General features: G+C 40.6%; 1 long non-coding RNA gene across 1 annotated transcript; it reads left to right on the forward strand.

The window, feature by feature from the left end:
* Positions 1-8,524: 8,524 nt before the first annotated feature.
* LOC142028703 (uncharacterized) lies at positions 8,525-52,714 on the forward strand. Its single transcript, XR_012649663.1, has 3 exons — positions 8,525-8,736; positions 42,022-42,174; positions 50,741-52,714. It is a non-coding gene; the product is annotated as an uncharacterized LOC142028703 (long non-coding RNA).
* The last annotated feature ends 19,375 nt before the right edge of the window (positions 52,715-72,089 follow it).

A 72,089-nucleotide genomic window follows, 5' to 3' on the forward strand; every position in this document is an offset into this window, starting at 1 on the left:
CTTTGAAGAAAATATTGCTTTGATGAATTTAGTAGAAATATGATCTGCTGGGCTTGTTTTGCCTTTCATACTGCAAAAGTCTAGTGAGAAATTAGGTGACAAGTTTCTGCATTTGCTATAGAGGATGAGTTTTCTTGATGACACAGACCTGTAAGGTGGCAGATCTGTCCAGTGATGAGGAAAAATTTTTTGCTTCCACATAACACAGGAGTAGAAACTATGCAAAAAAATACTTAAGGACTCTGAAAAGTTTCTCTCAGGATAATAGCTCTTGTCCTGGGATTCCTGTAGGTCTTGTAGTACTATCTAACTTCCCCTCCATGACCATAGTTCCTATAAATTGCACAGGGGAACAATGCAAAAGTCTGTTTTTCTTCACAGGAGAAAAGCTGTGGGGGAGAACACTGAGGTCAGTTCCAGTCCCCTACACTTTTAGCTATTGTACGTGACATGGTTAAATCAGAAAATTTCCAGATTATCTATAAGCGTGTGATGTAGACAACAGAAGGTGCCAAATACTTCCTCACATCCTTGAAAAAAAGGTGATGTAAAAAAGAAAAAAACAGGCTACAACTGTGAGTCTAGAGTTACATTTGTGCACTGTTGAGTAAGAAAGTGTGATATAAGATCATCTAGTTCTTTTTTTAAGTCTGCTCTGACTTCATTTTGTGTTGAGTGCAGGTTTTCCTCTCCTGTCTGACAAACACCATTATGTGTGTTCCACACTAACAAATACCGGTTCTGCCACACGTTTCATGGGAAAGAGCTCATTAAGTTACTACTCCTTGTAACTTCCCTTAAAAGCAAGTGCAAACTATGTTATCAGTCACCATAAATAAATAGGGGAAGCTCCAAGACTGGAACCATCTGTGTTCTTTAGAGGGGAAAGATGTTCTCCCAATGTATCCTACATCTGCCTATGCTGCTTTACTTTCACAATCTGTTTTTATTTATGATTATGGCTGCCCAGAAGAATAGTCTGGTGCCATGCTTTGTATCAGTTTACTCAGTCTTTTGGCTGGGAGAGTTGAGTTATAAAACTTCCTTGTAGCACTTTACTGACCCTTACAATATTAATCTATGATTACATTTGGATGATCAAAGACCCAGCACTACCAGGGTAAGAATGAGGAAAGAAATAGGGGAGATGGTTAGTATGCACCTTATATATCTGGTGTACAGATTATTGTTATAAAATGGGAATATACCCATTGAAAGCACAGGTGCACCAGTCTGAGGTTCCAATATGGTATACTGAACTATAGCAACTCAGTATGAGGATTGCAGAGGCTCCCTGAGCAATTACATTTTTCAAAATGTCACCACAGTATTGGCTGTGAGTAGAGTTTGAACAGAGCAGAGACAAGTAGTAACTAAAAGTCTGCTTAATGGAGAAAGGTTGCCAGTAGCTTACTGCGTATGCTACAAGTCATGTCCTCACAGCTAAGCCTAGGACTTCTGGATCTCACAGGATTTCAGAGCTGTTTCTTTCATGGGGTCTACTTGGGTTGCACTCATCTGGTCCTCATTTCAGATTCTTGTACCTGCTCATAGTTCTTCTGCTTCGTTCTTGCTTGAGGATCCCAGGAAGAAGCTTGTGCTTGGCCCTTGGATCTGGAATTGCCATCCAGCATGTGGTTGTCTTCACCTCATCCGATGCATATGTATACATCTGCAGTGTGATAAGTACTTGCCCCTGATCTGAGATCACAGCTGTGGCCATCACCTATTGCATGGGTATCTACTATGTTGGAACTTAAAAAAGATAGATATGGGAAGATAGAGGTAGATATGGAAATTGCTCCTTAATAGTAGAGAAACGCTGCTGTGGCATCTTGCATTGCTGTTTTCCAGTCTGTTAGACTTGCGTGAGGAAGCAGAAAGCTTGTCATTCTGTGGAGCTGGTGGTTTGGTACGCATCACCAACCACTTAGCCTCTTAAAATATGAAATGCTGCAAATGCTCCATCTGTAGAAGACATAATGTGATTGATTGGCATGGCTGTTCTGAAGACACTGAATGGAGCCAGATGAAGGTAACCTGAGATCCTTACTGTAAGCCTTTTGATTCAGAACCACATTTGATCGATGTTTACACTTGATGTGTGGTGGAAATAGGTTTGAGGGGAATGCTATAACTCTCTTCAGACTGTGCTGTTCAGCTATTGGCATTAGGTTGTGTGGTTGAGACTTACAGTCTTCTTGCATCAGCTATGCTGCCTCTAAATTAGCTGAAGGAGAAATCCAAGGAGAATCTCTCTGACATTGTTCTGTTTTAAATAATGCACTCAAAATTATAAATATTCTTGACTATTCGTTTTGTTTGACATGAAAATTAGACAAGGTGCAAATGTGACACCTTGCAGTCTATTTTGATGGTGGGAGAAGAATCCCACCTCTGCTTGGCATTTTGTTGGATGTGGGAGCAATTGTGTACATGTAGTCTGAGTAGCTTTATTATTTATTTTATTTTAGGAACAAAAGTAAAATGTCTACAAAATAACTTCACTGTTGCAGAAACAAACAACAAAAAACATTTACAGCAACTCAGAAACTGAAACAGCAGTTGTTTCTTAGTAGTGGAAGATACTTGGGCAATACCTAGAAAACAAGTCATTAGAGATTCTTACCTTTGTGAACTACAGTCTTCTGCCTCAGAAATGCCTGTATTCCCAACTGCTTTTCTGTCTGTTAAAACAAATAATGTGGGCACATGATTTGAGCCCTGAGACTTAAAGGATGTAAGCATGTACCTGAAATTAGGCATGTGTGTGTGATTTGCTGAGTAAGGGTGTCCTAGTCAGATATTTAAATTTTAAATGCATTGGGGCCTTCACTCATAAAGTAAGCAAATTTCAACCTCGACAGCAGTGAGAGGAATAAACATTAAGCTCAAAACAAACTTATCAAAGTAGCTCTTGAGACTACGTAGAATTGCACTTTAAGATGGGCAGAGCATCTTTAAAACCCTTTTGCAGTAGCTAAGAGCTTATACATTAGCTTTCATGAGAGGCATTACAGATGTCTGTGAATATTATATAAACACTAGCCTGTTTGCAACAGTTTATAAACCTAAATATTTTATAAGAAAATACTGAACATTTAACTTGCCTTGTATTTTTTATACAGCAATAAACCCACCATTTTTATCAAAAGATGCTGGAAAACCTGACTAATAATGTGACACTTTGTTATAAACTAGGAGGAAAGTTCACTGGTCTAGAATTAATAAGGTGTATGATCTGTACAGGGATTTCTACACTACAGGGGGAAACAGCTAACTGGCTTTGCTTGCTTTTGCGTAAAGATGCATGTAATTTGTGAGAATGTTCTCTGGTGTATCTTTATGTCTCTGTGGCTAAAGAGGTTTCAGTGGTTTCCAACTGGACATTGCTTGGAAAATGAAAATACTATGTCCACACCTGATGTGATAAATGCATGGCATTGCACCTCTTTGCCAAGTAACCTTCTTGCAGGAGGCAGGAAACAGCAAGTTTTAGACCTGAGCATTTTCTGCCCAAATATATGTATCAATTTCAAGGAAACACAAAGCATGCTTTGAGGAAGCTACAACGATGGATTACAGGAGGACTAATTCCCCCAATGAGTAAAGTAGGCCTTTGTCTCTATTCCCAAAGACATTTCATTCCCATTTTCACACACAATATGGGCAGGTAGGGCTAGCACCTCAAAAGATGTATGTGCCCTACTGTAGCAGACCTCAAAGGATCACCATCTCCTTAGCAGAATTAACTGTTCTGAGAAATCACCCAACCTGAACACTTGGGCAGACCAGAGGTAACGCTGGACAGGAAGGAGAGTCAACTCCAGCAAAGGGAGAATTATTTACCTTCTACAGTGGAAACCTCCCAGCTCCAGCGTAGGAAATTTAAGGGCCACCTTTGTTCCCCTACAGCTTGTCAGGACACTCTGTGGTGGGGCTTTTGGGGGAGAAAGTTCATGTGTTTAAATGGGAGCTACATTCCCAAGGTGGGGAAGTGTAAATCCATGATCGAATGAGGTTCAGGACATAACCCTTGTTTATCACAGTTTGTCTTAACATTTCCAGCAGGAATGCAACAGTTTTACCCCCTCCAAGCAGAGCAATTGTCTACAATAAGTGAAAGACCATGTAGGCTTCTGGGGGAATTTTAACATAGGTGTACTAGGTAGCCACAATTTTTCAGAGCTATCAGGCTTAAGTAGCAGCTGAATAGAAGTTTGAAAATCACAACTTGAAGGACTAGTTAGGGGGAGGAAGAGTTTCAACTTCTAAGTTTTTTCAAAGCTGTACTTTGTTGTAAGGTCATAGTTTTAATTTTTTATGTCTCTGTTGCTGATTAATTTCATTGTTCTGATTTTACTGATTGATTTAATTATTTTAATTGTTTTTATTGCCTAAATATCTTTATCAGGCTTGACCTTTAATGCAAACTTCACTTAGCTTTCAATAGAAATTCAACTTCTAATTTTGTAGGTATTTAAAAAGATGCTTCCTTTCTATACTAGAACAGTTGCCCATAAGTGTTGTTCCATTAAAGACAGCAATGCCTCAAGAAAAAGCTTTTATCAGCAAGTGCTGTGAGCCAAGTTAGGATGAGAAAGTGGTAGAATTGCTTGGCCCTCTCTAATTGTCACCACTGATGAAGTGAATGTGTGTAACAGTAGGAGAAATATTGCAGTCCTCCATGATTAGTAAACCTGAAAGGTCTGTACATGAGGTCTTATACTCTTATCCTTTGTTTACTCCAGAACAAAGCAACCCATCTATGGTGTAAGTCCATTTGCAAGGCTGAGTGCATATTTTTCCACTCCAAAATTTGTGTAACCCTTGGTCACTTAGAGCAGAAGAATGAACATCTGAGATTTCCATTTTGAATTATTTAGGAATCTACCTTTACGCACTGAGTTTATAGGGCTATCCCTAAATGACCCACCTGCACTAGGTGTGAAAGAATTATCTTCTTGAACTCTAAAAGGAGACCACAACATTAATTGCAGGGATCCAGAGTTACAGGATATTTGTACCTCGTAACTCTTCCAGGAATCATGGAACTGGCTTTGCTTAATGGAAGATCATGTGTATTGAAGGGGAAGTTCCTTTCAGATCTGCACAGACATCAGGTCAAAGTTTTGTACTGGCCAAAAATGTTATTGCAGTTGACTAGGGTAGGCTGAAAAACACTGGCCAAGAAAATGCATGCTCCAGAATAAGTTATATGGTTGATGTGGCCAAATCTCACACACGTGTATGTCAGGATTAATTCCTTGGTGGCCTACAGTTATTTCCACTTTACCTGGCATAAACAGTGTAGAAAATAAGGTTAGCATTTGTGCCATCTACAGACCAAATACCAGTGCCAGCCTGAGTTGTGCAATTTTTGTGTGTCTGTATTTTTCCTATACCTTTAACAGGAACATGGCTTCCTTAAAGCACAGAAATGTCAGAAAATCTATCACCAGGCTTGTCCCTATAGCTTTAAGTGTTTTGCAATCAGTTCTCTCCTATAATTGTATTTCTATTTTGAATAATTCAGGAAGTCATCCAGTCTCCTTTGTTCAGTGAGTATATCAGGCCACCTTTAAGTCGTAAGGCTGCAAAGGGTGAGCGAGAGTTCTTCACCTCCCCCCCCCCCCCCAAGATTTTTCTTTTTTTTTTTTTTTAACGAGGTTTATTACCTCCATTTGACAAGTTGGAAGTTGAGACACTAAATGACTTGGCCAAGGTCATACAGGAAATTTGGGATGGAGCACCAAACATATGATTGCTACTGGTTTCCAAGCCAGCTCTCAGACCACTGGACATCCTTCTTAATTTCCAGTCTTTTCTGGCACTGCTGCCAACTTTCTGATTCAATTTCTCAACCACATTGTACCTCTTTTTCCCTTCTTTTGTATTTAAAACCAACCTTGCAAGGTAATGTAGCAAAGCAATCAATAGGTACATAGTAATTTCCTCGGCCAGCTTCACTTCTCTTTCAGTTCACAACTTGTCCACCAACAAATTTATTCCTTGCTTGGAGCACTTCACTGAATCATTTCTATTCAAAAGTATCTGTTAGCGCTTTGCTAAGCCTTAGACTGAACATCTTTGATCCACCCATTTCAAGATTAGACGGATGATAGAACCCAAATTCTAGATCCAAAAACATCCATGTTTTGGAGGTATATTCAAAGCCCAAGCCTGGATTAAGGCTCTCAACATGGTTACCTTGATCTGGCTTCAGATCTGAATACTGTGTCCTGTGACATCTCTGTTTCTAGCACAAAATCTTGTGTTCCTGTCTCTGTGAGAGCTCTTAGCCTTGATGAGTGCCTCAGTGCACCTTGTGTGGGAAATGACACCTACTGATCCTCTCAAACTTTATTCAGATGGTGTTCATGTGCAATGTTTTTTTTTTTAATTGTTAGTTATTTATTACTTACCTGGAGGCCTAGAGAATTTGGCATTTTGACAGAAGTAAGTGTGCAAGAAATCCCAACGTTGCCTGTTGCTCTCATTGTGCTCTCCCTCTTGCCTGTTTTCCATGTGGGGTGTGCAACTGCTTCCCACTTCCTAGAAATCAAATCACCACCGCTCCTCCCCATTTCTATCCTGTCTCCACATGATGAGAACATTGTCTGTTTTTTCGCCAGGGATGGGAAAGCCAGGACAAGCTTGGTACTGTGGTCTTTTGCACTAACAGCACTTCGGTGGCAATTCACTCTTTCCAGGGAATTATTCTAGATTTATTCACCACAAAGCATCCAACCATAACAACTCAGTAATTTTAAGGCCTAAGGAAAAAAATGTAACAAGATGTTCAAAAATTTTGGTTTGGGATAATTGGGAGTTGTTTATATCCTTGTGCTGCTGATTATGTTGTCATATACCACCATTACTGGTGTCCTCAGGAACAGGATTATCTTTGCTTGGAAACAAAGCCTCTGTTTTAACCACTTAAATGCTGGTTAATGTGGCTGATAAATGGAAGGAAAAATACTCCCCTGCTGTTACTGAATCTATCAGATGCTCAAAAATCATAGGGATGAGGGTTGAATAAAGAGATACATGGATAAATGAAACATAGTCACTGTAAGTTTTACAATAAAACTATCAGGTCACTGCATTTTTTCTTTAGAGCATTTAGGGCAGAGTCTCCCCACTGCACAGCAGAATACAGTTCTTGCTCTTCTTTGGTTTGAAAATAACTTTCTGTGCATTCAGATCATACCAACCTTTCCAAGCTGTATCTTCTTTGGGTTTTATACCCTCCAATTATTTCTGTATGACTCTGGAATTCACATCTCTGGCTCATGTTTTTTCCCCTGGCTCACTGAAATGCCAGGGCTACACACGAAGTCCGATGGATTCTTCTTGTAATGGAAATGTGTTGTATAAGATATGGGGCTTAACAATACTGCTTCTCCTCAGGTTTGCTGTGACAGCTGGGATGGGTATCTGCTACTATCCCACTAGAAAGGATTGTACTGAATGGGCTGGGGCTAAATGCTCTTCACAGTACTTTAACAGTTAAAAAGAAGTTTAAGTATAAATTACATTTGCACTCATGGGACTTTTTTAGATATCCAGAGTGGCATATGAAAGCTTTCTTGTGAGTTTTGGGGGTTTTGTTTTCTTGGTGGGTGTTGTTGTTGTTGTTTGGTGTTTTTGTTTTTTTGGTTTTTTTTAAAGGACCTGTCAATAATATGAATAGTAAGTTCTAATGTTTTGTACCAGCTTCCAGCCTCTTTGAGGTTTTCAGCAGTAATTTCCCTCTGATTTCATGGGAACTGGGACCTGGAAGGCACCAAGCTAGATGCACTTTACCAAGGGAAAGCATTGTCTGCCTCCAGAATTTTCATAACATCTAATGTAAAATGCATCTTGAATTTTTGGGGGAAAAAAAATCTCAACAACTGTAGAGAGGAAAACAAGCCATTTCCTTAGCTTGAACCTGCATGAATTAGTGGTAAAGTGTTGATCTCTAAACTTGCAGTTTCTGAACCATAAAATCTGTTTATTTTACCCTATAAAAGAACATTTTAACTTATATGGCTATTTAAGTTTAAAAGCTATTAGGGAAGTGGGTGGGGAGACGAGAAGCAGCAGCTTGAATCAGTAATTCAAGCTTGCAATACAATCTTCATCTGCTGCATAGCTTGCATAGAAATCCCCTTCAATGTGGATTTTCTGTGCTTGTAGCAGTCCCACAATACAGGAAATATACAGTATATATTTCCAACATTATCCATTATTGTAGTAAAGCTTATGAAGCAACCCATTCCTTGTGTATTCGTGGTGATCTGCAATAACTGGATATTCTTAAGTATGCATTTAAAGAAGTAAAAACATAACATAAGCAGGCAGAAACTAGCATCTGCAGTGACTTTCCAAAGGGATTTGGGGAGAACGTCTTTATTAATATGCTCTTACTGCAGGAACAGACACAGCTTTGATAGAAAACCTACCTGTGTTTTCTTTTATATCTGAATTTCAGGGGGATTTTGTGTTTCCCTACAGATTGAAAGTGCTAGGACTAAAATTGAGTCAATGAAGTACCTCCTCTGGTGGGCAGAACAAAGCCACAGCACCCTCAAGAGCGAGATGGCGCGCGACAAGGAAGGACTGCTTCGTGCTGTAGACAGGGCAGGGATGGAGGAAGCCTGGCTCCTGCTGCAGCACCCTCCCTGCTACGCTGTGGCTTGTTTCATCCTGAAGAAAGCAGAGAGGGGCTTGTGCTGCTTCAAATATAAGGTGGGTGTTTGTCCTTCATCCCAGGGTGGAGCATAGGGAGGGGAGGTTTCTTGCACAGGCTCTGATGTTCCTTCACACACACTCACACACACACACAGAGCTATTTGCAAGCAGCAGCCTTGCTACAGCAGTCACCTTCAGTGAAAGGGAAGAGAGAGTTTGATTCTCTCTCTGCAAAATTGATAGAAAATTGTCAACGCGTTGAGTGGCTCTGCTTCACTTGAGCTGTGCAGGCCCTTTCTATACTAACTATCCCTGAACTTGCAGTACCTTGCTAAAAATAGTTCAAAGCCTAACCATGAGTTCTCCGAACTGTGATCCTACCAGTTCTGTATTATTCGACTCACCATTCCTTTGAAAGTATTCATCCTTCCCCTCGTAAAACTTAAATCAGCTCATTCCTTGGTCCAAGAGTTGACATCATTATGATGTTACATCCTATGTAATGGTGTGAGACCTGGAAATGCATTCACAGCAAAACCACGCTGTGAATTGAATTTGCAGTGCCTCAGCCCTTGCTTGCAGTCTGATCTCCCTCCCGCCTTCCGCATTTATTTGTACTTTTAAAACCTGTGTGGTTCCTTGGAAATACCCCATGGTAACATAGCAGCATGCTGCTGGGGATCTATCAAGGGTCTTTTTAATGTTCCCATTTTTCTTTCCATGACCCCACTTGTTTTACAATGTTTGTGGGACCAAAAGTGATTGTTTTACCAAATTAAGCTAGTTTTCTTGCCAGGAACAGTGGCTAGGATCTTGTTGACAGATTTGGAAAAGATTATTCTTTCAATACGTTTTGAATGAATTTTTTTAAGGTTGTCTGCCATGTACAGTTTCCAAACTCAGACCACATTTAACTGTTTAATATTATACGGCGACAGGGACAAATTAGCACCTTTCATTTTCCTATCAAAATTAACACATCCCAAGAAGACATTTCAAGAGCTACAGATCTCTCATTTAGAAATAAATGTAGGAAACTAGTTAAACATGTTGAACTCAAAATCTTGGCCCAAATAAAGTTTGAGAGTTTTGTTATTGATTTCAGAGGCCTCAGAATTTTACACATTTTTCTTATGTGTCTTTGGAGTTACCTTTTCTCTCATGTGTCTTTTATATGATGATTTTTTCTTTTTGATGGAAAGCTCTCTTCACAGCCTGCTCTGAAAGCCACATCTCATCCCTTTGCTCAAGGGCTTCCTCACGGGCATGAGGGGGGTTTCTTAGGGGGTTCCCACCCGCCCCCCTTTCATGCATGACTTGGCTGCTGGGTTTGTTTGTTCTTCCATCTTCTTCTGAAGCATCTGGAATTGGCCACAGCTAGAAATGGGCTAATGGGCAGGGTGCATAGGTGCTTCTGGTGGTAGTGAGAAGCTCCTCAAGCTCCTGGCTGGTGTGTATTGCCCCAGGTAACATCGGCAGGAATCACTGCAATTTGCTTTATTGTTGTGCCTCTTTCTAGTGAAGGACACAGCTTTCTCCCAAGGCACTGGTGGTATCCAAGGCTTTTGTCTTTTGTGCTAAAAGTCTGAAGTTTGTTATAAGGTATTGGAGATTCCTGGATGGCTTGTGTTTACCTGGATGTTGGAGTTGAAGTTCTGAGTTTAGCATGATGATTGTTGTGATGGCAGGGGTGAGATGACCCAGGCAGTTCTTCTAGCTGTATGTTGCCATGGTGTTGGGGGATATGATGCTGTATAGGGCCGTTTTCGCTGTCACATGAAATGACTCTTTTGATCATTTGTGCTCTCTGAAGTTGCTATGCAATGTAGGTTAATGAAGATTCATATTCTTCCTCCCAGTTTTGGTCCATGCAGATACCTTGGGTTAACAGAAGAGAGAATACGAATCCAAGTCAATATGTCTGTGTATTTCACTTTTCTGTCTGAGAATATTAAGGCCAGATTCTCATTTATACTAAGCCCACTTGCAATATTCTGGCAACATAAAGATGCCTTAGCAGGAATGTAAATTAAAGCTTCTTTATACCTTTAATAGTGTTTGTAGTTTCACTTGGCTGCAGTACAGGAATGATACATGTCTATACAAATGGCATTTGCCATCCTGTTGGTGGCTGCTGATATTCTTCGTGCCTCTACCCCCTAACTAACTAAACCACAAGTCTGCTGCAGTTCTAGCTTTCCAATCTCCTTAAAATGCGCTGTTTTCTTGAAACATCTAAACCTGGATTTAAGGTTAAAATAATTTTTCTGTCCTTCGTTCACCACGCAATGACCCTGTATGTGTCTGTGTGAATCTCTACTAAATGCCCAGTTCTGCAATGCCCAGACAGATTATTCTTACCATGTACATTGCTTAAATTGGGGAGGAAGGTTCTTCATCTCAGTATGCCTTGTACAATGCAGAGCACCATTTTCTTTTTTGGATTAAAAAAAGAAAATCTCTTGGGAGAAAAACCTGTGTTGTCGGCTCTCAGAGCAAGCACTTCACACATTTTACATTAAATCACCTCAGCTTTTACATGTTCAGGTCCATTTTCACTTTTAACCATTAAGATCTTGTGTACTGGTGCCTCATCTTTCAAATGGGATGCTGCAAAAATGAAGAATGTTCAGAAGCCCAACAGTTTAAAGAGCAAAGAATTGAGGGACCTGAAGTACAAGGCTTGTAGAAAAGCCACGTGTCAACTATATAGACTCTAGGAAAAAATGTCAATATCAGCATCTACCTAATATATTTCAGAGAAAATACTGGTTTTGTAATGTCTGAAAGCATGTTATAAGCATTTTATTAGGTCCATGGTTGTATTCTGGCTGTAGGGTCTTGTGTTAAATTACCACATGTTCAACAGTGCAGGGCTCAGAAAAGCCTCCAAGAAGAATCCAAAATGAGTTTTTGTTTGTTTGGACTTTTTGTTTTGTTTTTTAAATAAATTTTAGTTAAGTGGTGACTGCGAAGTGCATAGCCTTGAAACTGCCATAGAAAAAAAATGTAATGCTGTTCCTCCTCATGGAAATCTGGAGCTCTCCAGTGGTTTAAGTCCCCCATTCCTTCCTTTTCAAGGTCATGAGAACTTAGTTCCTGTTTGTGGTCTAGGACTGACTGTTAGGTTGTCAGACTCTCAGTCCCTACTGATTTTAAATAGAGAAAATTACACACAGAGAGAATAGAAGGAAAAGAAATGTCTCTAGCAAACTAAAAGGGCAGTATTTGAAGCTTTTGAGGAGACTGAGATCTTAACATATGTAGGGGAGAAAGTTTAAGGGTCTCAGTGCAGGGGAAATGGCATAAGACTTACGAAATACAAATATTTATAAGATTCTGTAATTTAGTAAATGGATTCTTAAAAACTAAGAGATTAATAGGTTCCCCACGTAAAGAATGTGACAGCACTCTGCAAACATTCAGAGAGCATAATATATAGTGCAATAGCATTTCTGCAGAAAGCTCTTATCTCTTTTGTACTCTTAAGTCCTCCCTATATTCTTCCCGTAGATGGAGCGAGTCTTCACTGCAACGCTTTCTGTCCAGACCAGCTGTTCACTACATTTCTCCTTCCAAATCTCATCTGAAAGTATAGTTTTCTGCATTTCTAGATTGAATATTCTTCCTGTGTTGATAGGTGACTCTGGAGGAATTTTCCGAGTGACTGATAAGATAAAGCTACCCTTTTTGGGAACAGCTTGCACGAGGAGCATTGTACAGTTGAACGGGGCTGTCAGAATTTAATCTGTCTGGTTCTGTCACTGAAGATCAGCTGTCATGGGTTGTTTACTTATCACACTGCATTGCTATTTTCTGAAAGGATGAAGTATTCCAAACCCAAACAAACTTATAATTCAAGAAGAAAGACGACCTCCGCCAAGTATCAGTTGCCCTCCATGCGGAAGAGGGGAGCCACTTGCTAAGATAGAGGCTTCTCCTGAGCCCTCATTAGTTCCTTGCTTATTGTGGTCTGGCAGTGCCCGGGCTGCTGAGCTCGAAGCTGATGACAGCGGAGATGATAAAGTGTCTGCTGAAGCTGTACATGGCTGCGGGTCACTGCCTCGAAATGTGAGAACAAAATGGGTCCGAGCGCTAATGACTTTCAGGTGTGCACGCCAGGGCCTGTCAGGGCAGTCAAGGAATTAGTGCTTGGCACAAGGCGCAGACCTCTTGGCTGCCAAGTTAAACATAAATGGGGCCTCGTGTAAATAAACAAGGGCAAAGTGAGCTTTTACTCACACTAGATTGTATATCAAGCTCGTACACACGTATCGAGCCCATCGCATGCATGCACACGCAGTGCCTCCCTCCCAGGGCAGTAAGGCAAGACTGGATGTTACAGCTGTGAAAGGTGGGGTGACGGGAGCTCCTGAGCACCATTTCTCATTTACAGGGCAAAGAGACAAGGCCCCTGCCTTGCTAGAGGCTGCTAAATCTACTTGAGCATTGCTCTTTTCTTTGCTTCCTTTCTCATGCAGATGGACCAGTGCTTACCTTGTAGGATGTTACCTTCCTTACCTTGGAAAAACTCTCCCTGATTTCTCAGGGTGAGCTCCCTTTCAGCCCACCACCCCTCCTTTTATGTATTCCCAGCCCTCTCCAATGCACACCAAGATTAAATTTCTGCTTTGGCCTGGATTATGTTTTCCAGGCCAATACATTATGCCACCTTCACGCTCCCGTCCCTGCCCCATCTGGCTTCCATCCTACCCCCATAAAGATTATTAATATAGCCTGTTTCCCAACGATTTATTAGCAGGGGCCAAACTGGTGCCATTTCCCATTTTAGCAGAGCACTGAAAATAATCCTGAGGAGTGTGCCCAGCTATAAAAATGTACTTACACTGTCATATTTGCAGTTTCAAACATGCACCACTTGATAGTCTCAAAAGTGCTGTTTAATTGGGTTTTATGGGTTCTAATTAATTATACCATGTAAAAAAATGACTTGTCCCATTACAGCTCTCTGTGGTTTACTCTGAAGAGCAATGTAATTTAGAGATAAATTGTCCTTCTCTATCCCCCTGCCCCTGCTTTTCCCAGCAAGCTTCAGAAAGCTTTAATTCTCTTTAAACCTGGGAAAGAGAAGCTGAGAGAAAGCTACATTTTGTTCAGGGGACACAACTTTTCCCAGTACCCATGAACAGCATTAAATGTGACTCGAAATGGTTCCACGTTGCTTCTGCTGAATCAGGCTGGCGAAATTATGAATAATCCTGCAACTTTCCAAAGCTCATGTCTGTGGTAGCTGTGATTTTGCAGAGGCTTGAACATGTTTGCAGCTTTATATGCTGTGGATTATTTCCTCTGATTACATAGAGGTAACAGTAAAGAAAGCTGAGCATGTGTGCGGTTTTTTTTCCTGAACAAAGGTCTAGATTGAGACTTCTCGCCATGACACTGTGAAAATAGTTTGTTAAAGGATCTTGCTACCTTTATGGCATTTCGGTATGATTAGCAGCAGAGGAAACTTCTCAAGTTAACTTCCTATCCTGTCTTGCAGAATCATGAAGCCTGGAATATTCAGACAAATTCTGGGGCAGTCTTCTGACTTTTAAATGCTTCCTGGAATGACTTTGTGAAAAATGAGCAGCCAAGCAGGTACAGTCGTGGTTGTTTAAAATATACTCTTATATTACATCCATCACTGTAATAAATTGGGTCTCATGAGGCAAAGCACGAAATATAGTAGAACTGAAGCAGACAAACATTATATCTTATGGTCTATGACTTTATCTGGAAATTAGGGAGTCAGAGTATCAATTAATAAGAAAAGACAGGGCAAAGAAACCTCTTTAATTTGCCTTTTATAGGCAAATGCTACTTATTTCAGAAATGTCATCTCGCACTTCAAACAATGTAAAGCTTTTGTGCATGACCGATACCTCCAAAACTACACTGCCCACCCTAGGAAGGAAATTTGGTGAAACATCCCTGGTCACTGGTATTACTCTTAGCACCAAAAGGTTACGATTCTTGATGTGACTGCACAGATGAGTGTTCACAGGATCAAAAAGTTTGTGAGTCATGCTTCTCTAATTTGCTTATTTTATAAAATAAATAACCAGCATGTCAGTTGCTGGAAACTTGGACCATCCTGGGTGTCCAGATCAGTCTGCTTCATGCTCTGGAGCAGGAGCAGTAAGAGCTGCCAAAAAAAAAAAAAAAAAAAAAAAAAAAATACACCACCACCACAGTCACACACATTACTCATCAATCTGAAAAGTAACAAGATTAATACTAAGAACTGTTTTTATAAAGTAATCCTCTTAATAGTAAAATTAGTTAAAAGAAACTTTAGTACATGTATCTAGTTAGTTATGTTAATAATAACTAAAACCTGCAATGGTTTTATGGAATGAGTTAGCAAAACAGAGCCCAAACCTGAATAAACCTGAAAATCTCCATGCAGCATTTGGGTAAGCCCAAACAAACCTGAATATCTTGGTGTTTGTACAGTGTTTATGTTTGCTTTTGCATGGCTTTTGCTGCCTCAGAAAGCCATTTATGGAGAGGAAACAACATGAAACCTGCTCTTCTCACACGATTTTCATCACCGAGAGATTTAAATAAGTGGGATCTGTTCTTTTCATGCCATTCTGTCCCCATAAATTATTCCTGGAGGCATTAAAAAGGCTTGTGAAAAACACAGTAATAAATACCCAAAGCACAAATACAAATGTTGCAGGCTGCTCACACTGCTGTGACAGCAGCTCTGTTGTTAATTTATTGAGCAAAACTGAAGAGGGACCTCAATACCTGTTTCAGCGCTGCTGTGTGTGGAGCCTCATTTTACACTGCTGAAACCGATGTTAGAAATCCCACTGACTTTTTATAACAGTCTCGTGATTGCTCCAAAGCTGACCGAGTTACTCTGATTATTCTAGAGATGCAAAGGAATAAGGAAAATGAGGGGAGAGAAGAAATATCAGCTGCAAAAGGCTCTTCTAGCTCGCGTCACCTGCAGCAGCTCCCTGCCCCAGTGGACCGTGCCTCTGGGCAGGATCGGAGAGGTTGTGTAACAGCGGCGAGCTCTGCCAGGTCCTTTCTCCTGACACATCCCAGACCACAAGTATGGCCCCTACATCTGAGGGAGAGAAGCAGCAGGGGCATGCGTGAGTCATGGCCCTCATGACAGGGGAATTCCTCGCTGGCTGCTGGCAGTTGCGGGGCTGAGCGGTTTCCACTGCCTGAGCATTACGGAAAGAGCTGTTCTCAACTGAGTATTTAATTCCGATTTCTCACCTCCCTTCAAAATAGAAGATCCTGACATAGGTTTTTTTTTTTTTGATCGAACAGTTCTCATGCAGTTCTTCTCACTGATCCTTTGTGAACTAGGAGAAGCCCAGGCTCACAGCAAACCCTAGGGTATCCTTCAAAGGCATCTGAGTCGAGTTATGTTTTGCACTCTACTCATCCCCTTGATAAGAAAACACAAAAGAACAAAATATTAATCAGTGAAACAGCCAAAGTGTCCATCGTTCCATGGCATTTAACACCTGGTTAGCCCAAACCCTGGTTTCACCTCTGAAAAGTACCCTGTACCTGCCCACAAGTGCCGTTACCCGTGCAGGGAGCTGCAGGCGTGCTGGCTTGGCACAGCTCTGCCTCTAAGTAGCTGCATTGGTATGGGAAACTCAGAACTGCCGCCCCTTGTTTCACAGGTCAGTGGTGGTTCCTTTAGATTAAAAAAGTTTGGATTTGGGTCTTTTTTCACAAACGTATGAAATGAGGCAGGGCTGTGGATGAGGGAGGAACAGGGCTCCACTCCTCGCTCTGCTATGTCTGAGTGGGAGAAGCAGTAAAAGTAGCTGGAAAATGAGGCTGCCTTCCTTGGTATCACTGTATAGAAAATAATACATAGCACATTTAATAAGTTTCTTATTACAAAATTTATATGCGACTACAGTGGTATTTTAGAAATAGCTGGTGATGTACCTATAACTAGGATTGCTTGAAACTTTCGAGGCTTCTTTATTTCCTTGTAGCTCTGTCAAACTGAACATTCACATTGAAATTTCCCATGCTGGTATCAGCTCTGGTTGATTTATTTAAAACAATTTAAACCCAACACAAATAAAATTTCAAGGGGAATTCGAAAGTTTGAGGCAACAGAGGCATAGGTGTTCTCCCGATTCAGAATGAAATGAAATAACTGAATTTCCTGCATACTTGAAATTTGGCATGCTGCCTCCATGTATTCCTTCAGCAGTGAATGTTACAAAATAGAAGTGGTCCCGATTCACCCAAGCACATATATCCTGATTCCCTGAAATGGAAAGACACAGGCAAAATGCTGAACTGAAACCTAGAGGCAGATTTTGATCACCTCTAATTTCAACTTGAAAACTTTAATCATTTGGGCTTAGGAATCCATGCCAGGTACCTTTTCCAGTTTTTGGAAAATTTCAGCAGATTATGACTCAGGAACAAGAATATAAATATATATAAATTTATATTACTACACTTATAACATTTCTATATATTGCACTTATGCATGTATACATAAATATATATACGAGTTATAGATAAAAATTTATAATTTTATATATACATATATATATAATGGAGAAAGTGTTCTCCTTGAAAAGCTTATTATTTAGAAAAGGCTGTCGGGAAATCATGAAATTAAGGTTTCCTGCATAGTGTTTATTTGGCTTCCTTTTGTACATGTGTTTGGTATAGTCTTTAATTACATGACCATGTACTATATTTAGCAGAGGACCCTGGTCTCATTCAGTTCAGAAGGTGGAGCAGCTCAGGAGATGAGTCACGGCTGGGTAGAGGAGGCAGCTGGTGTCTGATGGACTTTGCCTGTATTTGGTATAGAAGCTGGGAGAAGTATAATAAGAGGCAGAGGATTGAAAAGAAAATGGGGGATCTCACAGCTAAGGTATCTGAATACTGCAAAACTCTCACCCAGTCTTAGAGAAGTCGATTTAAACTGAATTCTTCCCAACTGGCTATTAATTTTATTTTGGTTTCTGTGTTTCCACTTGCAGAATACATTGTCAGTGGTATTTCTCCTGACATATGATGCTGTACAATGTTAAACATTCTGAGAAATCAATTCCCAGACATCTCAGTTTGGGTACCCAACGTTAGCAGAATGTTTTGACCTGAATCTCTTTGTGTTTCAGTTTCCCATCTGTTAAACAGGAATAATAATATCCTCTCATCTTACGGGGTGTTGTTAAAAGGAATTAACATTGTGAAGCACTCATATGCCATACTGATAAGAGTCCTAGAAAAACTCAGGAGAAAATTAGCAACTGTGCCTTCCAAGCAGATTTTGGATAGTATGTGGTAAAAAAGGCCTCAAGCCACATGCTGAATAAAGACACTGTAGCAAAATATTGAATATCTGCTTATTAAGTGAGCGCTGTCCATCCTGAGGTAGAATCTGGTGGAAAACAAGACATAATCCTGTATTTAAAGGGTGAATCATAATGCAGATGAATAAGGTTTTATGGTTAACTTTAGTTCTGACATTTTGATCACTTGGTGTTGCATATATAAATGGTGCACGTGCAAAAAGATACCTATGCCTAAAAAGAAACAAAATCTGAGTTCCAGAATGCTTGCTCTTCCAACAACTATGCAGGATCTTAATTCTTATCTCTGTAGATGAGTTGCTTCTTGGTGCCTGGTGGGTTTTGGAGAGGAAGAGACATCGCAGCTTACTCTATTTGGGAAACAGTTTTCAAGAAAATGTTAAACTGTAGCTTGTTGCCTCTTCTTTGTTTTTAAGAGATGGGAAAAGCTTTCCAGCTGGGAAAACTGGTAGTGGAAATAGTTTTGAAATTGGTACATAGATTCATGCACACACCTGGATGGGCTCCAGCAAAATTTGCATGGGGTTTTACAGTACTTTCTGTTAACACTTCTTCCTACAGCTTGTGGAAGAGTAAACTCCTAGGTTCTGTAGCAACCAAGTATATAGCTTTCACAGACCTAGACAGACTACTTATTAAAGATAAAAGAATTTTTTGGCACAAGAACAAATGTCTATTAATTGGCTATGAATAAATTCAGTCTGGAAAATAAATAAAGTTTTTTAGCTACCACAGCAACAACTTTTGAGTGGGTTCCTAGTAGGAAGAAACGTGGAGTTTCCTAGTTCCCTCACATGATGTCTGATGAAAACAAAGAAGGGGGTTGCAGGTCTGAAGATCTGTATGTGAGCAGACCGGGCTTAAGAACCTAGGAAGCTGGTTTCAAGTCCCATATCTGCCATTTCCTATTCCTAAAAACAGCCCTCACAAGGCTAACATTCACCTTCCCCATTTCACACATGGAGAAACTGACTCCTAGAGGGATGAAAGGATAAATCCAATCTCCTCAAATTCATTAATGAGGACTCATTAGCAGAGCAAGAAATCAAAGGCAGCTTTCCAAATGAGACAGACCCTAGTTATGAAGAAGTAAAGCACTCTGCCTGCTTGTGCCCCTCTACCACCCTTCCCTGCGCTCTGAAGGGTGGAGAACATACATGGAACTGGGGTCTAGCATCATGCAATGGTGGGGTGCTGTCAGCACCCCCAGTGTTTATTCTCCTCTTCCTTATTCTCTGCTGTTTGCAAAGTAGGGCTGCATTGGCTTTGCTGGTAAAAGATCCTTTGCAGACACAAAGAAGAGAGGAACAATTCCAGGCCACTTTGCAAGTCACTGGGAACAAAACATATCTGCCCCTGCACCTTGTGAGTGGTGTAAAGTGTGTCTGATTGCTTAGCCATCAGCAGGAGGCAGCTTAAGGTGAACCATTCCTGCTGGTTTGCCACTATTAAGATCTAGCAGTACCTTGATGTTTCCTCACTGGCAATAATTTGCAGGATTAAATACTTCAAGCCACTCTAAAATTAGTTCCAGGAGGCATTTTGTGCTTTCATTTCAGAGCTCTCATGAGCCTTTCCTACTTTGTAAGTCTGCTACAGCTAATTACCTGATGGTTACAGTGCTCTAGAAGATTTCAAATATCTGTCTTTTCCACTGGTCTAAAGACCCAAGTGGGGTTACAGTGTAGAACCTGTACCAGGATTGTTTGCCAAACACTGTAACTAGCTCAGTCAGCTTCATGAGATGGGCAAATAAACCCTGCAGACAAAATTACCTTTGTCCAGTGTCTCTGTCCAAGATTCAAAGCAAATTTATTTTTGAGCCTTTAAAATTATCATAGAAACCTATTGAAAGAAATGCTTTTATGTATTGAACCCTCTTCATCTGCCTGATCCGTTAGAGACACTTCAGAATCACAGCAGATGTTTTCAATGGGACCGCCTTCATTGCTGTGGTTTAAGGGTTTGCAAGGAACATTTTGTATTTTATTTTGAGAACACCTGTAGTGTGTGATGCTACTGTCTGTCCTATGCAGACATGTAGCTATCAGAGCCAGAGGTAGAGTAATTTTGGGAGAAGTGAGAAATTTTATCACATCAGCAAAAAAGCACAGCTTGAAGAAGACTGGGGGCCTTCAGTCTGCAGATATCCATTGGCAGCAGTATCCCCCTCTTGAAGATATAGTTCACTCTGCTTGGTGTTTCTGGCCACCTTTATTGGCCTGTGCTGGCTGTGGCCATGCCATGATCCTTTTTATTTTCTTCCCACCCTTTCCTGGCCCCTTTGAGATGATTCATTTTCTGAATATATGCATGTGTCATTTATAAAAAGTCTTACTCTTCTGACCACAGCAAAAATCCAGAGGGGTTTGATTCCTTACTTGTGATTTCACAGGCTGATTTTTTTCACCTGGCACCATGCCCAAAAGAAGTGATCTCTCTCTCATACTTCCTAGGGTCATAATTGCTTTTAGCATCTTTTAAAACCTGCTTGCTCGTTGCTTCTGAAGCATCAAGGCAGGCACAGCTTCATACACCAGTTCCCAGCCTTACTTTTGGGGGCTTGGTATTCATGTTGTTAAACCCATGGCAATTTGAAAACCATTGCATGCATCCTAGTAACAGTAGCAAATTTTTTTACTCATTGAGCCATCACTGAACAAATCGAAATTGTTCCTTCATTTACTCTGAATGAAAGATGTCCATCACCTTCAGCTAGACAGATATTCAGTGAAGCTGTCCACCATGGTTGTCCAGTGTTTCTTCTAGAAAAAGATGCTCACCAGCCATTGCTGTGAACCTCCAGTGCAGCGTCAGAGTATAGCTGAAGTCATGTTTGTCAAATATAGTGACCTAACATGAAACTTCCGAGTTGTAAATACTGAGACCCTGATCCTAGTCCAATAGCAGGACTTAGTTGCTTCAACATGATTTTCAGTGTTTACACCTGGGCGTGATGTTTGAAAACTGTGTTCTGAGACCCAACTTCCTTTGAAGTCAATGGGAGTTTCAGCCTCGACTTCCACAGCAGAAGGGTTGGGCTCTTTGTTCTTTTGTCTAGTGCAATTTGTGAGTAATTGCTACGATCCAAGTGATGGGCAGCTGGATTTTCTAGCTTGTTTCCAAATTGTGCGCCTTCTGAGACCAGACGCCTCTTCTACCTCTCCCAAAACAAAATGCCGAAGGAACATAGATAGAGGAAATCCGTTCAAACTGAGTAAACAGCTCGTGAGGGTAGGCCAGCAGGATTCATTCGCGCTCATTCAGCCCAGGCTGGCTGGTTTGATTCCAGTTGGAGCACTCTCTTCATTACAGGCCCCCTGGGGAATGTTAATCTGTACAGTATAAACATTTATAAACATCTACTAAATCATTACACTTCAGCTGCCCCATAAACACTCCTGAATGCTTTCCTTAGGCAGCATTGGTTGGGTAATGTGTGGCTTTTTGGAATGAGTTTACGGGTGTTTGGCACTGGCAGAAATACGGGGAGAGGGCACTGGAGGTTAAATAACATTGTTTAAGCTTCATGACTTATTTAGGATAAAGACAGAAGCTCCTTGTGAAACATTAAAATGGGTCTAGCTGGTAGATGTTGAGGAAAAGCCCAGGTTGTAGAGGGGCTAAGACAGCCTTCAAGCTTTGCACACTGGATTTTAGTGATGGCATTGCCATGAACATCACAAAATGCACTTACCACTAGTCCACTTGACATTTCTGGACCCAGGCAATACATCATTATTCATCTATGACTGCAACACTAGCTGCCTTTGAAAGAACTGCCTGATGCAAGGAAAAAATGTAGACATACCTTCTGAATACTGAGCCAGAACTAACATAACCCACAGAATTGTAATCAGCTGAGCCACAGGTCCCAGGCTTGCTTTTATGCACTTACAGGACACGTGAGTATGTATGTATTGGCAAAAGTAAGTATGTTTATGAACCAAAATGAGCATGTATATATATATATATGCATCTGTGAAGTGTAAATAATCAGGTTTGAATGCCCACCTAGCAAAGCAAAATTTGTGCTTTGTAGAGTTGAACTCTCAGTTCCTGGATGTGATCTGTCCCCTTGCCTGAAGGTGCCGGCATGAATGAGCATTACCAGGACTGGCGTAGTAGTATAGTAACTCCATACCCAGCTCTAGAAGATGTATGTGAATATAGAAGCAGTAAGTAAAAAAGAAACAAATGAACCCTTATGACTTAGTCTTAAATAAGTAAAGGATAATTCCCTCAATTATTAATATTTTTGTTCGTTTGCAGGGGTTTTGAAAAGCTATGAACTGATAGAGGTGTCATTAATTACCACAAGGGTTGTGCATGAGTAATGTAACCTGAGCAGAAGTTAAACATGTTGCATGAGAGAGATGTGTTTACTGACAGTCTGATGAATAGATAACAACTTGATTTCTAAAAAGCATCTTAGGAAAAATTATTTAATTGGCTATAATTATATCTTATCCCACACTTGAGCAAATAGTGTGTGTACTTAAATCTCTGCTTTACTTGTGCATATCACAGTTATGTGGCTGGACATAACAGGAGCCTCCTTTTCCATCTCCTTTTTCTCTTGTATTTATAGCACACAGCCACTGTCTTCCAGCTACGACCACACCTATTTGTGAAACAAGGGTAGAGAAAACAGAAGATTTTTTCCTAAGTGGATCTGGATGCATAATACAGGCAAGCCAGAGGGCAGAAATCCTCCCTGATAGACACCGAGCTGTGGCTGTGGCTTTCCTGGCCCAGCCTTTCAGCACTGTCTTTGCCAAATTAACAGCTGGAGTGAGAACTTGCAAATGGAATAGCTCTAAAATCCTTTGCAACCTCTCAAGGCCATGGGGCAGTGGGCTGCGAGGTCTCCAGACCATGGTCTGCTCTGCCCTGCTTGGACACCAGCATCAGGCCAAAAGGCCAGGACTGATGTGCCTTGTCCCTTGGTACTTTGCAAGTAAAGGGGAAAATGAAGATTGGTTTTACTACTCATGTTTACCAAAACCTTCTAAAACATGAAATCAAACCAGACCCATTATGGGCTAAAGGTGGCTTTACCATATCTGCACTTTCCAGCTTGCAAATCTCCCTCTGTGTGTGTATGTGTGTGTGTATATATAATCAGTAGCAGAGGGTGAATTTTCCACAGCTTTTTTGTGGCACGTAATGAGGTGGGTAATTTAAAATCTGTTCTGTATGGTCAAGGATCCAGCTCACAAAAAGCATTACACATTATTAGCTTCGATTGGTCTTTTAACATCCATCTTAAAGGGTCAATAAATGAGTTTGCCTAGAGGTAAACCAGTTGTTATCATGTGTAGGGTTACGGTCACAGCTGGAGGGCACTGGCAGGGACAGGCTGTCTGTCTGCCTGTGTAGGAGACTTCAGTCTCTAGAGTCAGTGTTCTATTAATTTTACAGTACCTTAAATTCATATTGTAATTATGAGAAATAAGCAGAGAGAAAGATCTCCTTTTAATAGAAAATAGGTTTAAAGAAATCTGGAGCCTATTACCTTGCCAAATTCTAATTATATTACAGCTGGACTTTTATCTTAGTACACTGCAAATAAATTCAGACTGAGGTAGCTTGGATATATGTTTCCCAACTTGACAACAGGAACCTGTGGACAGGAGAGAGAAGAGAGCAGTGCAACCAGCATGAAGCCTTGGGAGTGTCAGATTTTGAATTTTAGTTTTAACCTAGGCTAAAATTTCGTGACTTAATTCAAATACAAAAGTAAATTTAGTGGTCTCATACAAGCCCCTAGTGGACATCATTTATCCAGTTGAAAAGATCACCATATGTTTTAATATGATGATGTCTTTGATTAGAAAGTAAAGCTTGGAATATCCTTAGTTAGGAGGACTGGGAGACAGGGAAACTTTTAAAAGTAGAGGCTGATGTATATCATCCCACAGCTGTCTGGGATAAAATGTAATGCAATACAGCAATTGCATAGATGTGAGGAGCTCAAAGCTATGAAAGTGATAGAATTTGCCTATTGACTTGATGAGCATTGACTGAAATGTGCTCAAAGCCTGAAGCTATGTTATTTCGGTACTTCAACTCCGATTTGAAGTGTACAGTAAGGGAAACTCACATGACATTATTAATACAGACACTTTTACATTTAGTTAAAAAACATTAACAAGAGAGGACTGCAAACATCATTTTATAGGATAAGTCTTCAGACATCAAGAACTCAAGACATTTTGTAAGCACAAGTCTGGTATTTGACCCTTCCCTCCCCAGCAATCAAGACTTTCAGTTGCAGAGTCCCTGGGTGCTTGCAGGCAACATCCAGACATTTAAGAAGGCTGGTCTAATCTAAGCTCCATTAGAGGCATTTAATATTGGCTTGACTTGATCTACTGCAGCCTTTGCTTGTATTTTGTCATGTCTCTAAGGGGTGGGATAGTGGTGGTGGTGGTGAAGGGGGAGGGAAGAATGGAGAATTGAGACTGTAACTTCTATCAGAGCTTTATGAGGAGGACAATTTGAAGCACTGTCCTTGCAAGGTTAAGAACAAGCACATGGCAAATCCAGCTACGCTCCCTCCTGGCTCCTGAATAGCAGCAGCCTGTGCCATGCTCCCAGCTAGCGCATCTCAAGGTTCCTCCTGGGACCTGGCTCATCTGAGCCTTCCTTCTGCCATCCACTTCGTTTTGCCTCTCTCATTTTCATAGAATCAACTGCTCCTGAAAAGAAACCTGTTCTGCAGCAGCCCAAGAAGTGACATTCATTCCTATGAGTCTCTCTCACCCCTCAATGTGCGCACTGTTAATTTAGAGGAGGACTGAGCAGCAGCTGCTTAGAAACAGTGTGTTTCTGGCCCCTGCTTCAGTAGGGATGTGAGAAGGTGTTATGTATAAACCTCGTGCTCTTTTCTTCCAGCTGTGAGGAAGAGGAGGGGCTGTACTGCAGCAGCACCGATCCCTGACCCGAGACCGGACACCTTCAGTTAGCTCAGCATTTGTTGAGAGCTGTCCCGGTGCAGTCGCACAGGGGGAAATGTGTGCACTTTCAAGCCCCTCCTGCCTTCTGCTTGTCTTCCTTCCCAGTCTTTTGGGTTTTCCTCCACTAGCCTTGTCCTTGTGAGCATACTTATTCTGCTTTTCCTTCCCTCCAGTTGTTCCTGTTCCTGATCCAGTGGGCTGTACCCTGAGTCACAGTTTCGGGCTGTGTCTGCACCGCGGCAAACATCACTGCACCACTCACAGCTCTGCTGCCAAAGGGCACACAGACTTTGCTTCCCAGGATTACACCAATGAATGGATTTACAGGCAGGAATATCCGTGTAGACAGAGTTTTTTCCTTAAATATAAATATCAGAAAATGCTCACAGAAGGCACTTTTGTAATCCTGGGGGAGCATCTGTGGCCATATAGCTGATTCTCAAGTTGTTCCCATCTAATTAAGGAGCCAGAACATGAGCTTTTTATCCAGAAAAGCCAGCTTCCATTTTGGCAATCCTCCTTTCTCCAATCTTGCCTGCAAATTGAAGACTGGGAGTGCCTTTCACAAAAAATATTTGCTAAATCATTTCAAATAGCAAATGGGCATCTGGAAAATTAAAGGTCATTCATGAACAACTAGAAACTGGGAAAAGAGGCAAGGTCAGCTGAAGAAAGCCATATAATTTTGTTCCTGCTGAAGAGATAGATAAGTTGTACATAGTCCTTAGGTTGACCCAATGCATAAAAACAAATCCTGCAGTCAGCTTTAGAGATAAACACAGCTTCAGAGTTCCCTGGACAGTGTTTTCCAACACTAATGTACAGTCCAACCCAGTGACTTCAAGCAAATGTGCAGATTTGGCTGTGGAAACAGTTTTGCTTCCTCCTTTCCTTGCAACATAAGTTTGGGCAGAGGGAAAACTTTACTCTTAAAAGTTAATGCTATTAGTGTGATTTTTGTAAGTTATTGTGTCTAACTCAGCCTTTAGCAAATATTATGCAGTAAAACATGAGCATGAGACCTCATCCACATTTACCCCTGCTTTTTTATGCCAATGCTTTTAGAGGTAGTCAGAGTTGTGTTTGGTACAGTCATGTGAATGATGCAAGTCTTTCAAAATTAGTCTGTTATAGACTAAGCTTGTCCCTATCACAAAATCTAAGATATGCTTAGCCCAGAGTAGGTGGGATACTTATTGCAGGGAAGGGAATAACTGTACAGACCTCTGGCTTCTAGAAAGCTCCTTTCTCATGGCTGCAGTGGATGTGTTTTGGTGTGAAGGACAAGGGGAAGGAAGTATGAACAATGCTTTTGCTAAAGCAACGTATGTTCTTTAACTTTTTTCAAAGGTGTCAATTCAGAACCATTCCTTAACAAGAAATTAGTAAAGGATTTGATCCAAAGGCTACTTGTTAGTAGGAGTCTTGCCTATTGACCGTACTGGGGTTTGGATTGGGCCCTAAATCCTACAGCTGTGCTTATTAATAATTGAGTAAAAAGGGTTGGCAAAGTTTTTCATCCACTGTAAACAAACACGTTTCCACTATGAAGTGCATTTAATGGAGTTTTGCAGCATTGGTCTCCCGGGCAAGCATATTAGTCTCTGTTTTCCCTCCCTGTCCTAATGGCCACAGCCAGGAGGGGGGCTGGTTTGAACTGTGAAGGAGGCTGGTTTTTATCCACATTGAGTGGAGAGGCATAAATTGGCATTCCATATAATCATAAAAAAAATTCCCAGCAATTATTAAAAGATTCTTATCTCTTGCTCCCTACATGGATAATGAGATCCCTCTCTGCTGGACTGAGACAGCCTGTCTCTCAGCTCACTTAATGAAATGGACCCAAGTTTGCAAATTAGCATAGCCCTGACTCCGAACGTAACCTCTTGTTGTCTAGTTGTACATCAAGGCCCCTGGCTTATGTCTTTTCTTATTAACACCCCGTAATCATGTCAACCCTCTTTGGTTTTCATTTCCTGTTTCCTTTTACAAATTCACTTTTGAGTTTTGAGCACATTGTTGGGTGCCTTTGGATGAGCTGGGATTTTATTTTTGTCTCATTTTTAACATTATTGAAGTATAAGTTTATTGGGGGGTACTGGTGTGGATCTAGGGAATCTGTCTTCTGTTTCATTTTTTAGCTGTTTTTTTGCCATGTGATCTTAAAGCAACTCCTCTCATCTGTCTATGCTCGTTTCCTTTCCACTTTTTGTTTTTTTATGTTTTAGACTGTAAGATCTTAGGGGCAGGGATTTTGTCTTGCCATATATTTGGTCAGTGCCTTCCAGAGTACATTTTTGTTTCTGTGAGGGTGTCTGTGTAATAGATTATTAATAATAATATGGAACAGTGATATCATACTCTAACAAACACAATATGCTAAAGGCTTTCTAAGAAGTCAAGAAGGATGAACCCTTTGAAACTCTTTTTCCTTCTCTCTCCCCTGATGTGAAACTTCATTGTCGGACCTTTAGAGTAATAAATCAAAGCAGCTGAAAGAAGTGAATCATGATTTCTTTTGCCCATGTGTAGCTGACCCAATCTGTCTTTGATAAGGCAGTGCCCTTCCACTTTATCCACTACCCTACTAATTATCCTTCACTTTCATGAGCACTAAAATCCACTCACACATTAGAATAAAAAAAGAAACAGGGAAGTGATTAGTTGTGTACAGATAAGAAGCAGCCCATAGTGTTAGCTGGGTAATAACATTTTTCTAAGATTTCTTTTTTTTTTTTTCTGGAATTCATTTTCTCTCACTTACATCCATTGCAGTAAAAAATACTGTTTGTAACACAAAAGATAACTCTTCAATGCAAAGCTTTAGTGTATGTCCTTAAAAGATTTATTCCTTTATCAAGTATTAATTTAAGAAGGGGTGCCTTGTAGGTAAGGCAATGACATCAGTGGTAGGCTACAGGGCAGCAGATTTATTAATTTAATAGGTTTATCCATTTTACAGCTTGGATAATCATATTTCACTAAACTGGTACACAAGGAGGCCTCAGCCCATCTGACAGCTTTATACTTGTGTGAGTTAACAAGCACATTTTGTACTCGTGACCTTGTGAATTGTAAAAGTGCGAGGAGCTAGAGAGGAATGACAGACCAAATCCAAGAAACGTGTTAGCATTTCAGTTTTCCTGAGCAAGATTTATAAAGGGAGCAGTGAGGAATCTCAGCTGCAAAGATAACTTAAACATTTGTTAATTTATTTGGTTTAAGAAAATATGCAGAATTAAAAAAAATAATAATGGAATGTTAACTTTAAAGGTATGGACCTAATTTGTTTATCAAAGACATCAGTTTAACAATAGAATTGCTCCCCTGACAATAGAGGAGTTGGTCTTGATCTGTGACAACTAGAAAAGAATTGGGCTGGTTTTGTCTAAGGTAATTGTGTTTGGTACATACTCATGTTTACTCCATGTGACTCTCTGTGCTTGCTGTGGCCACTAAATTCCCTCTATAAGTGTTTAAAATTCTTGAAACTGGCTGAGAAATAATGAGATTAAGCAAAGAATGGAGCTAGGCTTTTGAAAATGCCTAGTTAAAAGCCATTTTATAGTTAAAAACCTCATATATACATGTGTCATTTTAAAGCATTTCTTATTTACTATATAGGAAAGAACGAAAGCATGCACTCTTTTAGGATTTTTTTTTCCTTATTGAAACTGTTGAGAGAAAAAGAAAATATTTTCCTATTTGTGTAAAAGCTTGCACTTAAAGCTGGACTTTTTGTAAAAACCATGTTTCCATTTTTTGTTGAAAAGATGACATGTTCAGGAAGAAGATATTTTCTGTGCAAAATAACATTCAACTGAAATCTAAATTCTCTTCAGAAAATTTAACATAAAAGTAGGGCCTAATCCTACTCTGTCCTTTTAATAAAAACAAAAGCTGAGCTACTGACACTGTACTAACTGCAAGCTCTTCAAATAAGAGCAAATACCTTGGACCTCATCATAAAATGGTACATTTGGCAACACTGAAAGAACTGAAAGAATTGTAGACCTTTAGGGATTTATTTTCATTTATATTCAAACTCCTTTACGCCAATCTTGACATGTAAAGAGGAATATTTTGTGCAAATCAGAATTAGGCCATGAAGACAGGAATTTCAAAAGCTTGGGTATGAGTCGAACATGACAGGCTGGTACTGAGATACAATGTGCTCTTAATTTACTTTCCTCTCTATTCCTCACTTTCTGTATGTCACTCATTTTTGACAGCAGGCAATGACTGTTTAGCTCTTCTTAGCAGGTGTCAAGATCTGTCTGTCCGTTTTGAGCATAGAGCAAAGTCGAACGTTTGCTCTGCAAGGCCCAGGACTTGAGTACGTGCATGAAATGCCACGCTGGGGTGTGCAGGCAGAGCTGCCCCAGCCCAGAAGTTGCTTGCAGCGTGACAAACTCCTTTGCACAACCCAAGTGGGCAGCAGTGTTTGGGGAACCACGGTTCTGTCTGTAGGGCTTATTTGGAAAACTTCATGTCCTTTTCCAGTCACAGGCACTTTCTGGGTTGTACACAGCAACAGTTAGCATTTGTGTTTAAAAGCTGCATGACGATATTTATGTTTTCAAGAGAATTCATTTTTTAAAAAAATTTTATAAATCCTGTTACATTTTGAGCTGCTATATTTGCAGCAACGTCTGAACTTCCACCCCGAAGTATACAACAAGTATTACACAGGGAAAGCATTTCTCTTCTAACTTACTGCTAGAAATTTAATGCTATTGCCTGGTCTGCGCTAGAAAAAAAAGACATCATGTGAACCTCCTGTTTGGTCCTTTTTAAATTTGCATGGCCTGAAATTCTTACTGTATGAGGCTGTTGACCATGTTCCCTGCAGGTCTGGCAGGACTGCTCTGAGACATGTTGGTGGAGGTTGGTTTCTTTGGTATCCTGGGCTCCTGTGAATTGCTTCTTTTCCCGGGCTGGAAGGATGTGAATTGAGATAATATTTCCAAAGCATTGTCATGTAAATGAAACTCCCATTTCATTTCCTACCATATGAGGGACAAAGAAGGTGGCCAGTTGTGTTTAGAGCATGCCATAATGCATCCTACCATAAAAATGGCAAAAAAGGAACCTCTTGTTATATGTGATAGCATGGTCCCATCAGGCTCCGGAGGCTTTGATCGTTCCCTTTTCTCGTCTTCAAAAGGGGGGAGCTTTGTTCACAGGAACACGCTCAATCACAGGGATGTTTTATAGTTGGCTGTGGATGCGTTACCAGTTGGGAACCCTAATTATTATCAATTTGCAGATTGCCTTGAATGTCTTATTAAGATTCCTGCGGAATGATTGATCATAATCAAAAAATTAATCACCAATCAGCCCTGGCAATTAACATTAGCAAGTCTATTTGCATATATCTGATAATTTATGCTGCTGCTGAAAGAAGGGACTTTTGCTGAATATTATTGATTAGGGGAGAAGAGCCAGATGCTTCTATCATTGGGACATTAGGCTTTATTAGACAGGGCTAGTAAGGTGTAAGAAATTGAAGGGCATTCCTGCAGGCTGCTGTAACGTGGGCATCTTCAGGTGTCTAAAAGGAATTTCTTAAATGCATCCACTGAAATTTCTTAAATACTGAAATGTGGGATATCGTGCTTTAAAGCAGCTTTGACTTTTGGCTCTTATTTACTGTAGATGCTTTAAATATTGAGTATGAGAAAAACACTTGATAATATCAGCCTAGATTGTTAGATTTACTTTAGAAGTCATCACTTAATAGATATAATTATTTACTGTTATGAATAAAGAATTTGCAGGCTTGTGATTAATTTGACTAATTGTACTACTTAAACTATGAAGAATTGCATATCAAAGTCCTAGAAGTGGTTGACAATAGTGTACACTTTCAGTAGATTTTGTTTAATGAATTTATAATCTTTCTTCATATTTTTTTTCTTTTTAAACTGATACTTTTATTAATGCAGTTGTAAAAAGAGGTTTATTATCCATATCATCAACACTAATTTTGTCTTCAAATTGTCTTGAAATTGCTTATAGGATAGCGCACCTGTTTAAAATGTTACAAGTCTGGTCACATTTTCTGATCTTTACAATCCTTTTTGCGCCATAACCTTTGGTTTTTCTTCAGCACCCTTCAGTGTCTCTCATACCTGTTGCCGTAAGTGCAGCTACATGAAAATGCACAGTCTGCTATCATAAATTCAGATTTGGCTCTCATTTACAGCTGCTTAAAGATTAGGAACAAATTCATTTAAGCCAATACACAAAGTGATAACAGTTTATCGTCTTTAGTCATTGCAGCACTATAAATGATAGTGGAATTAAATCTATTTCCACTAACCAGAGATGGTCAACATTTTAAGTGACAGAATTGTATTGAAAACAAAGACCAAGAAAACCAGGATTTCTCTCTCTAGTTTCTGAATTAAAAAGGTAGAAGAAATCAAAAGATGTTTTCATTTAAAAAATTTGCATTCTTTTGATAAATTTTAATTTTCAGTTGTATAGCTTTATTGCAAGCTAGAAATCTTTGTAGTTCATATAGGATTTTAAAAGAGCCTCTTGTACTGAGTCTCTGAAACTCTGTGCTGACTTTAAAACTAAAAAATGCTCTCTTTAAAATAAATGAGTAAATCATGGAAAACTCTATTCTTAACATAGCTAGATTGGTTTATTCTCTGATGTCAGCCCCGTGCTTATCTCAGTCTTTCTTGAACAAAGATTTTTTTTCTTTTTTTTATTTATCTGTCTGTGTACACTAATCTTTTTTGCAAGCTTTGAATGCCTGTGTCCTTAATGTCATTAATATATTTCTCTCAGTCTTTGACTTCATCTTCCTCCCATTAATGAATTCTGCAGTTGATTTGAAATGGGAACAGAATCAGACCCCAGCTCCGATACAATAATCAGACCAGAATTCCAACACAATAATGGTATTAAAGAAGTCCGAAATGTTATTCCTTTTTCTTTCGGTAAGCATTAAGTGATCTGAAAAGAGACTATCATCAAATCCCAGCTATACGGTACTTGAGATCTTGGATTAACCAGTTATAACATCTGGGTTTTTGCTGAAGTTAGTTGGTAACCATGAGATCTTGTCACTGCAAAGTTCAGAGGTTAATTGAAATCAGAGAGGCATAACCCATTCAATTGTCCCGTTAATTACGCCCAGCTCCCGTCTCCCTCCTCCACCCTCCCATAAACATCGGCTGCTGACCACTCGCTGCCAACCAAGGGAGAAAGCCGCCGCTGGCCTGCTGTCATTCAGCTTGATGGCTGGGAGATGTTTAACGGCTGAGTCACTGAAGCTGATAAAAAATGCCTGCAATAGGGGAAAGGGATATGTGTATGTGAAGAGGGAGTCGGTGACATCCCCATACATCATCCCCTAGCCGTAATGTTACCAGTTTTTGCTGAAAGCTGGTAATGCTTTGAGATTTATGGCAGGTGTGCTTTGCTGAGTGCATAGCTTTGGTTGGGAAAATTGGGGAGGCGTTCATTGGGATCCTGCAAGACTGGTAGGGATTTCTGGCAGTGGTTTACAGGGATGGTCTTTATGCTGCAGGAGTTCATATTGCATTGAACGAGCAATATATTATAGTTAAAATATATAAATTTCCCTTCTTCTTTTACCAAACTGATATGAACAGTGGAATTTTGCTAGTAACTATTAATTATCAGATGTTTATTGTGATGGTAACTTTCTCCAGGATTTCTGCAGTCAGCAGTTATGCACTATTTACCTTACTGTAACCGGACAAGCACAGCAGATTTCAGATCTGAAGGAACATTAAAATATCAAAATAGATCCGAATCTTGTAAACCTATCCTGACCTTGGAGGGGGGGTGGAAATATCTCCATTGCCTTCAGTGGGAGCTGGCTTGGGTAAGGAGAAAGAGAAGTCTTCCCACCTGGGGTAGTTTTGAGGTTAAGGATGGAAAATAATTTTGAGACATATTACTTAGAGCTAGGTGGACTATGGATGTCTTAAAAACTGGGATACCCAGGTAAAGAATCTAAAAATCTCACTTCGCATGTTTGTCCAAATTTACCTGATCTAAACCCTAATCTTAACGAATATTAAGCAGAGGCCTGCAAAATCCCTTCCTCCCTTTTCTTCTCGCAGCTTTCCTCTTCCAATAAAAGCCTGGCTTTCCCGTGCATTCCAGCCAGCCTGGAGAGGAGACCCTGGTTCTTGACCAGTTTCTGCTGTTGTGTATCCATATGATTGTCAGCGCTGTGTCCCGTGAGAAACGCAGTCTGGAGTCAGGACCCTGCTGTCACGTGCTGCACAAACCCGAGACAAAAGCACCCCTTGTCTTGAACCATTCTTCCCTGATTTTAATCTCTGTTGTCTTTCATCTAGGTTCAGGTGACTGTTCTCAATACTACATCTGCCTGTGGTACAAACTGAGAGTGTTACAGCCTGAAATGAGGTCCTTGTTCCAATCACAAGAAAGTATATAAATCACCCAAATGTTTCTTATGAATAATTCTCCAATATCTTGTTACTCATCCCCCAGAAATAACAATGTAGCAGTGTTAATAGAAGTTTTTTTCTGTAAACATGATAAAATGAAAGGGAAGCATCTTTGTATCTTCTTCCAAAAAGGCAAAAGCAAGACCCAAACTGTTGAAATCTTGTTAATGAGAAATGAAAACTTTTTTGAATTTCACAGCTCTTATTAGTTTTCAAAAAACAATCAAAAAACTACTAAAAATTCACTTGCTTTCATAGCCAGCAGCATCTTTTTCTGCTTGTTTCACTAAAAAAATTATTAAGGCTACTTGGTTCTACTTTATTCTAACTCAAAATTATTATTTTTAAATGTGATTTTATTTTTGCCAAGTAACTAAAAATGATCATTTCTATTCTGTGTACACTTAAAGCTAATACTTCATAAAAGCTTCTCCTCTGATGGGGTGACAACATATATATATACTATATACAACTGTGAAAGGTGTTTTCTATGTAATTTATGTGCCTGTGCCATATACTAAGCCCATACACTACCGAGGAGGAGAAGCTAAATCAATCAGGAGTGATTTCCAGTGAACAGCCATATCACATCTACCACCCATTTGCTCTTGGCTGGCTGAGAAATGGAGCAATTTAAACCTATTGGGTCATGCTGAAATGGGGGCCAAAATCTTATCAATGTGCTGCACACAACTGAGCCTCATTTCATCTTCATTTCCAGAGGTCCATGGGCTGCAACTGTTCCCCATAGTCCAGCATTGCACACTGGCTTCCTGGCTGCTGAGCTGATGCCAGAGTTGGGGAAACAACTTTTTGTTACAAATGGCAAGACTCTAGATTTGAACTGGTTTGATCTGCAGAAAAATATAGAGGAAAACACAATTAGTCTTCGGTTATTATGTGGATATGAAGATAAGCCTGAGAAATCCAAGTTTGTTGTGGAATACGAGGTGGAAAAATAAATGTTTTCTGTTCACTTGCTTAATGTTTCATAGAATCTTGGACATGTTCCACTGCCTGACCCTCATGTTTTCAGATTATTTCCACATCTGTCTCAAAGCTGTACCCTCCTCAAATGGACCAAGCAGCTAGTTTCTTAGTTAAAATAATAAAGTGTAAGAGCACCCTAAGCATGCTGAACATCCCTGCAGCTCGCTATCATGTCCAGAAGACAGCACCTGGAAAGGCTCAGACACTGGCCCAAGCTCACAGGCAGAAGTAACACACGGCATGTGTTCACCGTTGGGTTTTCCTGTTTCTTGTTGCTTCATATTAAACATGAAATTCCATATGGACCTTTTAGTGGTTGCTTGGAAATTGGATGTCTCTCACATCAGAAGGACGTATCGGCATTCTGCACCTGATTGCATTTCTCCATTCTCCCCCACAGGACAAGTCAAAGGTTATGGTTCTGAGGAGGAGTAGTTTGTCAACAGCAGGTTCTCCTCAAGCTGAGAGGAGGCTTTTTCTCTTTAATAGCATGGGGAGGTTATGCATGGATGTAAATAGTTGTTTGAGTTTGCATATGTGCATTTAGGAATCTGATCCAAAATAAACTGACATGAACAAGAAAGTTGAGACTGACCCCAAAATAAGTTGTTCTCATCCTAAACATTGGCAAGAGGAGTAAAGCAAAGCAAACAGAAATACAGCAGCAGTTCAGAGCTAGGCACAAATTTCCATCCACATGTCTATTGTTTTCTACACCTGCTAAAGGAAAGAAAAAAAGGGCTTTTCTGAACTGTAACACATCTGAATACCCTTTTGAAAACTTCAGAAATTGTAATATTTTCAATGTCTCGCAATTTTGTTCTCTCCAGCGTGATGCTACCGCAGTGCTATTCCCTCACCGGGCTGCGACATGCAGCAGTGACTTACCCAAATGATCTGCAGTGGAGCCGACTCATGAGTGTAAGCATCCACGTAGCACTTCTTCACCCTGTTTTGGCCCGAGTTCCTGAGCTAGTATCTCTGCACCACATTTTGCTCTTCCTACACACAAGCTGTCCTAAGGTGAATCCATACCAGCTTCCCCAGTGTGGTGTCGTGATGCTCGGTTAGCAATGCTGTTTCCTCCACTTCACAGTTGGGGAATTCAAGCAGAAGAGGTCAAGGTCCAGATCCCCAGCATGTAATTCTCCTAAGGGGCCTGGGCTTATCTGTGTCAGCCAGGGTCACACGGGATGGTTCACAGCAAAATCTCATACCCGAATCTTCCAAAATACACCACAGTGCCCTGGGGTGCTTGGCCTTTCAATGCCTGCAGTGATATTTACACAGAAGCAGTGGGTAGGAGACCAAGTGCCCACATCTACTATTGAATCTAAGCTGCTAAAGTATGACTCTGCAAGTTATTTCGATAAGTCTACTCTCTTAAATTTAGTTAGGGAGACTGAAGTCTGTCCTTGGAGCTGGGTGATGCTGTGTGAAACAATGATGAGCAGTTAACAGCATTATTCCTAATTATAAGTATTTAGAAATCATGAGTCAGGTTTTCCAAATCTTAGAAATAATGAAATAGGTTTTCAAAAAAGAATATTTCAGGCTATGTCTTGTTTCTGCTTTCTCAACTTTTTGGGTGCAATTGGTTTACTTGTGAAGTATTTCAGCAGAAATACATGGTTTCTAAGCTTGCTTTTAAAAATGACACTCAGCTTCTGACATATTCCTGTGTTCTAGATCTGGGCTTTAACAGCAAGACCAAACATTCCTCGTAAATTTATATGTGCTAATAAATGCAAACTCCTTGCCAAAGTCATATCTCCCACAATATGCAAGGAGCATCAGAAGTGAAAAGTAAATTAAATCTGTGACTGTTTCCTAGTTCTGTACTTGAGGTTGCACAAATTTTAAAGCAAATGTAGATTATAGCCAAATTCTGTTACATGGGTTTCATTCAAAGTAACTTTGCTGCTGTCAGCTAGCCAGTAATATCTACTCTAGCCGTCAAATGTGATCACTAAAAATTCAAGATAGCTAAGAAATAATTACTATAATAATCTTTTTTAACTTGTCTTCTGCATCTCTATAGGGTTTACCTTACTTTTTTCCCTCTTTCTTACTTTTACGTTTTCATAGTTTATTTTTAATACCGTTTCTTTGAATGGTGACAGCTAAAACTTTAAAAAATGAAAGTTGAGATTCTTAACAATCACCTAATGGCTGTGGCCAAGGCTGTAATGAAAGCATCAGTCATCTTGAGACCTGTGATATACTCACTAGAATTAATAAAATCACTAGAACTGGCAACAAAGGAGAGGTTGCCTTGTAATCAAGTTGCTCTGGCTGTATGTGACTTTATTGTAAGACTGTTGTTGGGTTCCCAAGGTCTTTAAAGACTGGTACCTAATTCTGATAGACTTTATATAGTTTTCATTTCAAAATGTGCTCTTTATAATATATTTGCATGGTGCTTTGCACACAGACAAGCCCAATGCAGCTCAAACCTGGTGTTATTAATGCATGGACACAGCCTTCATCTTGGAGCTGGTTCTCACTTGGCCAGAGGATTCCCCCATCGTTGCACTGTCCTGCACCCATGACAATTGTGTCCTATTCTCCAGCACATACATGCAGACAGGGTTCAATCCTCAGTGCAGCCTGCAGATTGCTCTAGCTCTGTTGATGGCAAAAATAAGCTTCACTTGACTTCAGCTGTAAATATAAAACTTTCCAGATACTGAAGACTTAGCTGCTTTTTGGGTGTATGAGCTTCATGGAGTTTGGTGGAGTGTGCAGGAGTTTGCCTGTTCCAAGGACCCATGCTAGTGTTTTTAGGAAAGTTTTTTAAAAAATGTGTATTCCAATTGTTACTCATAATTGAGAGAATATTGCAAAAATCTGTGTAGCTTATTGACCTGACAGAGTGTAAACAGCTTTTTAGGAGCCTCCCAATATGAAATATTCCAGCCTTTGTATTGTTCTTGTACACAAAGTGCATGGACAGAATAAGCAATAAAATACCAGATGGATTTCCTTTGAAACATAATTACTATCCAGGTGCAGACCCCACTCTTCATAGTCAAAGTTTTCATCATTTTAATAGGATTCTTTTAAGTTATAGTATCAGTGTCTCCTGACCTGAACTATCAGTCAGTGCACTGCACATATGGTAGCGGTGAGAAAAGAGAAGCGTTCACCTCTCAGTCCTCTTTGGCCACTGACTTTTTTTCCTGAGAATGGTAATTGAGATGCCAATTGGCGCCCACTCTGGCAGTGAGTTTCTGCGGGGGACACACCTGGCCCGAGAGGCCTGTACTGAAATTCATTTGGTCTTTGCAGAGAGCCAAGCAAGAACATTTATTTTATTTTTTTTTCCCTCTTCTTTTCCTTGCAAGGGAGCAGAGCAATAAAATAATAATAATAATAATAAAAAGGCATAACCAGTCTCCCCTCCCATTCTGACATGTTGAGTGCCAAAACTCAGATCAAGTCTTTAAGGCAAAGTAAGAAGCAATGAAAACAGGGGTTTTATTATAAAGGCAGGCCTGTGAACTTTTTAACTCTCGCAGAGCTCCCGGATGTGCCTCTTCACACTGTACACAGCTGCTGAAGGCTTCCAGGGACTGTGGGTGGTGGGTGAGGAAAGGGGAAGAGGTGGTTTAGCTATGCACAATATTTCCCATAAGAAATAAAGCAATAGAGTCTCACCTCACTGCCTGTTTTTCCACATATATTGAGACGGGAATGTATTTATATAACCCTATTAAAAGGGAACACTCAGTAGCAAACTCGGTCTTTAAATAGCTACTGTTCTGCATACTCCAGTCTCCAAACTCCTCAATTTCAACTCACACCCACTTACATTCTTTTGACATATTCCTCAGGTTTTTTGTGACTTTGGGGTCAAATCCAAAACTTATTGAAAGCAGTGGAAAGACATTCAGTGAATTCAGTGGAATTTGGATAATACTCTTAGAGCTCAGATACCATGGTGATAAATGCAATAAATTACATAGACAAAGGTTGCCCATTTTGGGCTAGCTCCACTTCTACAGAAACAAATTGAACTGTTGCTACTGACTGCCACAGGAATCAGTTCTGCCCCTTCCCTGGTGGCATTTAAGCAGCTCTCAAAACATTTTACAAATAAGGGGAATATCTTTATCTCCCATTTACAGAGAAATAAACTGAGGCACGAGGCCACGATTAAACCTGTGAGTCAGGCAGTGCAAAAGAGCTAGAATTAGACCCAGATACCAGTCCCTGGACCACCCAGTGGAAAAAGAGAGTCTATTAGCTGCTAGCAGTCTTGTAGACTCTCCCGGTGCTACCAGGTCCTACTGATGCCAACAGGAGTGGAGGGCAACCAACATCCTCCCGTAAATCGTTGAGCGTTAATAAACTGAGCAGCCCTTCAGAAGCAGTTTGTTTTTACCACCAAGATGCATTATTTCATCCTTTCCCCCCCAGCATTCATATTTTCCCTTTGACTCCTGTTATTTTGGTTCCATTTAGCAAATACATTCTTGGGTTTTTTTCCCATGTGTCCCTCCAGCCACCTTAGTTTGCCTTTTTTTTCCTTCTTTCCCTTAAAAACTTTTTTCCTCATTCAGTGCACTAAGTGGATTTACGATCCATTTAGGCAGCTTACAGTGGCATTGCTTTTACAGTTCAGAGGCAGAAGGGCCATAAAAAGATTTACAGTTACAGCAAGAGTCGGTTGCATGGAAGTTCGAGATCCAAATTAGACAAAGGGAGCGGGGCTGTGTGAGTGGCCAGTAAAAGAAGCTTGGAAACAAAAACAAATGAAACTGCTGTTAGAGGAGGAGGTTGGGGTGGGGGCAGAGAAGGAGGAGGAAAAGTTGCCTGTTAACTTCACGTTACTATTGCAACAGCTCTGTTAATTCTGTTATATAAAGCCCTTTTTCCTCCTTTTTTTTCCTCTCTTAATGTTGTTGTTGGACAGATTTCCTTTGCAAACACATATCTCAAACTGAAGAGCAGCAACTTCACACAGTAGTTGAGATTTCAAGGCAGATATTCCCAGGATGCTGGCAGCTGTTTTTGCTGCTGCTGCTGGGACTCCAGGATACAAACTCCAGAGAATAAAACCAAGTGGCTGAAGGAATGGGACCAGTCAGAGTGGAGGACCTCAGATTGCATTGCACGAGGATAATCTGGCATTTAAAAGAAGCTAGAGACTGGGAAATAGATTTTATCCTCTCCCCCACTAGATTTTTCCTGCTGACTTCAAAAGAAACAAGACCAGGCTTGACCAAATCCATAACAAGCTGAGGCAAAAGGGAGATTTGCCACTGACATTAAAGGAACATGTCTGGGCACATAGAGAGAGAGTAGACTATAGCTGGAGTCTGCAGAAGGTTGGGGGCTGCACTTCTGTGAGACCCAGGCCATATGCCATTCTGTCAGAGCTATGGAAAGAAACCACTTTGGAAAGCAATGTGTCCTTTATGGGCAGCCTGGAAAGATGCCACCTTTGTTTGAATCTACAGGTGTGTCTGGCTTGGATGGGTACAGCCACGTCTGCTCCGCTGGTGGGCTGAGTTGGTTTTGATGCAGACTGGCTATGGACTAGGTGCCGTATAGTCTGTACCATGGCACTGCATCTGCGCTAATAGGCCTTTCTGAGGGATCTAAGCTTAAGAGTTCAGGGAAGATGCCATGCTAATACAGCAACAGGGCTTGAAACTGGTGGGAGTGCAGGTGGACTCAAGCACAGGGCAGTCTGCACTTAACCACAGAGATAGGCTCTATTCGAGCACAGCATGAGAATGGCTCCAATGAGCCCATGCTTGACTATTTACCCCACTTTGTTGGGCTTTTATTGTACTTAAGTAAGTATATAGTGTGGAAGCATTCGTAAATAAGCTGTATACATAAGAAAGCCAATACTTCCCAGTTTTGCTCTAAATGCCAATTTTTTTTAGATAGTTGAAAAGCACACTATGGTTTTGTTTTCCTTCTCATTGCTGTTGTATTTATTCTGCTGTTCCCATTTCTAACCAACTTCCTGTTCAAAATATTGCCTTTAGTTTCACATAGATACGGCACTTCATTTCCTGAAGTCTGTCACACAGTGATGCTATCCAACTGCCTTCTGGGCAATACTCAGTCGATGCCTGCATTTCATAAGTGGGTGTTATGTCTGTTAATTGCCTTATTCTTATTTTCTCTTGACTGTTGTTACATTATTCAGGATAGCAGCAGCACAGGAGTATTTATTTCCTAATTTCTTGTGTATTTTTTGTCAGCTTCACTGGTGAGGTTGGTGGAGTTCTTGACACTGCTGGGTCTCTTGGACCTTGTTTCCTTGGTGTCTTGGCTATTCTTTACTCACTATGTGCTCACAGCTTTCCAGTGAAATTAGTGTTACTGGTGGTGTAGAGGACACTGGGATCCTCTGGAGGAAAAAGCACTCCATAACGATAGACTTTTAATCCTTGTTCCTTGCTCCCACACATTCTTACATGGATGTTAACACTCAGGTTTCAGGTTATCTATAAGAGAAAAAAAAGCATTCACAGTGCTTTCCCTGCATCCCTTTTAGATCTAGTTCTTCCTCCTTCAGAAGAAAAATCTCCTAATAAGAAGAGTGGTAATATTTTAGAAAGGTTTGGCTGGTGTTTTGCTCTCCAGGGGAAGAAGCAGCCAGCCTCAGAGAGAGGCTTCAGCCTAAACCAGAAACAAAATACCACTCAGGCCCCTATTAAAATTTAAAAGCTAATTGACAATAGCCAGACGGACATATCTTACTCCTTCCCCCCCCGCCCCGGCAATCCATATATGCAGCCGTCCCCTTGCAAGCCTTGGACGCGTGAAGTGCGTGGTGCCGTGTTTGCTTCATGCACATTTGTGGTGCTGGGCTCTGCAGCCCTGTGATATTAGCTGTCCTGCCAGCTGGTTCCCTTTCTAATTGATGTTTCGTGTGGTGCTGTATAAACCTCAAGTGACCAGTCATTCAGGACACTGATGGATTTCTGTGGCCCCCACTGGAGATTTTCAACAAGACACGGAACTGTTCCCAATTCTGCTGTGTCAGGGCTGTTCCTGTCTCCTCCTTCTGCATCCCCCCCACCCCCCCTCTAGCACTCGCTCTTGCTTCTGTCTCCTTCCCCTCTTTCTTTTTCAATGAGAAGGGCCTTGAACTTCTGGTAGAGACTTGACATATGAGAGAAAGCATTGAAAAGAAGAAAAGACTATATTTTATGAGTGATGGTTAAAATGTATTCTCGAAGTACTATTTTTTTTAAAGTTGAACATAGTCATGTGGACCATACAGCAGTTTCCATGAAAAATTCTTGGAGTGGTAAAATGCTTCACTTTTTTGGGGGAGAAAAAGTTTGCAAATGAATACAGCCTTTTTATAGATTTATCAGGTCTGTATTTCTGGTTGAATTTTCCTCTCATTCCCTCCTTTTGTTCTTTTCCTTTTTCTTCTATATTTATACAATAAATAAATAAATAAATAAATGCCAGTAAACTACTAACTTTTAGACTTTATTATGATTCTATTGATTTTAAAACCAAATCAGTGTTTTCAGTTTGAATCAAGTTGCTAAAAACATGAAAAACATTTTGGAAATATTTTGAAAAAATGCTTACTATTCTTTATAGAAATGAGTATGCATTTCCTGAGGAGGGGTGTAGAGCAAGCTGCTTCTTTGTCTATGAAGAAAATAGGATTTTGAAAGCTAAATTTTAACAGCCATCGATGTCACAGGTCAATACAGCCAAGATCCAATGCCAGGTCTGAGATCATCAGAAAAGGTAAGTTAATTTTTCCATTGTTGGAATTGTTTTAACTCCTTCCCGCTTCAATTTACCTTCCGCTTATTACCTCCTTCAGAATTGAAAATGGACCGTACACTGTTGCAAAGGACTCAGTTGCCCTCCCCACCACCCTCCTCCATCCCCAGTGGGTCCCCCTGTGCCAAGGCACAGCTGGGGCACGGGAGGTGCTGCCGTTCCCTCCAGCCCCGTGCACGGACATGCGCAGGGCAAACCCCATGTCCGCAGCTAGGCTGAGGCTGTCCAAGCGAGCTGCGTATCAGAAATGACTTTTACTTAACCTAGGAGGCCCCCACATCCCCTTTAAGCTGTTTTTGACTGTGTCTTTGAGTGTGTAATGTGCTCCATCAACAAATAACCTGTGTTTTTTTAACTGGGTCATTTTGAGTGGAGTTGTACTTCAAGCACGGGGCATGGGGAGGAAGTGGTGGGACTAGGAGCAGAAGGGGAGACAGCAGCAGCCTCAGACCCAGAGGACTGCAAGGAAGCAAAATATGGATGGCTGCCAGAACAAATGCAGCGCCTTTTGGGAAACCGTTTCGAGGCCTCGTGAAAAAGTCAGAGAACAAAGAGGTTAAGGAAGGCACATATAATGTCAGACCTCCAGGAGAGCTGCTCACCATGGGCAGGTAGCTCCAAGAGGGGTTTGCCCATGCTTCCAGATGGCACATTGCCGTCTTGCTCTGTTATCACACCTTTGATGAGGTTGTCTGTGGACACCGAGGCCAGAGCCTCTGGACTTTTACAGTCTGGAAACATAAAGCATTACAAAAATGAGTGGAAAAAAAGAGCTCGAAAGTAGCAGCAACTTTGTAAATCTCCATACGTGGTCTACCTTTTGGGGCTGGAATGAGGATCCTCAAAGGCATTTATGTGGCTAAAAGTCTGTGAGGCCTCATCAAAGCACAATGTTGTGTTAGAGAGAGCAACATCTGGGAAAATTCCTGTGCGTGTTTCCTCCCAGGTTGATCTGTGTGAGTTTATGGGCCTCTGGCTTGTCTATTAAATTTTACCTTTTGGATTTAAATCATGACAAAAACTCATTGTAAGAAAAAATTGCACATTTCAGCTTCTGCTTACTCAAAACTTAATAAAAAAAAGGCTCCTATTTTCAGTCCTTGATTTCTCTAGGAATGTTAGTGTCATAAGTCCCCTTTTTATTCCACAAATGACTATGTTCAATGTTGTTTTGGAGTGGTTATTAGTAAACTGCAGTTTCAAAGCCTGCAGGCGGCACTCAAGAGCACTGAATATGACTTCTCCAAGCTTTCTATTTTTATTGGCCAGGTCCTGATCTCAGTCACATTATGAAGCTTTGATGGCTGATGGAGGTGAGGATCTGATCTGATGTGTTGGTAAAATGAGGCTTCACTGATTTACAGCTAAAAAAAAAAAATAATCTGTCACAGCTTCTTTCTCCCTAGGGTTGATGACTTCATTTTGCTGTTCAGCGGTCCATGGAAGGCTTTTTGGGTGCTGGCTTTAGGAGTGGGTGTGGTAATAGAGACCTCTCGTAATGAGCTGGGGAACCTCAGAGCCTCACCCTCATTGACAGGACCAAGAGAAATGGCTCATGAACATACCAAAGCAAAATGTGCAGTTACAGGGATACAATAGTGATACAGTAGATAGGATATCCTGCCAAAATGCTGTCTAAGTAGCCATTAATGGACATCTGAGTTTTGCTAAATAATTAATGTGTCTGTTGTATTTTTTTCTTATAGATCTTTCAAGGAATTTAGTTTCTGTTCCTTTGCATTTAGTTTCTGTTCCCTGAAACGCTGCTTTTGAACCTGTCTTCTCAAGTGTTCATAGACATTGTCTGTAAGGCAGTTTTCTAATAGTAGCTTATGTCCGTTACAGCCAAAAAGCATTTAGTCCCAAGTGCATAACAAGATAGATACCTCTCTTTGCTCTCATGCTGCAGTCTGGAAACTGCACTGGCTTTGCAATCTTACTTTGCAAACTCACGCAATGCAGAAATACCATATAAATGATGGGGTGTGGAAATACTGGCAACAACAAGCTCCCCCAGAACATAACTGGTCCTTTTCCATTTTTTCCTCAGTGTCTCTGTGGTTGGGCTGGCTGGCCCAGATGATTGGAAAAGGCTCTGTTCGTTGTTTCTCGTAATGCCTGAATAGCTGGGGAGTTCTGCCACCTTCGTCCAAAATCCTGGCTGTCAGCATGAGGAGGATGTCAGATGTAATACAACAACTCATATTCTTATCTTCTTATCACCAGTTATTTTCCCTGAGTGCCAGTTGACCACTTTGGCTTCTGTTTGCAGTTCTCAAGGGGAAAGAAACCAATATAATCATAGTATTAGTGGCTAGATCAAACATATCCCAATGACCAGGGGACTAAGCAGGGCTGAGTTTTTGGTTTGGCCTTTGCTGAAGGTGGGAGATGTTCACTAACTTCAGTTGCAGAAGGGGGTGTGGATCCAGGCTGCACATGCAGGCGGTTTGGAGGCAGACACTGGGTGCGGACCGCTCCAGTCCTTGCAGGGGGGATGTGGCCCTGAGTGGTCTTCTCTGCTCTTAAAAATAGCAGGTAGGTCACAAGCTAAGGTGTGAGCTTAGCTCCGAATGATGGTCACTTCTCTGAAACAACCCAAACCTTTCAGCATATCCGCTTAGGACAAGGTGTTCTTCCTCTTCTGAAGCACAAAGGAAGGAAATGTATCTTCAGGAAATGTTTATTTTACCCGTGGATTGTCTGAAGCAAGGTTCGACAATACCCGGAAAAAAAAATTCTCCACAAAATTAATATAAAAATAGGAGGGGTTATTGACAAAACACATGATTTTTATGAGCTAGAGAAAGGAAAATGTGCTGTAATGCTCTATGCCAGCGGCTAAGAGTGCAACCGGGCGACCGTGGTGCAGCTGACGTGTGACCCGCGGACCCTGCCGTCCATGGGCCAGGTGAGTCAGGAGGCAGTTCCCTGTCCCCATCCTCTCAGCTCTTTGCACTTCTTAAAACAGCCATTAGAAAACAGAACCAGTGAGATACTTAGCAATATAAATGATTACATGTTGGAAGGAGAGATACTACTTAACACCTGACCCAGAGGGGTAATTTAAACACCCAAACCTGTAGGAAGCCTCCTTCTTTCTTCAGACCCCGAGAGATGTGTTAGACACATTTCTTCTGAATACTGTGGCTCAGCTCCCCCTCCTTTTTTTCCACCCTTATTTTTCCTAGTCTTGGAGAGCTGTAGAGGAAATCTTGAAGGCAGCTGGTCTCTGGAAATGAAGCTTAAGAGATTTAATGCCTTAACTAAGAATGAAGGAGTTAAAAAGAAAATAAAAGAAATATTTAATTTAGTTCTCTAAAACAGAGCTCTGCCCAGTCCCCTCCTCCCACGTACGCACCATTGACACCCTACCACAGAAAACAAACCCCTCGGTTATTGCATAAGCCCGACCCAGCGTGTCCCTGCAGTCTGCCGCAGACCTATAACCTCCTGCTCCTTTAGGCTGGCTCCAGCATGCTACACTGTGAGTCTGAGTTGACTGAAATAAGCATGGAGAGAGGCTTCCACAGAAACCTCTAAATGGGTTTTAATGTCTCCCCACCATAGGATTCCCGGAATTAATTTGTCTGGCTTTTGAAATCAGGGACGCTGTGTTAAAGAAGATGGATGCCCCTAAGACATATTGAAAAGAATGAAGGGATGACAGTGGTGGTTTATGTAGCAAGCCTGGCCATGGATGCAGAGTAGTAAATGTGGTTGGTTGGTTGAGATCAGATTTTTTTATTTTTTCCAGTGGCAACGCCCATGTAGTTTATTTATTTATTTCCCCCTTTCACTTCAAGGCACCTAACAACAACACTGTATTTTATAAATCCCTGTGATTATAAATCTAGAAGGATGGCATTCTTGGTTTCCTCAGAGGCCAGGAGTCTATACCCACAGGAGACAGATGGGAGAAGTATCCAGCAAGCTTTCTATATTATTGCACAGAATTGCAGGAACTGGTTTTGGTTTACACCGCATGGGGGAATGCAAAGTCTGCACAGAGCATCTCCATTTACTGCTTCCTCTGCGTGCAGCCAAGGCAGGATTGCTTACACTCCCTCTGCACAGTTACTGGGGAGGGAATAATGTCGTGCCTACCCTGCAAAAGATGCAAAGCCACTGCTTTGCATCAACTGTTCCCATTATCCCACTGGTAGGATATGGCCCCAAAAGATTAGAAGTGCTTCATGTAACTGTGCAAAGCTGGTGCGAAACTCCAGGCTGGTTCAGATCCTTTCTCCACTTCCACTTCTGTGCCTTGTCCCAGCAGAATGGCTCCAATAACTGCACCAAAAAAGCATCCCCTTACTTTCCCTTGCAGGGCAGCAGTGGCTGATGAGACTTTGAAACCCCCAACATGTGGAGAGCAAATAGAGATGGTTGCTGCAGAATAAGTCAGGTTGTGCTGCAAAGTTAAGAAGTGTTTTTCCATAGTTTAGGAGATGGTTTTTAAAAGTAGGCGATTTAGTTTACATTTTTTCATGAGCCACAAGGTCAGCTATGGAGTAAGAGATGGATTTAGATTTAGAGTCATCTCCGAGCTTTGAAAAAAAAAACCCAAAACCAACAGGCGTGTTTGATTTTGGTGCTTTGCTTCATCTTCTTGCTGCCTTGGTAATGGGGCTGCTTGTGGTGTTGTGGGGGCAGCCCCACAAGATCTCTGATCCTTCCCTCCTCTTCCTATCATTCACCTCCTCCCCAGCCCTACCAGAGTCAAATATAAACTTTCTTAAAATGAACACAAGATTCATTCCACTTGACCAAGCCTGACTTCCCAGAAAATAAACAGCAAGAGCAGAGCCAGCCAGCCCCCTCTCCCGGAGCTGCCAGCCTCCAGAGGGGCGATGGATGGACCGAGAGCAATTCTGAGCCTTTTGCGATGGAGAAGAGGGTGCCAAGGACAGGGATCCCACCTAAGGGACTTCCCAGGGTCCACTGTAAAATAGCAATATTGCTAAGTGCCTTAATTTTCACAGTTCTGATTTCTTTTTTTTTAGTTTCAGTTGTATTCTGGATAACTGGACACAACTGTTTCCCTGCCTTGATAATGGATCAAAAGGAACCAGGTCAGTAGCACATATAAGTGCTATTGATAGAAGAGGGCTCTTCAGAGCTCAACACTTGAAGTAATCTGAACAGGGCAATAGCTGATTCCCTTTTATGATAATTTTTACTGTTGTCCTTCGTTTTCTTTCTATTAAAATGAAAAAAAAAAAAAAAAAAAAGCCAGAACACCCATTGCCCAAATGATGTATATTCATTAAAAGAATGACTAAAAATAAAGAATTAAATATGCTGAACAGTTTTCCAACCCAATTTTGCCTTCGGAGTGGGGTAAATTAATTTCTGCTATGCAGAGCCACCTAGTACCACACTGAGTGGGATGTGCTAGTACTGTACCAGCTGGCCACAAAGGTGGACGAGTGAGTGGACACTGGAAGGGCTTCAGTTCCTGCTCTCCGGAGCAGCTCTCCCAGACACTGGACGTCCCCTAGTCACTGTGCCAAGTCTCATCTGCTGGGAGGCTTTGTCCTTCAGTGCCGGGTAGCATACTCAAGGCAGCGAAGCTCTGTGGTGCAGCTGCCCTAAAACCACAGGACCAGCCGTGACCTTTTGGACTTGAAGTCCACGCTGTTTTCTTAGACTCCTGACCCCACAGGCGTTACCCGTGTAATTCCCTGGGAGCAGCTGTGTGCAGGTGTTGCCTATGGTACTAAAGTGATTCTCTCTGAAATAGCATGGGAAAGAAACCAGCATAGACAAAATAATAAATACACCTGTATAGGACTCCTTTTCCTTACCAGGCAGGAGATGTTTTGGGTCAGAGTTATCCGATATATCCCGGATCCCCTCTTCCTGCGCTCGTCACCTTCTCTAACTCATGATGTTTATCTGCCTTTCCTTTCCCAGGACAGGTATCTTTGATCTCGGCTGGCCTCACTGTTAAACAGTCTCTCTTGCAATGAAAGCATGAGCTTCTGATCCTCACTAATCCCAAAATATCCTGTATGATTGTGTGAATCTCTCAACTTTCTTCATCCTACCAGCAATACCTGGCTTGTTATTTAAAAAAAAAAAAAGAAAGAAAAAGAAAGTGAGGGAGCCTTTACACTGCACCAGACCTGATCTTTATGGAAAAAAAAAATCTTCAGCTAAGACAGCTGAAATGTTCCCTCCTGATGGCTATCTGCAGCAAGCAGCAGTAGTCACACAGTGCTGAAATGAAACACCTTCCTCTGTGTGTCTTCTTGCTTTGTCTATGCTGATATTCACAAGCAGCCTTAATGAGGACAAATGTAGTTAATGAAGATTGGCCAACACTTCTGTAAATTACATATGTGCCGCTAAGGATAACACGAAGAGTTAAAAAAAAAATTAAAAAAAGGAAAAAGACTTATTTTCATGTTAGGTTTCAATTTGCTGCCTTTTTTTTTTTTTTTTTTTTTTTACTATCTGCTGTTTTCCACTGTAAGCATTATCTATTCAAGCCAGAACAGATTAAAGCTAATTGTTAGGCCCCTCTGTTTTTCCTTTTTGCTGTTTTATCTCCTAAGCAACTTTATTTGGTACAAGACAAATAATCTGAATTCCTGAAGTCAGAAACAAGGAGTGAGAGTCCGGGAAACTGGCTGCTGATCGAATGCAGTTTTTGCAAGTGTGGTTATGGTTAGAAACTCTAAATATGGCACTGTGTTACTGTACACACAGTAACTGCACCCTGTGTGTCAATGTCTGAGTCACAGTAGCGTAGTTTACTGACAAAAACATGTTTTACTACTCTCAGCTGCAAGGAGTCAATAGAGTTGGGAGTGAATGAATTGGGCTCGCTGCATCCAGTGTTACCAACCGAATGACCAGGCTCAGTGCATACCCTGGTTTTACTTTTGGTAAGAGGGATGTAAGCAGCAGAAGGGGCATGGTTTGGCAAGCAGATGTTGAGCCAAGTGTCATTTAAACAAAAGGGAATGGTTTGTTTGTGCCAGACGAAGATGCCAGCGAGTGGGGATTCCTGCCTGGCACCCCATGGGGAGGGGGCTGCACTGGGGGGAGCGTAGTCAGGAGAGCTGCGTGATGCCCATGGAAATGAACCGACTCCGCTTCTGTGAAAGCATATGAAAAGTTTTGTTTCCAGCACCATGCAGAACAGAAGTGTCTTTCTAAGCCTGGATGCTGTGAAACAGAATTGTCACCCTGCGGCTCCCTCTCCCCCTGCCTCAGGATAGGCTCCTTCCACCAGCAAATGAACTGTCAAAAGCTTAATTTTTTTCAACTTTTTAATTGAACTGACTTGATCTGAATGTTATTGACAGAAACTAAATTAATATAATGTTTTTCTTTTAACAGAGCCCCCCCCCTTTTTTAATCTTTTAAATAATAAGTATCCACCAAGGAGACCAGCTGGCATTCCCATACTGTACATGTTCGTCCTAACCTTTACTATTGACTGACTTATACAGCATGCATCTGCAAGAGTTATTAATGGAAAGTATTAAATAAATTTGGTTTAATATTTGGTAAATAAGAGGTGTCTTTTCTTTGTGCTGGAATTTGTGTTCCAAATGTCTATGTTTGTGTTATTTATATTAATATATTTCATGGCCTGCTTAATAATAGTAGCAATTAAGATAATAACAATAAATACTAATAATACTGAGCTCTTCTGCTTTTCATCAAAGGAGGTCAAGACTCAAGGGTATACCTCTGGGGCTGGTATAATGTAGATCTGATCTTCTCCTGGTATTTCTTTTTGTGGAAAGTTAGGAGTATCATGCAAAGATCAGATCGCTTGTATTTTGGCCTCTGGAATGTCTCTTAGGCATTATAAATGCCAGTAAGAAATATAAAATTGGAAAGAAAACAAACACCAGGACATTGAAAAATATAACCACAAATACTGACCTATTTGGTTTTTTTCTGATTTAGCAGAATGCTATTAATATTATAATTAAAGCTGTTTTGTAGCCTGGGGGCTCGAACACCTGGCTCTTATTAGAGCTGGATCCATATCGTGTGGTGAAAAAAAAAAAAAAAAAAAGGACAAGAGAGGAGATGGCCTGAAGGAGAACACAAGAGGGCACAGTGGCACCTGTGGTGCACTTTTTGTTCGCTGGCTTTTTGAAATGTTGAGGGCAGGGTGTTTGCATGACATAAATAATTATGGTAACATGGCTGATTAGTTGGAACTGTAAAAATGTAATTTTGTCAACTTGAAGTGGATTGTTTACTAGAATTATTTTTCAGTTAGTTTTGAGGATCAAAGATAAGATATGATGACTGTATTATATAAGGTTAATATGGCAATAAGCCCTACTGTAAGTTTGACAGAATTAACCTGGGCAGTCAGTAGGAAAGGTACCTATTGTATTAAATAAGGTAGAAAACTCACATTCCAGGCAGGTGTTTTCTGCAGCTCTCCTCATCTATTGCACTATTCTTGTACCACATTGTGCTAATGAAAACTAGTTCTGTGATTTCAGAAGCAAAGGATACTAATGCTGCTTTTCATTTTCTGTTCAAGGATGACATGGGTTTCTGCAAAGCCTTTTTCATGGGACTGATCAGAAATGACCCAAGCAAAACCAAGAAGCGATAGCTGAACCTCGAGCAACCTCACCCTGGTAGATGCATCTGAATTGAGAGGTCACTGCTGAAAATATTCTTCTGAAAGAGTCAGTGTTGTAAATAGCTATTTGGAAGGAAGCAGCACAGAAATAAGCAGGATCCTATCCCAGATGTTAATCTGAAATTCAGAGATCACAGTCTTCCTTAGATGTCTCATGCAGGGTGCTTGCTCGGGGAGCAAACAGCTTCCCTGTACCATGGTCACTTGCCTGTGTTGGCTTTTGCTGAGGGAGAACTGGGGTCAGAACCGTTCCACCAGAGCAAGTCCAGTGAAGAGTTGCAGACAGTCTTTTTTGGATTTGTTTGGTCACTGTTTCTGACTTTCACAGGACACTGCAGATGGGGCCTTTACTATGGGAATTGTGGTTGAAACCTCTGAATACTGTAATCCATAACATGACATTATTTCACAATTAAAAATGAACAACGACCTTCTTTTTTTTGCAAAGAAGTCTTCATCCTCAGGTCTCCCATACGTACTATTTGTAAGACACGACTTCTCCTCCCATCCAAACCAGCCTCCAGTGGTTTCTTACCCTCCCAGAAGTCAATCAATCTGTTACTGTATATGGAGCTGCAAAAGGAAGATGCGATACTACACTGCACACAAAAGAGTAAAGAAACATCATTAACATCTTAATATCCTGTCCTGACATCTCACAAATTATTTTAGACTTCATAGCCAATGTAAACAGGTTTGTTTTCAACTCCCCTAATTGCCTGCTAATTGAGAGCAGATGCAGGCCTCAACTTTCGGCAGATAAAGAACAGCCTCTTCTCTAGGGTTTCGCATCTATCATGAGGTCTCTGATGTATGCCTGCAAGCTTCCCTGGTTAGTGATGCCGAGGCAGAGAAGAATTGGAACTGCTCCTCTTGAATCGTGCCTGAAACCTCAGTGAGACAGAAGGGAAGACAGAGCTGTGGGACTCATCAGTAACATCATCATCATTATTGTTTCATTTCGTACTTCAGTGCACTTTCTGCACCGGCATAGGTTTCCTTCTGGGGGGGAGTTCTCCGAATTATAGATGGGTTTCTCGTTATGATAGAAATCACTGGGTTTATGAAAAATGCATTGCTGTCATATTCCATTATCTACTTCCTCCCATGCTGCAATCCAGTAGCTTGCAAGTCATTAGATTCTTTTGCAGAGTTCCTTTGAAATAATCCTTTCAAAAAACACTATTCATTGGGTATGACCCCGGAGAGATACTGTCTGGTACTAAAGCTCTCTTTCAGTTCTGCGAGGGAGACCTGTAACAACAAGATAAGTGCATGTATATTCCAAGTAATGTCTGGAGTTTGCTGCCTCCCATTAAATGCAATAGGAGCTCACAGTTCAAATGGTAGAATTTTGCTTTGTAAATGTAGGAGAAAATGTAGTACAGATATATAGGTAAATTTGCATTTGGTAGTGATTTAATGTTCCATGGTCTGTTTTAGTTCCAACTTAAATATTACATTAAAACCAGCAATAAAAAAAAAAAAAAAGAAAAAGAAAAAAAGAAAAAGCATGCTAACTGCTGGGTTCAGAAAGAGTGGATATGATTTTGTTCTTGCTGTCAGTGTAGCAGTGAGCTGCCTTTCACTTTCTGCTCTTCATTTAGCAAGTCAGCAGCAGTACTTAAATGATAGCCCTCCGGTCTTTCTTCAGGATTGTTTTTGCAAATGAAAGCAGGAACTTCAAATCCTTGTGTTTTTCATATCACTTACAAGGTGTTTTGTGAATTTTAACATTTTGCATCTATCTGCGAAAAGGTGGAGGGCCTGTGAGTAATCCTCGGTGAGAAGTGCCCTTTGTGCAGGGAGGCTGCATGGGTTTGTACCACTGGGTTCAGGAGATCATAGAGGGATCTTTAAAATAGAAAAAAACAGCCAAAAATAAGAAACAGCTTGGTGGTTTGTGAATGATAAACGAGTAGAAAAATAGAGGGAAGAATTCACATCTAACCAATGTCATTCAGAAATACCTGAAGCACCTGGCTTCTGGATTATGAAACGTTGTTCAGTCCCAGAACCACAAAACCTTCAGGTTTTCACTGTGATTTCTTCACGAAGCCCTCTGTCTCTCCCAGGGCTGGCTCCAGGCCTCCCTGTGAACACAGAGTCACCCCTGCTGACATTATCCCTCTCTGGAAAGTTGCCACAAAGCTTGCAGAATAAAGTCCTGATCTAACAGCGATGCGAGTGGTTTAATAGGAGGGCAGGGGGACTTGAAGTCAGTAGCACAAGGCATAACAGACTAAAGCAGCGGTCCATTAAATCAGCACACTGGGGCCTAGGCATTTACAGTCACACAGTCAGATGTTTCCAGTAATTATTTCCCCATAGCATTTTTATTAGGTGCTCCATAAATAATATTCACTGCCGTGCTCTTCTCATGGTCTTTTATAAAAAGAGAGGGAGGAGAGAAGAGAAGGAGAATTTTCTTTACCTTCAGCTCGATTTTGAGGTAATTCTGTCTTTCAGTCCTATTGAAGCAGATATGAGCTTGGAAAATATGGGCAAATTAGTTCCTCGCTGGCCAAACGTTCCCTAAAACCATCATTGGACCAACTTAACACAAGGTAAGTTTCTATTTCAGATTTAGATTTGTCTGCTTGTCTTGGATCCCATACAGACCTAGGATCGACAGGCAAGCAAGTGCTGGGATTGGAGTGGGATTTTTTTCTATGTATCCTTTGTTTGTTGTTAACTTTTCTTTTCTTGGTAGTATTTACGTAGGTCAAATCCAGGGTCATCACATCAACAAACACCACTGCCTTCTCCTCTATGGAAAGACCTTCCCAAAACTCAACACTGTTGCTGTGTGTTTCATCTGGTCTGTACATGCAGCACCTATTGACGAAAGCTTGCTTTTTGATGGAGGCTACTGTGCAAAGGCTTTTTCCCAGAAAATATCACTGTGTTGCCTGAATTATAGTATTAATGTTAAGCAATACAGCTTCTTTCCTGGCACTAGGACTTGTGTTTTGCAAAGGGCTTCTACTCAGGTATTTGATTTTCAACATCAATTTTCTAGCCAAAATAAGATTGCCCAAATAAACTCAAGGATTTCGGGACTTATTTTTTTACTTATTGGACTGCAATATTGCGACCAACCCCAAGCAGAACTTAGAAGAGCAACAGTAAAAGGAGGTGGAGTAAATAGTCATGGTTCAGGTTTGCTACTACCAGGGTCACAAACTCTTCCACCTGTGTGTGCAAAACCTCTAAGCAGCAGCAGGTGTGTATTTATATAGACGTAAACACAAGTGCAATACTTCTGTCTAAGCTGAAAATCAAGTGTAGATGAGGACAGGGAGCACAGAAATTATTAATAGCTTGGCAGAAAATAGAGCTTTAAATAAAGAGCGTGGTTTTGCTTATAGTAACTGTCTCTGTCTCCTCAAGTTTGGTGGCCTTGGTCCTTGGTCGTCTCCATGTTTGTATACGAGGGTACAGTGCCACATGGCTGTAATTTCAAAGGGAATGGAGTATTTTCATGCAGCAAGCTGTCAGCGGACAAGAGCTATCTTAGCAGCCCTGCCTGCTGGCTGAAATATGTAGCATGGTCCTTTGACCTATGATCCAAGACTAGGGTCAGACCTAACGCAGCCCTCACACCTCGTCTAGAAGAGCCAGGTGAGAGAACTTCCTACAGCTCTTCCAGGAGCACGTTGCTGAAGCCTGTCGCAGCTGAAACACGCTCTGCTGTTGGCCATCGCTTTAGCAATGCCAGGGGACGTAGCATCAGTAGGAAAAGACGAATCATCTGTTTCTCAGAAAACATTGTCCCAAAATAATTTCTCAGTTCTTTTTGTTCTCTGTTCCGTTTCTGGACTGCTCAAGCTGGGGAAGTTACAGCCTGAAATTAAATATGAACCTATTCAATATACATGTGTGTATCTATTTTGTGGTATAGGAAAACTGAGTTCAGTGAACCCAGGCCATTGGCATTTTATAATTTCCTCTTGCTCCAGCAGGTAAAGGATTAACCCATTGTTATTCCTCTCTAAAGGAACAGAGAAAAAGATATACTCTGTAAAGACCCTGATTTAAAAAAAAAAAAAAAATCCATTGGGTTTTTACAGAAATATTTTATTGGAACCATAAGGTTTCTTTTTTTTGAGAAAGAGAAAATTTGAAATCCGGAGTTTATTTTTCCTTCAGTGTCTCTCCTAAGAACCAACAGGAATTGAGATATTTTTTTTTCTCTCTTGTGTTTGTGCCTACTTATTAAACACACATGTGGCCCGGATTCCTTGCGTAGGTGCAAAGAGGTTTGAAAAAAAGAAAAAGAAAAAAAGGTGTAACCCAGTCCATTGACCTGTCTCTTTGCCCTTAGGACTCTTTCGAACAGCTGTGAGAAAAAGAAAAAGGGGGGGAGAGAGAAAAAAGGAGGCAGTTTAACAAGCCAAATCCAGATGTTCATTTCATACACACACCCTGAACAGCTTTTGCATGGTTTATTTCGTTTTCTGAAACCATTTTTCACCAGCCTGTTTTCTCAGCTGGGAAACTTCTGGTGTAGTGTTTTCAAAAAAATATTGCATTTGGCATTACAAGAAAACAGAGCCTTTAAGACATTAAAAGGACAATATCCTTGTTTGACTTGGCCCGGGGAAGCAGAGCTATAGGAATTTTAGATTTTTGTACCACCCAAAGAATAGGTAAAAGAAATTTTCCACTCTTAAACCCAGTTTACATGGGAATTAGAGAGTTGATTTAGCTTTTTTTTTTCTTTTTCTTTTAAAGACTACTCTGAGGACTTTGTGTTGGTGTAGTGGGATTTTATTAGCATGAAGGAATAAGCAAAGTGATAGCAATCAGTTTGCATCTAGATTCTGATGAACCATGGTTCAAAACTCAAACTGATGCTGAATAAACTTTATTTTTGTTTTGCGAGCGCCAGATCCTGACATGCTCATTTACCCCAACATCTACAAAACGTGGACGGACAAATTTGAAATTATTTAATACTGGTACAGTTTCTCCTTACTTACAGTAGAGGTAAGCTACATAACATGAGCCATAATTCATATTGGCTGTGTGAATAGCACTGATGGCAATGAAGATGGTGATTAGCTGACAGGACAGTGTCTACACTGAGTTTAGACGTACCCCAACGGCTGGCAGGTAATGAATGAAATTAGGGAAGATCAAGGGCAAGCAAGACCTATATTGCTATCACTGAGCTAATCAAAGGGTATATTGCCCTTCAGAAAACACAGTGTAAAACCCCAACTGCACTGAAGCCAGTGGGTGATTTGCAGTTTGCTGTCCTTCACAACTTTGGTTAAAAAAAACGTAGTTTTATAGATTCTACAAGTGTCATTCACTATTACTTATTGCATTAGATGGAGACTTGATCCAAATTTCTCCATGTAAAGAAAGGTCTATAACTTTGCAAAAAGTTTAGGCAATGCTTTGGTGCTCCTTTTGTTCACCTGTTCTAAAGTAGAAAAAATTGCAGATATTCTTATCAGAAATGTCACCATCCTGTAGAGATCTTAGACTCCATCAACTATAAAATAAAAGCAGATGATAAGGATTTTTAGTGAGAATTTGAAGACATATATTGTGGTTAAATTAAATAGATGACAAAAAAAGAGTTTTAAAAGATCCTAATTCATAAACCAGCAAAATTACTTAAACAAGTAAATAGAAATGTTTAAGGTATTAAAATGTCCCCCACCACGTTTTCCTTTCACTTTGCTGCTGCTAAAATAAGGGCAAATCATCAAATCTCTCTTGGCATTACAGAGCATTCAGGGATGTGGTGTGTGTGTGCCTGTTTGTGCGTAAGTGTACATGTGTATATCTTTAAGCCTGGTAGTGGGAATATTGGCATTTCAGTGTCAGAACACCACCAAGTGGGCTATAAATACATGGTCCTTGAACTAATCTTCTCTTTAGACAGAACAAAAAAAAAATGTAAGAAAAATCTAATTAAGACTTAAAATGCATTAGGCAGATTATTTGGCCAGTACAGAACTAGAGTGGAAAGCTGCCAAGCAGTACTAGTAAGTTCTGTTGCGCAAACCGGTGGTCTTTTTAAAGCCACTGACTTGGTACACAGATTGAATAATTCTATGGAAAGAATATATTGTCTGTCCATTTCAAGATACTGTGAATTTGTAATGTAAAATAGTGCCCTGATGTTTTTTTTTTCCTCTCCTCTTTAACTGGTAGTATGCATTACACATATGTGTGTGTACATGTTTGTATTTATTTGCATGCATACTTCCATGTACATTATTATACACATTTATACAAAAGAATATATTAATTGCTTGATTAAAAAGGACAGTCTGTTTGTGCAGATATCAAACCTAGAGACCAGGCAGCTTCACATCTGACTTCGGGTAATAAGACCTCCTAATATCTAAGCTTGGAGATAGATAAATCCACGAACTTCTACAGAGATACTGTCAAGAGTCTGTATTTGGAAATATTCTCTCAGTCAATGCATAAACAATGCACTTACTTAGATATTTGCCTAAGTCTGGTGAAGTGTGAGAGCTCTTATCTCGTTCTGTCTTTCAGCAAAGCAATCACCCATGCCACATGGCTTCCCCAAAACGCCTTCTTTGTTTAGCCAAGAATTACACCCTTTAAACATTCCCAATCACTGAATTGAAATGGTTGCATTTATTATAGCAGCCTGCCATAAAATTTCGTTCAATAGTCTGTTCTGAGAGGGGTTAATATGTGCTCTGGGAACACCATTACCAATGGTGAGGAATCCCAGCAATAGTCTCTGTGATCTCATTTGGTGCCAACACAGGGGAAGCTCAGTGTTGCCCACTGCACTCCATGCTCTGTCTCCCTTGGGTCTCCCTACAACTCCAACTGAGGTTTGCCTAATACTTTGCAAAGTATGGGGAAGTATTTCTCAACAAAAAGATCAAGGTCAAGGGGAATCATGATATTCCTCTCCGTCATGCCCTGGTAAATTCATCTTGGTACTGCTAATTGTCACTGCAGGAAAGTTGTGTGTACTCCTTAGTTGTTCTCTCTACAGACTCTCTACCATTATGACTCTGCCAGTGAGAACAGATACATCATGTTTTAAGGGAATTTCTTCTGTCAATATTGTTGCACTGTTTTCTGGAGACATGTGAACTAAGCTAACAAAGCTGCTTTTTGTCCACAGAGTGCATCCATGCCCCTGGCTTAGTGACAGCGAGGAAAGGAGTGAAATTTATTCACTTCCTGAGATGAGAGAGCACGGGACAGCGCAGAACTGGTCCTGCTCTCCCATGAACGGTGCCGTGTGTTTGTGTAGCTCCTAGCACAACTCTGCCTTCTTCCACAATGGGAGAGCCATGACCTGTTTGTCATAAATGGTGGTGATGATGATGCTCACAGAGAATCAAAAACCCTGCCATGAAGGCACAAACAGCAGGTGGTACAGACTGCATTTTCAACAATGCTTTATTCTGCCTTCTTGTTTGTAGGAGTAAAAGAAAAAGTTTTCATTTAGACGAGGACATTAGCGTTGAGGTAGGAGACAGAGATTTCTGAAAGTGATTATCTGTATCACTACAAAAAATATTTGTTATTCTCAGAGTCATGGACTAGTTAAGATTGGAACTGGCATTTGTAGATTTGTAGTTGGCCCCTGCTTAAAAGAGGGCCAACTTCAAAGGTAGCTAAGGTTTCTCAGGGCCATGTTCTGTCAAGTTTTAAAAATCTGCAAGGTTATGTGTTTCACCATCTTTCTGTGCAACCTGTTCCAGAACTTAACTGTCTTCCTTTTGATTTATTTTTTTTAATGAAGTTGGAATTTGTCTTGCTGCAACTTGTGATCATTGCCTCTCATCCTTTCACTGTGCATATCTGAGAAAAGTTAGACTCTATCTTCTTTGTAGCCATCTATCAGTTAGTAGAAGGCACCAGTTAGTTCATCTTCTCTAACCTTTCTCTTCTCCAGGTGGAACAAATTCAACTCCCTTAGCCCTTCCTCATGTGTTCAGCTATCTTGATAGTCCACTACTGGACTCAGTCTGATGTGTTGATATCCTTCTTGCACTGTGAGGAGAGAAAATGGTCCAAAAGTGGAACTGGGTTTTAGTTATGGTTAATATTTGTATTAACTGTCTACTCTGTTGACATTGGATGCTCAAGCTTTGGCCATAACTAATATAATGGCTCTCATTCAAATGTTGGAAACATCAGGGCATACCTGCTCGGCCTTCTTGGAAGACCGTGTTTCCTGAACACACTGTACCCAGGTCATCCCGTCTCATTTATTTGGCTGTCTGTGATAGCAATATAGTTAATTGCCTCTTTTCCTATTGCTGATTTGACTGGATTGTCCTGGAGATGCTGAATTTGTTTTCTTCTTTGACAAAGTGCATACACTCCTATGGATTTTTACAAAGGAACCAGAAATATCTAGGAAAAAGCAGAAGGAGTGGAAAGCCCTCAATTTCTTTTTCTATGAATAATTTAGTGCCAAGTTAACTGAAACGTTTGAAAAAGAGATTTTTTGGTGCCTAGCTTCATTAAACCCTCTATCTATCCCCAAATGTATTCTCTATCAGTGTCAGCATCCAACACTTCATCTTGTCCCAATCACAACAAAGGCCTTGTAGAAATAAAATGCAGGGGTAGAGTAAAAACAGATTATTGTTGCCATTATGCATGTCTCTGTGTGCACATGTGCTCTATAAACTTACAGTGAGGGGAAAAAAAAGAATCTACATGAAAAGGAATGAAGCCCTGAACCATACCAACCTTCCAAAACGTGCACTCCTTTCGGGGGTACAAGCCACGCTCTGTTGCATTAAAGAGTGTTGTGCCACACTCCAACCCCCTTCTCCAGAGCACGTGTTTGAATCGGAGTATTATGTTCTCATCCACTAAGCTTTTACCAGCACAATGAGTGGGACCTCCTTCACTTGGCAGTGGTTTCTGTCAGCGATCTGTCTTCTGCAGCTATTTCCGTGGGAAGGCCCTCCATCTGGTGCTTGGCAGGGAGGGGAACTTTCCTCTCAAATGTTCTCTCTCTCTCTCTCTCTCTCTCCCCCTCCCTCCCTCTCTGGTTAAGGTATACCCTTTGGAAATCTTCAACTTCCAAGATTTATTTTTGCACAGGGTACATACTTTGTTTTACGTGGTCTGGCTTTCTTTTCTTTTAACAAACTGCCACCCCTGTGCCCTGCTTATCCTGGCAGAGGGAGAAGAATGCTGTTTGTTTTAATATTACCTTCGGTCTCAGTATGCAACAGGTCAAAAGATGTGACAAGTACACATGCTAATCCCTTTCCTTTTCAGTTAATAGAATAACACAGATGGGAAAGTTTACATTGGGATCTGACACTTGCTCCAAGCTGAAGTTAAGAAGGAGATGGGGTTGGACATTGCCTTTCAGATCAGAGTGGTTACTACACAAATCCATCTTCCCACTCAGCATCAAGTTGCTGCTGTCATCCTAAACCCCATTTGCTCTGCTCAGAATGTTCCACTTCCCCTTCCCTCTCCTTTTGAGAGTCGTAGGTAGAGTTGGATAAGACTTCGAAAGCTCTTGTAAAATGAAGTATTCCCCAAGAATCAGTGATGTTCAAGTGGAAAAATGTCAACATTTTCCACTGAAACACCACCATTTGTTTTGAAATGGTGACTTTTTAAATATTTGGCATTTCTGAGCGTCAAAATAATTCCCACTAAAACCAGATGCTTTCTTAGAAATATTAATTTGATTTCAATAAACCCCCATATTAACAGTTTTTTCTCATATAATCAGACTGTTTATGTTTCATTTGATTCTGTTTTCTGTTTCCTTGTAGAATATGTCCTCTGACATTCTGCATGACATAGCCCATTTGTAAGTTTGCATGCCTGAAGATTTGCCACTTACATTATTCCTGCAGGAAACACACAGAAGAATAAGAGCTAGGATTATGCCTATGATGGGAAAAACTGCAGCAATGACTAACTGAAAGGGCTGATCCATCACAAACCAAATAACACTTTCTTCCCACCCGGTTCGTACCACTTCACAATGTCTTTCATGAGAACCTTCTGCCAACTTCCCATGAGGGAGCAAGTTTCTGGTTACCGGGAACTCTTTAAAATTAAGGATTTGAGGGCATCTCTGTAATAAGATGAATATCTAAGATCTATTTTTAGATAGACATGGGCCTCAGAGTATAAATCTAAACATGGAGAAATTGTTTTTTCTGCAATTGATTTTTTTAAAATCCCAATTCTATAAACAAAGCTATATGTTAATTAAAGAAAGTAAGATTAGAAATGCAATTAAAAACATAATAATTTTTACTGGAAAAGGCACATATTTGCACTGAACTTAATAGCAATGAAAATACTTAATTGGTGTTAGAAACTGTGCCTATAAGGTTTGCATAACCACAAATGTATTGTTCATAGGAAGCACTCAGTTACCTGCTTTCTGATTAGAGAACTAATGTTTGTGTTTGAGAATTGTTGCCTACCTTTTTCATCTATTTTCTTTCAAAATGTGCAGTTTCAGAACAGCTTTTTCATGTTGCTTTAGACACTGCCCCATTAATTTCACGGCAGATAGAGCGTGTACCTCTTCCAGCCTGCTACCTACCAATACCTAGAATAACTTACTATTGCTTGATTCAAAAGTCAAGATCTCAAATTCAAAATTCAAGATCTCTGTCTCCAGTCTGGCAACAGCTGTGAGGCTCATTCATGCTGCACAGACCATGCATAGGAAAGAAAAGAGCAAGCTCAGTTTGAAGATGCTCAAAGACGCAAATTTAAGTGAAGGGTCCATCTAGATCAACAGAGAGGTGCTTCCCAAGAGGAAGCGTGAGGAAGACCAGCTTAAATTAGATGCTTGTATTTTAGTGACTAGGATGAGGTGAGAAAGATCCTATGATCAGGACTGGTCCACAAGGTGGCTTAGATACATAGGCCAAGATTCAGGATGTCTCAGACTGGGCAGTTTTCTGAGTTTTTAGCATTAGAAGTCATGCTGATCTTTCTTTCTGGTTGATGCATGACATGGGCACCTTCAGGGGAGCTGAATGTCCCACAAAAGCTCTGATCTGACTTCTGGAGGTGCTTTTTCTTCCTCCTTTGTAGAAAAACCTGAAACAGCAGCATTTTGACTACCACTGTAGTGATTAAATGTAGGTCAGATGAGTCCAGGTCATGATTCCTACATAGGGACCAACATTCCCATTGGTTCTGGTGGAAGTTCAGGCTCCTTGTTTGGGGAAAGGCACCTAAATGCTTTTCTCATCCTGACCTTTACTCTCTGTTGTAATTTCACTTCTGACTTCTTGGCTAAGACCTCTAGCAAGGGAGAGCAATTAGTGCCCATCACAAGGAAAGCTTTTGCAACATGGGTGATTGCCCACAAGAAACACATTTGAGACCACCAACTGTTTTATTTGTTTTTGTTCCGATTTCTGCTGATTGAGAAGCTCATGAGATACATCTTATTTCCCTGGAGATCCCCAGGGAAGCAGCGGTCAGACAATCCTTTTCTAGCCTGCTTTGGGCAATGCTGGTGGTATAGCACTGCTGGCACTGCACTTAGGTCGCTGTACTGGTAGGTCTCTCAGCACAGGCAGCTACATAGGTTATTAAAGTGTGCCTACATGATTCAATGCAACAGGCAGGTTATTTTGGCCACCAAACTCTTGTTGTTAGATGGTAAACACTTTAATTCACCATTACTCAGAGGCTGATTTGAACAAGTTACCTAGAGGAAAATGGCTTTGTGTCCTGAGCTACAGGTTGTGTAGAATTAAACAAAAATCTCTTATAATGGGGATGGTGCTAGAGAAGCTCCATTATGGGTGTGAGCCACTGTCCTGGCCTTTTTAAAAATAAACCCCTACACACTGTAGTACCAGATGAAGGTTTTTCAGATCTATATCTGTCTGGAGACATAAGTTTTAAAATTTCAGATGTCTTTGCATTTCTCTGCACTAGGTTATGCCCACAGGTATTGCCCAGTGCAGTAGGTGGCATCTCAACTGCATCATCCTTTGGCTAATTTGAGCAGGAATTTTGGTATCCCTTGGAATCACGCTGCTCCCTGCTTCCTCCAGTTTGAAGGAGGCCAGTAATTTGCTGGTGGCCATTTAACCTCAGGAGGCCTTTTCGCCTTCCCATCTCCTACCCCACGCAGCCTAAGATGCTCTTGCCAGCAAGCTGAGCTGAGGCTCGCCTCATTTCCTCCCCTGTAATTCCACTTTTTACTTGGATGAGAAAGACAGTGAATAGATTAAACTTACTCCTTCCTCAGTGCCCAGTCTATCAGTCCTTCCTGCGTGTGGAAACATAGACCAAGTCACATCAAGTTCTAGTAATAACTCAGACAGACACAGAGCCTTCACTTTAACTGGACCTTGCATATAAGTATCTCAAAGAATTCAAAAATTACAGTTCTGATGTGTAAATAAAATATGCCAGCACATCCATCTTACCAACCATCTGTGCTATACTTAGGACTTGCCTCTGCTGATGTTACTTGGAGTATTTCCATCACGTTTAGTTTGAGCTCAATGATCTTCTTAGAAATCATTTTTTGACTGTGTCATTTATGGTTCATTATTCAACCTATTTTCATATATGAAAGATCTTTGCTTCCTTATGCAGTAAGTACACAGACCTGATCCCTGTAGCCTCACAAGCCAGAAACGATTACAAGATCATGTCCACAACAAGTAGTAAATCTTGTTTTATAAAAATGTCTCATCTATCCAGAAAATGTGTTTTCATAATGGGGCTAAGGCACAGCATGAATGCCAGTTCATTTAAAGCATACAAGTAAATACGTGTGTGTGTGTGTGTGTGTGTGTGTGTGTGTCGATTATAAAACTGTTTGGGACAAACAGCTAGAAGATAAATATCCAATGAGTTATTTACATGTTAAGATAGCCTATGTTTATTCTCATTCCAGGGACTGTGTGACTGATCAAACCAAATTTATAACAAAACATTCAAAATTTAAGTTATTTTTGGACAAGACAATAAAGTTTTCCTCTGCCACAATGCCTACCAAAGGAGCTGGCAATGCCAGGGAACATGATGTGCTGAGACTATTGCTTATCATGGTTGTCACATAGATCTCTTTTATTTCATGTTTGTTTGTCTCTTTCTCTCTCTTATCCTACATTTAGATATTAGGCTCCTTGGGCAGAGCATAATTTGCCATTCATTGTTACAACAGTCATTATTCCAAAGGAGCTCATGATTTGGGACTGAATGATGATGATGATAGTTATTGAATGTAAGTCACAAAAGAAAGCTCCACAGCTGAGCTTGAATTTAAAAATGCAACATTATAAAAGGTTTATGAGAAAGCACAAATTTTGCAGAGTCATGTTTAGTTCCTCTTTCAGTCTCTGATGTATGATAGCCTGATATATTCCATGGAAGACGTGACCACATGCATCTAGCAGAGTTTCTTCCTGGTGATACCTCTGTGAGCACTTAACCATCCCTGGAGATAGCAGAGAACACTGGGTCGCATGTTTATATTTCATGTGACTTTTCTATGAATCATATCTCATTTTGTCACCAAAGCATCCCATCTGATCACTTGCCTTCTGAGAATTCGGTTGACTCATCACTCCTAGGTTTCTTTTTCCTTGGCACGTTTCTCTTTCCCTTCACCTGATGCCAGCCCTGCCTTATTCCTTGGCACCATTGTGATATATATGTGCATTTCAGTGCCATTTGCAGAGCCTAAGTGTGCCATTTGAACACAGTCCTAGACGAAGGGAAGAAAGAGGTAATAAGTTAGAGTGGCACCATTCCTGGAAGACCAGCAGGAGATGGAAAATGTCCATGAATTCAAGGCTGATTTCAAGCAGCCTAAATTCTACCTATGTTATTGTGCCTAAAGTTACCCACAAGATATTCTGGACCTTCAGGGTTGCCAAACCAATAGGGAACCAAAGCTGAACTAGGAGAATTAGATGGAATACAGCTGTTGGAGGCCACATGAGTCTGTCCTTTGCAGTCATGGAGCTTACTGGCAAAGCTATGTGAATAATGGACTATTTTTGTCTTCTGACAATTCTGAAAACATGCAGAAAAAATATTTGTAAAGAACTTTTGAGTGTATTCAAAACAATCTGTCTTTAAAAAGTGTGTGAACTGAAAAGCTGTCAGCCTTCCTTCTTGGGTCGAATGACAAGTTTAATTTCATTTTTGTTCATTTCATTGTTTTTGTTAATCTAATTTTCTTTAAGCTTTAAATAAAGACCTGACAAAATTTGAAATAAGTTTAACATTATTAATGAAAAATGCAGGTATTTCCTTCTGCAAATTTTAAAACTATGCATTTAAATGTTTTTTAACTGTTTTTGTTGTTTGAGGTGGTTATTTTAAACCGCTAGATTTTGCAGAAACTAGCACAGAGCTGGGGAATATTTTGGTTGATCAGAAATGAGATTTTGGCAAAATCTTTGCTATAACACTTTGACCAGCTCTAGGCATCATCTTGCCTCTTCTCCCTCCCTGTATAAACTCTTTAAGACACTACCAAAGACAGTACATGACTTCACTCAGGGCAATGGCCATAATATTGTTTGAGCCTAACATGACCTGTACGAGTAGAAGAGCTATCATCACCTCTGTTGCTTGGACTTTTTTACTTTCTAAGGATTTATAATGTAAAACTGTCCATACTAATGCCAGAAAGGCAGACAGTCTGAGGCAAACACAGTTGTAATTGAAAAGGGAGTCTGTACACTATAAGTGACATAGGACAGTGTGCTTCATATTTCTGCATGGGATTGTTTTGTCTCAGGCAGCGTTGGCCAAATTGCTGAGCTGTGGGTTTGTACTGCCTCAGGTGCTCTCTGCAGTAAAGTGCACATGTTTGCATACAATGGAAAAAGGTGTCTGCCCATCCATTCCCAAAGAAAGAAATAAAATTCCCTCCCACTTGCAGAACGTATATATTCATCTGTTGATCCTCCTCGCAAAAGAAGGAAGGCAGTTAAAGTGGTGAAAGCAAGGTTAATGCTTCGACCTTTACTTGGAAATAGGCTAGTAAAAAAGAAATAAATGACCACAAAGAGTGGAAGATGGTCAATCAAAATTTCTTTAGAACAAGGAGGCTGCTTGTACTTCTCCAGGAACTCAGAGTCAAGTCCAGGTTCATGCTCACTGTCAGGTTGTACTTCACTATGTAAGTCACAAACTCATCTGGAGAAGTGATTCAGTGAAATAATTTGCCATTTGCCTAGGATCACCCAGATGTCCCAAGACATCCAAGAATGCAAAATTATTTCTTTAACAGGAGGGCAGTGGCACTGAATTAACAGCGAGACATTTTTCGTGCGTGTGATCCTCATGTGCAGTTCCTATGCTATCCATTGAAACCCTGAAATATGGTAAACATGGACCTGTGTGTCTGGAAAGCAGAAAGTCAGTATCTGACAGACCTCAGTTGTGACTTTCACATGAGAGAACTTACGTAGTTGCAGTACATCTGTGGTGCATCTCAGCACCCAATGCACTACTTTTTTTTGCTACTTCACACAAAACTGTGGGGTTATTTTCCTTTTCCAGAGTAAGGAAATCTTCTCTTGGAAAGTATGTTTCCAAGTAGTTTAAGGAAAGAGCTTCTTTAACACCTTTCCCACCCCTTTTTCTTGCTTATGATGTTTTATCTTACCTTGGTATCCTAAAGATCCTGTGACTAGGATCTTTTTACTTATACTTACCATAGGATGTAAACTCTCATCATGATGTAGAAGTGTTTGGCAAATGGTGACTTGTAATGGTGCAGTTTTGAGTAAATAAAAAAAATTCTGGGCAAGATTCAGCCTTAAGGAGAGCAGAGCTGTCTCTCTGCAGTGGTTATAGTGACAAATGTAAAACATTTGTACAAAGGGAATATATTAGTCACCAGCTGTTAATATAAGCCTTTCACATTATTTAATGACCAGAGTAGGCTTTAGGCAGCCAAGCAGGGGCTCATATGGCCCCTAAGTGCCTCTTACAGCCTTGTAAAACCAGGGCATGATCTTACCCTCTCTTATCTCTAATGCTACTTGCGAAATAAAACATACTGGTATTTGGCTTTCTAACTGTAGATGCAAACCACTGCAGAGCTTGAGGGTGTTTCATTAGAACTCCATTAAAAATGAACAATCAAGATTTTAAAAAAATAATCAGAATCCACAGAGCAAAGCCTCACAATATAAAACCTACCCAGTCTCCTTTGCTTTTCCTGTGACTACGAGTGTGTGTTGCTTTTAATTTGCAAATCTTGCAACTATTAGGAGTGGCAGAATACTTTTATTTATTTATCTATTTATTTAAACAGAGTTTTAAAACCCTGCACAAATCTGGGCACAGGCTTGTGAAAGAGAAGTAGCAAAGGCTCAGCGTGGCATTATTTTGTTCTGCTTTTAGATGCAATTTTATCCATTGCTGCAGCTGGCTGTTCCTCTTTTAACAGCCAGGCTCTTCAGACCATGTGCTTAGGGTAGCTTATAAATTGCCAGGCTAGATACAGATGATTGTGTCTGGCAGAACGTCTTTATGGTGTTGGTGGTAAAGGAAAAACATATGTAATGCTATTGAATGCTGCTGGAAATATGATACCTGGCTGGTGCCTTGTGCCATCTATGATCCAAGTGATGGTGGTTCTGAAGTGACAGTCTGCTTGATATTGGTTTTAAACTATTTTCCCTTAGAAGTGGCAGGCCTTGTGGATATCTAAAACAAACTTTAAGAGAGTTTAAGACAGATGAACTCTGTAGGTTGGGTTTTTTTTTTTGACGCGAGATTATTAGGGCCTGGGGTGATTAATCTGAAAGCACCTCTGATCTGTGCTAGCACCAGTTGCTAGTGAAATATCTACATGTAGCTGTCAAAGAAAGGTCAATAAAAGGGTGACAAAAAGGAAAACAGACAGTTGCTTTGATATATTGGAATATCAGCACAGAGTTTTGAGGTTCTACTCTCATCAGGAAGAAGACAAAATGCAAGTGAGTTACTCTATATGGTGTCAACTTGAAAGATCTCGGGGAAGCAAATGGCAGTAAACTGAAGTCATCAGGGAACCAACTTCAAAGCAACCATTTGATACAGCATCCATGTTCAGCACAGAGAATCTCAGCCTTGCTCATTCAACATCCTCAAACAAAAAACTTTCTTGAATCAATAACCACCACTTTCACACACCACTGTCTCTGCCACACAGCAAATCATAGTCAGAGAGAAGGACCAATATTCTGAAAACATTTACAATTAACGTTGCTCGACCAAGCTGTCTTTGGAAAGCAGGTAGATATGAAAGTTCATAAACATTTGCAGCGTTGGTTCTTAGCATGGAGTGTCTGAAACCGTTTTCTTTTTAGCCATCTTTCTTTTACCAAGATGACTTGAGAATTTGAGATCTTAAAATACCTGGCAAACAGATAACTTCAGCATCTTTTGGCATATTCCAACTTAATCACATTGAAAAACGTTGGTTGATCTTTAGTCTCTAAGGTGTTACTTGTTTATGTATAAGCCAATTCACATTTTGAAATGAAAAGTTGGTTGTACTAGGAAAAAAGCTAGGGATTATGATGGCTAACTCTGTTAGTGCCATATGTAAAACCACTTGGCCTTTTTAATTACTGCTCCTCTCAGTTACGAAGCCTGCTGCTGGGGGTAGACGCAAAGTGTGCTGTGGGCTTTGACCCCTCTCCTCCAGTGGTGGGACAGGGGCTCACGCCAGTGACCGAGCACGCCGGCTTTGTACGGCATTGCTGATGAAGTGAAGGGATCGTGTGCTGCTGGCTCTGAAGTGAAAACAATCACTCTGAAATCTCAGAGCTTCCTTAGAAATGTAAAAAAATGGGGTGGGAGCATAAGTTAATTGTGCTTTTACACACTGTTATACTTGTCACTGTGCCAGACTCTACATTTCTTCCAAGGGTGAAATGAAAACTCCAAATTCATGTGGTTATGAAACAATTTCAGTATGAGCACTCAGCAAAGAATTATAAAGTGGGAAAGACACAGTCCTGTGTCACAGCTGGTTGAGAAGGGTCTGAATTGATCAAGGCTTCTTCCAGCTTGAAGGAGCCTTTTAGAGTGTATTGAAACCATTTTGCATCTGTATGGTGAATGTATATAAGGCCCTACAGAAAAGCTGATTTGTTATGACATTTCTTTGATTAGGAGATGAGGCAACTGGCAGAAGGCATCACCGTCATTCCAAGAAATCTTGTTTCTCTGCAACTGGAGATTTAGGAAATTAATCTGGTTTGCCCTGATTTACACCAGAATAAATTCATATATTGGAAACTGGGCATGGAAGAAATCACTGGCACTGCAGGGGATTTCTAGAGAAACAATGATCGCAGTGGGAGACCTTGATGAACAAGGACCAACCACCATTTTTGTGTCCTACGGTAATGGAGCCTGAGGTACCTGAAGGCCTTTTTAAGTTAAGATGGGGTCAGCCCCAATTTGTTTTAGTCCTGAGACCAAGTAAGTACAACACCATTTTAAAATCACATTATTAACCCTTGTGATTTCATCCTGGGCCACGTGTACTTCATAGAGACTGTAATTGCAAGGTCAATTTTTGCATCACCATGAAAGGAGAAACAGTCTCAAATAAGTATCTCATTGGACAAATAACGTTTTGCTTATTTTTGTTATTAGAGATGAGTCAAGGGGGGGAAAAAATGCAGAAGGAGCGGGTCAAAATACCCTGAGGCTAAATCTAAACTGGAGCAAATTCATATTAAAAATTCAAGAATGCCTAAAGTTAGCACATGCAAATCTACTCTTTTTAGATACATAAACTCAAATGCTTAAAGATGTGTCATAGCCTAACTCTCACTTGGGTGCTTAACTCCCATTGATAACACCATGTGCTAATTCAGGCACCCAGGTTCCTCTGTAACGTTCTTACTATGAAGAACAGTTGGTCTTGAGGGAAAACATTTACATAGATGACAGCTATTTTCAGGAAAATGAAAAGTACTGGGTGAAAAAGGAGGTTTTGACATTGTGTGAAATATGGGGTTTACACACAGTAGTTTTCGCTGTGTGTATATAAATGGGTGATTTACCATATATTGATTCACACACCATTTGTAAGCGTCTAATTTATTTATTTATAGAGATGTATGGAAACCATGGTTTGAAAAGCAGTTTGCATAACATCTGGTATGTCAACAATGTAACCTTTCAATTTACTTGTTGGTGAAAATGTCAATGTAATGAACCTGAACTCAGCATTGGTTTACACAAATTTCCTGGCAGACAAAGCAGTAATGATTTGCATGTCAGTGTAAGTGACATGTGCCCTCCAGTTTTGAGTAGTTTACACAGCTAAGAGGTATAAAAAGAGTAGAGCACATGGCTGGGTCCTTACGTACTTAGGATGGCAGTACAAATTGTGTGTATTTGTGTGGTGTGAAACATTTCCTCTTGTTTTGACTTCCAATGTTTCAAAAGTGGCTTTTGATTTTTCACTGAAACTGCTTTTTTTTTTGGATACCTGGAATAAAAGATAAGAGAGAAATTGTAGACCTGAAGGTGACTTTAGATGCTGGTAGCATGTAACCCATGAGCCTTCCCTGGGTGCACTAGTTTCAATTTACAATTTATGTGTTTTCTGCAGACAAAGGTCTTGTACTGGGATCTGATAAAGGAATCTAGTGGATTCTTAATTCCTCTTAGTAATATGCCTGCAAGACTGACAACAATAATGTATTGTTTACACCTTTCATATTACTGCCTGTACAATACAGGTCACATAAATCACATCATAGCATTTTCTTCACTCTGTGACTCATTGCCTGACCAATTTTGAAGTAGGGAAGTAATAAATGCTGTTGATACTGAATAGCAAAAAACCTCAGTTAAGCTTAGAATCAAAGTCCATTGATGGCATCAGGTATTCCTCCTTGATTTTAGGGAGTTTAGGCCTGTGCAGAGAAGTCGTTGCCCAGTTCCTCTCACCAAACTATCCATGTGAACAAGCAGGAGACCTGGTCTTAAAAAAGCGCCTCCAAACCCATTCGTCAGCCTTGAGTTCAGTACGTGGTGTGACACGGGTGGTGCGCTGGGAGGGCTGCAGGGTGCCAGCGGGACCCCGCCTGGGTCACTGTGGGGTGCAGCTTCGCTTCCCCACTGCTCGCCTTCTCAGGGGAAGAACATGGGGCTGATGGGACAGGTTATCTCCTTCCTCCTCTCTGCCTTCCTCTCCCCCCCTGGCTCCCCACCCCAAAGATCTGCTTTGTGGTTTGGATTTCAATGAAGTTACCAAAAAAGGTGGAGGAGGGAAGGAGACAGTTACTTAACCACTTTGCGCGTGATTTTTTTTTTCTTTTTTTTTCCTTTTTTTTTTGTTTTGTTTTGCTTTAAAGAACCAGATGCTATCTGTTTCCCATTGTTCTGCCCACACTATCCGGTTTGGATCTGATTTGGGTGGTGTATGTCTGTATGTGTGAGGGAGAGGGTCACAGGGAAAGCTTTGTGCATCTGTTATTATCTGATAGTTTTAAAAAAATTAAAACCATATAGGACCCCACACTCGCAGCTAAGAAAAGGAAATTTCACCAAGTTTTCCAGAGCTTTCACTTTTTGTGGAAGATTTCTAGTATCTAGACTGAATACTCAGACTGAACCAATGCCAACCGTTTGTAAGAGCTTCTAGGGGTTTTTTAATCATTCTATTCTACTCGCTACATATATTTTCTATTTGTCCATCATTAATATTTCCTTCATACAGTTAAAAAAGTTGTTGTGAGATTATATTTTCCCTTCAATCCAGTTGGCCAAACTCCATCATGGGAGCTCGGAGCACATCCAGTGGTTCTGGGTGAGAAGCATGCCCCGGCCCCTTGCAGTTCCCAGGTGGGAGGAGATGCTGGAGCAGAGCTCCTCCATGTCTCACTCAAACCCAGTTTCCAGTTAAGGGAAATACAGGCCAGAAAGGATCTGCCAGATTCTGAGATACTTTCAGATTTCCCAGGATCTGAGGATATGATTTTTTAAAAAAATTCTTCAAAAATCCCATTAACTGGTTGTGTGACACTTCTGATTATAACCCTATTTAAGCAAAGTTTTTTATTAATACATGACATGCTTTAAGCAAATGTTTTTTTAGCCTGGGCCTTTTTAGCAAAATGAGCAAATTCAGTGTCTTATGTGGCAGTTAAGATGCACTTGAAACTGCATATGAGAGAGCTGCTATAATGGTTATGGGGGAAAGAAGGAAGTGCTGGAGAATATTGGGCAAGGCAAGGCAGGGCAGGACAGGACAAGACTGATGAGA

The sequence above is a fragment of the Buteo buteo genome, chromosome 2 (assembly GCF_964188355.1).
Source record: "Buteo buteo chromosome 2, bButBut1.hap1.1, whole genome shotgun sequence".
Lineage (NCBI taxonomy): Eukaryota > Metazoa > Chordata > Aves > Accipitriformes > Accipitridae > Buteo > Buteo buteo.